At 38.0% G+C, this 72089-nt stretch overlaps 4 protein-coding genes across 4 annotated transcripts in view; all 4 read right to left on the bottom strand.

The window, feature by feature from the left end:
• Positions 1–8209, bottom strand: part of LOC125229349 — a 19111-nt gene extending 10902 nt beyond the window's left edge. Inside the window, exons 1-3 of the mRNA XM_048134169.1 lie at positions 7987–8209; positions 4930–7836; positions 3778–4164 (exon numbers count right to left, since the gene is read on the bottom strand). Of these exons, the coding sequence (XP_047990126.1) occupies positions 3778–4164; positions 4930–7836; positions 7987–8209 (3517 nt within the window). The remainder of the gene's footprint in view (positions 1–3777; positions 4165–4929; positions 7837–7986) is intronic.
• Positions 8210–26652: 18443 nt separating this feature from the next.
• On the bottom strand, positions 26653–27441 carry LOC125229348 (organic cation transporter-like protein). Its single transcript, XM_048134168.1, has 2 exons — positions 27405–27441; positions 26653–26957 (listed from the first exon to the last, which is right to left on the bottom strand). The coding sequence occupies exon 2, from the start codon at positions 26953–26955 to the stop codon at positions 26653–26655; it is 303 nt and encodes a 100-aa protein (XP_047990125.1). The 5' UTR covers positions 26956–26957; positions 27405–27441.
• Positions 27442–29333: 1892 nt separating this feature from the next.
• LOC125229347 (organic cation transporter protein-like) lies at positions 29334–33888 on the bottom strand. The gene is made up of 7 exons (XM_048134167.1): positions 33325–33888; positions 32861–33089; positions 32035–32119; positions 31320–31490; positions 30060–30701; positions 29797–29978; positions 29334–29495 (listed from the first exon to the last, which is right to left on the bottom strand). Exons 1-7 carry the CDS (start codon positions 33528–33530, stop codon positions 29334–29336), a joined length of 1677 nt encoding a protein of 558 aa, XP_047990124.1. The 5' UTR covers positions 33531–33888.
• Positions 33889–36969: 3081 nt separating this feature from the next.
• On the bottom strand, positions 36970–43454 carry LOC125229769 (organic cation transporter protein-like). The gene is made up of 7 exons (XM_048134706.1): positions 42907–43454; positions 42443–42671; positions 39671–39755; positions 38956–39126; positions 37711–38352; positions 37448–37629; positions 36970–37146 (listed from the first exon to the last, which is right to left on the bottom strand). Exons 1-7 carry the CDS (start codon positions 43110–43112, stop codon positions 36985–36987), a joined length of 1677 nt encoding a protein of 558 aa, XP_047990663.1. The 5' UTR covers positions 43113–43454; the 3' UTR covers positions 36970–36984.
• Between the last annotated feature and the right edge of the window lie 28635 nt (positions 43455–72089).

The following is a 72089-nucleotide window of genomic DNA, read 5'->3' as shown; positions in this document are numbered from 1 at the left end:
AATAAAATTTAAATAAATAAATAAATAAATATGGCTGATCATACAATCCTGCCGACTAACATAATACTCCGGTAGCCACAAATATGAATAAGTAAAATATAAAATATTATTTTATGAAACAAAATAAATTCGAATATTTAACTTCCGTACTTATAAAACTCTTTCCCAAGTAATTCACATCATCAAAGACAAATCGAAACATCAATAAGCCATTAAAGTATTCCTGAGACCGAAGATTTAATATCAACCCTTTAAATATTTACCGTAACTTCAAAGTACGGGGAAATCGCTAAAAATAGTTATATAACACTACATTATCATCGCTTAAAGAGTTATTTAATCATCGCGTCCAGCGAAATCATGATTTTTCATCAACAGATTTTTTTTATTGCTGATTACAATTTTTTGTCTTCATACTACACTTGGCCCAACTCCGGTATGTCAGGAAATAAAACTGAGGTACAGTCACCGGCATAAACAAGAACTTCTGTACCTTGTCACATTGAAATATTGTTTCAAATGTCATACGAAGTTGTCAAATGATTAAAAGCGACAAGGTATGTACAGAAATCATCACTTATTTTAGCCGGTGACTGTACTACCAGTACCTTTATTTGCAACGTTCTTGAAGAAATAGCGTTGTCACAAATACTATATATTTTCTTACCGTGTATCATGTGGAATGTCAAACATGAATACCAGCGACAATCATTGGAAGTACGAGTATTTTGGAACAATGAAATTTAAGACCTACAAAATAATGGATTGAGGGCTGTACCTTCCGTGCACTTAGCGAATACGTACAGATCCGTGCACCTGTGTTGCAACTCCTACTCCATAAACGAGTGTCTGTGTACATTTAGCAGAGTTTCTGAGGCATGATGGTCTTTTAATTTTGAGTCAAATTAATCACGTGTCTCACCTAGATGGAAGCGACGGCATAAATTGAGCTTACTTACCGATCCGGTACCTAATAGTCTCGTTCTTACTTTGCTTTTAGTTCGTGTCGGTCGCAGTATCGAATAATAACGTAAATGCAGTCTGAACTCCAATGGTAACTAATTTGCCTCGTCCGAGGCGAGAGCTAACGCCGCGTCTTGCGTGAGCGACGAACCCGCGACGGCGATGCGATGCGATGCGATGCGACGAAATCAAACCTTCTATCTCTATGGACTTGTCTTAGGTGGGCGACGGAACGCGACGGCGATGCGACGCGACGAACTAGCGATGAACATGCGAATGTTAAGCGACGCGATGCGACGCGATGCGATCAAACCGCTGTGTTCATATGGGAGTGTCTTGCGTAAGCGACGGCCCGCGACGGCCCGCGACGGCGATGCGACGCGATGCGATGGCGATGGGCGCGCGATCAAGCTATTTGATTTTTAGAAGCAAATTCAATACGTAGAGAGGTCGGACTAGAGAAATAACGATTGATTACTAGTCTCACATTTCATTCTTTATATTTTCTTATAATAAAAATTCAAAATATTCAAATTAACATAAGTTGACCAAAGGAGTAATGTGCCTAAAAAGTAAGGAAATTACAACTTTTGTAACTTGTATTAACAGACTGATTATGTGCACGGTGATACGAGATTGTCTGCGTAAAATATTAAAATTTAAGTGTGAACTAAAAATATGAAACACTAGTGCGATGACCTTACGATATATGTACTAGCACTTGACTTTGGTGAATAGGATCACAAAATTAACTAGTTATTACAACGGGCTCGTAGCCTAGCGGTTTCGACGTCTGGACGCCGCGCCAGCGGTGTGAGTTCGAACCTCGGCTGAGGCGTGCTTTTGCAGTTTTATTTTTGTTTCTTTTATTTTCTATTATTTGATTGTTTACTTTTTTCTTTCTGTAAGAATCTTCATTCTTATTTTTATTTTATTTTTAATAACTCCGGCTTTTATACTAACAAGGAAAGGTACCCATACAAAAAAAATATAATTAAACTACTCTTTAAGGGGCGTTCATTGTAATTCCTGCGATTCCTGCATTTATTGTAACTCTTAAATAATAATATTATCCTAAACCAGAACTTCTTGTTGCCATATAAAAAAAAATACATATAAGACATATCTTTGTGTCGATAGATATTTTTCAGTACAGACGGTGTTTTTATTACGCACTAGTGCGAGAAGTGGTTCATTATATGCCAGGTCGAAACTTCGGAGGCTCATCTGTACTGAAAAACGTCGTACGATACACGTGCGAAAAGGAAATTCGTAACTCGTGTCGATTTAAAACACTCCCTTCGGTCGTGTTTTAATTTATCGCCACTCGTTTCGAACTTCCTTTTTACGCACTTGTATCGTAATGTACTATTTTAAAGCACATAAAATTCGAATAAAATATACAGCGCTCATAGACAGTGGACCTACGTTCGATAGTCCGGCACACCGTGCTCTCGTAAGCGTAAGCAGCTAGATAGTTCTGAGAAGTGCTGTATAGGTACTGCGACTAAACAAATCTTGATCCTGTTGGTGGCAAACAGGCATACGGTCCGCCTGATTTTTACACATGCAATTTTATCCAAGAAATTTTACTTGAAATCTGATGAGAGTTTGAATTATTATTATATTTCGGGACCAGGGGACCGATTTTTGAGTCTCACGCGTTCGAATTCAGAAAATTGTCACTGAAAATACTAAGCAATTCACTGTTTTCAACCGGTATTTTAGTGACAAATCCCATATGTGAGATTCAAAAACCGGCCCCCAGGATGAGGTTCTGGTTTTCATGGTGGAGTCAGGATATGGTCAACAAAACTGCTATTTTACTCATAATAACTCCACTATGTTTGGGCTTATTACATTTGGGCTGATGAGCAGCGTCGATCTCGATGATGTCCAAGGTCACATGATCGAGTCAGGAAATGAATAACAGAACTGCTATTCTACTTATCGTAACTCGACCATGTTTGATCTCATTAGCCGGGCCAATAACACATGTAATTTTATGCACACAGCTCAGCTCTTTGAAACTGTTTATTTTAAGTTACTTACAATTAGTAGGTACCATATAATAATAATATATTCTTATCTCTTGTAAACTTTACAAAAAAGTTAACACATGAAACCAAAAGAATTGTTACTAGCAATTAAATTCAAAGATCATTCTTGCCTGTGTGTTGCGTTACCGGTGGCTCGCGTACCGAGCACCAACGCCATCTATCAATGGCTATTTCACGAAATTGATGAACGCTCTAAGGAATAAGGGCTTGTGTGAGAAATCTAGCAGACTTCAAATATAATAGGACTCACCTGATGTGGTTCTGAATGCCAGCTTCCAGGGGGCCCCCAATCCTTCGATATTTTAGACATATGTCCACAGGCTGTGTGGCACGTAGAAATCTCCTTGTGATTCGTGGCTGCACGTATTTTATAATAATTATAGGCTCAAGCTTCCGAGGAGCGAGCGAGCGGCGGTGTCGGTTTTTTTAAAGAAGTGTGTGTGGTAACACGAGCTTCAGTGTTGCTCGCTTTGATAAAAGCGTTCTGTTTTAGGTTTGTCCCGTTTTGAAATCTGCTATTCGACTAAGTTTTAATCGATTTAAAATTAAGACATAAAAAAAATGTAATACTTGTGCGTACTCAAAAAAATACGGAACATATACCGCCGACCATAAAATAATGCGTTATTTTATCTAAAAACTAGAAAAAACTATGCTAACTTAGGGCTAAAACATGTAATGCTCTACCTAATTAATGCCTATTCAACAGGCAAAGGGCAGACCTTAACGACAGGTCGCTTAGTAAGAGTATTACCGATGCGTACAGTTACGACTCTGGTAATACCGTCGGCGCCGGGATGCAATTGATGCACGCGCGCGAGACGCCATTGCAATGGTGGTAGTGTGTTATCTATCAACACGACTACAGAACCCTCTCGGAGGGATGTGTTAGTATTGTCGTGGAACCATTTACCTCTTGGTTGTAGCTGGTGTAAATATTCTACGCTCCAGCGTTTCCAGAAATGTTGAACGGCTTGTTGAATAACCTGCCATCTCGCAAGGCGGTTTGGATTGTCGTTAGACAAGTCAAATTCAGGTAAAGACGTTAATGGTTCCCCGATGAGGAAATGTCCAGGAGTAAGGGGTAATGGATCAGTGGGATCATTACTAAGTTGACACAGAGGTCTTGAGTTCAAGACGGCTTCAATTTGACAAAGTAGAGTGTTAAATTCGTCCTGTGTAAGTTTCAGTGTGCCTATGACACGATGTAAGTGTCGTTTCAGACTACCTACGGCTCGTTCGACGAGGCCGGCAAAGTGCGACGCATACGGACGGTTAAATTGCCAGGTGATTTGCATGTTAGTCAGCTGGTTATTTATAGTAGTCTGATTGGACTCGTTTCGTAGAAACGTATAGAGTTCAGACAGATACCTGTCACAACCTACGAAGTTCCGTCCGCAATCGGAACGAATAGTTTTACAATGCCCGCGTCGGGATATGAACCTACGCAATGCGTTTAGAAAGGATTCGGTTGATAAATCAGGGACTAGCTCCAAATGGGTTGCCTTCGTCGATTGGCAAACGAATACACACACGTATGCTTTGAAAATTTTCGCGTTGCGAAGTTTACTTGATTTAAGGAAGAAGTGTCCCGCGAAATCAACTGATGTGTTTAAGAAGGGACGAAGTGATCGAACCCTAGTAGTAGGCAATTGAGCCATTGACGGCTGTGGCGCAACAGGTCGAGCGCGAATACATGATATACAGCGTCGCGTACGCATACGTACTGCATCGCGAGCACACAGGATCCAGTAGGTCTGTGCGAGGGCAAACTGCAAAGTTTGAGGTCCCACATGTAACTGTGTTTTATGATAGAAATCTATAAGCAGATTTGTAAAATGATGTTTCTTAGGAAGCAGAATCTGATGTTTGGCATCATACGGTACATTAGCCCGATTTATTCTACCGCCGACCCTGAGGAGTCCGGCATCGTCCAAGAAAGGCTTCAGTTTTTGAAGACGTTTGGTACATCGGTCGTCGTCTTTGAGACGAGAGATGTCTTCAGGAAAGGAATCACTTTGGACAAGTGATATTATTCGACTGAGAGCTTGTTTCGTCTCAGGAACAGTTACATGTTTAGTCGTAGGATTCTCATTTTTACGACATTTGTTTATGAATCGTAATACATAAGCAGTGACGCGTAGTAACCTTGGAAGCGATGAGAATCGCTCAATGAACTCTAAGCTATTAGGTTCATTGATTTGAGTGAGAAGAACATGCTTACGACGTTCTTCGTCGGTGTGGCATATGACGTTAGTCTTAGGCCACTCAGACTCATCTTTGCTGAGCCAAGCAGGTCCCGTAAACCATAATTGATGGTTCAACTGAGATGGGAGAACACCACGAGACGCGGGGTCTGCGGGGTTATCTGCTGACTGAACGTGGTGCCACTGTGAGGCAGGCACGTTGCTTGTTGTCTCCGCTATGCGGTTAGACACGTATGTCCGCCATTTGTCTGGAGACGAACGCAGCCAGGCAAGAGTTATAGTGGAATCGGACCAAGCGTAGACTTGGTCGAACGATATTCTACTGCTGTAAGCAGTGAGGACCTTTTTTATCAATTTTGATAAGAGATGAGCTCCGCATAGCTCTAATCGAGGTATTGTTAGGCGTTTCAGAGGCGCAACTTTAGTTTTACCTATGAGTAGGTGTGTGCTAATAGCACCGTTTGGATCGACAACACGAATGTAGACGCAGGCAGCATATGCTTTTTCAGATGCGTCTGAAAAGCCATGAAGTGACACTTGATGTGTGCTGGGAAGCACATGACGAGGTAACGCGATGTCTTGTAATAACGGCAGTTCGTCGATGAACCGAAACCACAAGTCGCTGATATTCTGTGGAGGAACAGCATCCCATCCTGAGCCTGATGCCCATAAAAGTTGGATTAAATACTTTACGAAAACAGTCACTGGACTGAGAAACCCGAGAGGATCGTAAATCTTAGCGATTTCCGCTAACATTATACGTTTCGTACATTTGCGTGAGCCGTTAGCTACTTTATCCGTTTGGTAGGTAAAAGTATCAGATTTAGGGTTCCATTTAAGCCCTAGGACCTTGACCGAAGTGTCAGTGTCAAGTGCTGACAAAATAAGAGCATCATCATGATTGGAAGCATCATCGTTTAGATGCGACAGAAACTCGGAACTATTACTGGTCCATTTGCGGAGTTCGAACGTCCCTGCTTTACAAATGGAGGTCAGCTGATGCTGAAGAGTGAGAGCATCTTCAACCGTATCAGCTCCAGTAACGACGTCATCAACGAATACTTCGTTGAGAAGTACTTGCGAGGCAAGTGGAAAGTTAGCAGCTTCATCAATTGCTAATTGACGAAGTGTGCGTAAGGCCAGAAAAGGCGCGGACGCAACGCCGAATGTGACAGAGCACATACGATATTCCTTGACAGGATCGTGGGGAGAAAATCTCCAAAGAATCCGATGGAAGTCTCGGTGTTCTTTACAAAGACCGATGTAGCGATACATCATTTTGAGATCAGCCGTAAAAACGACTTTGTGAAGTCTATATCTCAGAAGAATGTCAGAAATGTCTTGATGTAATTTCTGACCAGTGAGCAGATTATCGTTTAGAGAACGGCCAGACGTAGTCTTGCATGACGCATCGTAAACGATACGATATTTCGTAGTAGTAGAAGACTTAACGATAATATGATGAGGCAGGTAGTAGGGAGGAGTGCCAGGACTCGCTAAGTCGCTGACTGGTTCCATATGTCCCAAGTCTAAATATTCTTGGATACATTTATTATAGTTCTCACGTAAGGCAGGGTCGCGAGACAGGCGTGCCTCTAGTTTAGTTAAACGTGAGAGAGCTATAGCACGAGAATCGCCCAAAGGCGGAGCGTTTTCCTTGAAAGGTAGGGAAACTGTATATTTCCCATTTTCATCTCGTGTGTGAGTTTCGACGAAAATCGACTCACAGCGCAACTCATCTTTCGTAAGATGTGGGTACTCTGGTATGGATTCCAATTCCCAGAATCGTTGCAGTTTCGTGTCAAGTTGACAAGTGCTCAAATTGACACTAAGGCATTTCATACTGTCATATGAAATTCTACCACCAATCACATAACCAAAAACAGTGTTGATGGCTACGGGTGTGCCCGGAGGACCTATAATATTATCTCGTAACAGTATGCTGTCGAGATGATCATTACCCAGTATCAGTTCAACAGGTCGCGTTGAGCGCAGTTCTGGGTCCGCTAGATTAAGATTTTGGAGGTGTTCGAACCTCTGGATACTCCCAATTGATTGAGGAATATTAGCAGTGTAGCGTGTAAGGCTCGGTAGAATAAAAGCTTCGATTTGAAGTTTAGGTTCGGGTTTGTTGTGGGGCGTAACCTCGCACAACACGTAACCACGAGGATGAACATCGCCAGCAATGCTGGTGAGCGTAGTGCCAGTCACAGAGTACCGTGGCAGGCCAAGACGCTGGACGCACGACTCAGAAATGAGCGTGGTCTGCGCTCCTTGATCCACAAGGGCGCGAACGGACCGCGGCGTGTAAGGCCCCTGGTTCAGGGGTCGTAAATTTACAAGCGCAGTCGTGAGTAAGACCGTACAGTTCTTACCAGAAGGTTGCCCCGTAGCTCCATGTAATGGAGTGGGCGTGGAGGTTTCCGCTACTGAGCGTAACTCAGGGGAAGAAGGTGACTCCGTAGTCAGTAAGACGTTTGGAGTAGGCACGTCTTCATGTAATGAAGAGTGGTGCTTTTGAGCGCAAACGCGGCAAGCATGGCGCGACTTGCAATCATTAGGCTCATGGCCAGAAAATAAACAATTGGTACAAAGTTTATTTTGTTCTACGAAATGTTTTCGTTCATTTAAAGTGAGCAAATTAAACTTCTCACATTTATATATAGGATGCGAATTATCCTTACAATATACGCATTTAAATTTATTTAAATAACCCGTTGCACTAGTAGCATGTACGCTCATAGTACGTGAATTACGCGCAAACGACGAATTAGTATTTCGCGGCGCATTATATTGCACGTCAGAGTGCGATCGAGCAAGCGACATTGCTTGTTTTCCCGCCATCGCATGGCGCGATGACGTCACCGCCGCCGGGCGGGCCGAGCCGGCCGCTCCGCCAGCGGCCGCGAGCGAGGGCGCCGGCGCCGCGCGCGACGCGGGCCCCGCGGAGGTACTCGACGTACGCGCGGACGCGGTCATCACTTCGGATGCCGCTAACTCCTTATCGAGAAAATCGAGTAATTCAGACACGTTGGGAATGTCATTTGAAGTTTTTAATGATAATTCAAAACGTCTACGAATATTAGGTGTAATTTTGCGTAGCAAAATATTTAAAAGTACAAAACTCCAGTCGTCAACTGGCAGCCCTAAAGATTTCAAGGCCGTTATGTTTTCATGATAGCAATTCATTAAGTTACGTAAACTTAATTGTACATTTTTCTCATTTACCGATTCACAGTCGAAAATATTATCGAAATGTTTTGTTGAAATAATTCGCTTATTTTCATAACGCGAAATTAAGACCTGTAAGGCATTCTCATAATTCACGTCCGTAACAGGAATAGACTTGATAAGATTATACGGTTCATCTTTTAAAAACAATAACAAATACCTAAAACGTTCGACATTTGATAAAGTTGTATTCTCATGAACAAGTGATTTAAACAAATCATAAAACGCATTCCATTCAGTCAAAACACCTGTGAATGTTTGCAGTGATAAGCGCGGTAAACGAATATGTGATTGCTGAGATTGCTGAGTGCAGCAACTCGCATGTGACACCCCACTAAATCCGCCGCAGACGGACGTAAGGCTTTGTTTTCGCTCTTCTTTAAACGTATCTAAGGCAACTTGAATCTTAAAGTACAAGGAATCAAATTGATTTCTCACAGCTAAATTATCATCGCGGTTGAATGACTCATTCTTTGCCGATAACTTTTCAATTTTCGTTTGAACTTGGAAAAATGATTTTTTAATTGCCGCTAATTCTTTAACTCGAACTCGAAATTCGGCCACATTATCTGAACAGTCTACAATTTTTTGAATATTATTAATTGCTAAATCACGTTCGAAAGTTAATTGTTCAATCTCCATTGCGGTCATTTTATTATTGTACTGTGAGAAATAATAAAGTTGTCACGAAATAAAATATGACTAAACTTGTAAATATGTTGTTTATGTTAAGTATTAAGATCTCTAAAATGGCTAGGTACTAGCACAATGTTAGTTAGTTAGTAAAATGTGTAATAATATAATTTGTCGCAAATTGAAAGTAAGTAAATTACAAAGATAAGATTTCCGGTCGGTAGAACCCGAGCAACAGAAATTTGAACCCTGTGCCGTACGTAATACGAGCGACAGTTTTACTCGATACTGTATTGTGACAGCACCGATTAACTTGGTTTTCTGATACGTTATATCAGAACCATAAAATTACAATTTAGTACGCAAATACTAAATGCTATATAATGTACGTTGTACAAAATGAAAGAAAGGAATTGCGACAAAATATAATATTTTAATTAGACCTAATAGGTATGCAATGGGCGATTCGACGCGCGCACACCTACCGCCCGCTCGACGGAAATATAACCGAATGTAATTTCGCAAAAAATGCTCAAAACCCTATGAAACTATATATAATTAGAATCGTCTCGTTGAGATCTAACTATACGTATCGGTATTTTTAGGAAATATCGTCCGACGCGATCGGAAACTCGATATTTGTATTTGTAAGTGGAGGTAGATTCTCGCTAACTTACGGAACAAAGAAATTGGAAATTTTACTACAAGTTCGCACAAATATCACAAGAAAATTAATAAAATGCCAGATACCAGAGTGGTATCCGGTTCGAAAACTAATTATGTGTGAGAAATCTAGCAGACTTCAAATATAATAGGACTCACCTGATGTGGTTCTGAATGCCAGCTTCCAGGGGGCCCCCAATCCTTCGATATTTTAGACATATGTCCACAGGCTGTGTGGCACGTAGAAATCTCCTTGTGATTCGTGGCTGCACGTATTTTATAATAATTATAGGCTCAAGCTTCCGAGGAGCGAGCGAGCGGCGGTGTCGGTTTTTTTTAAGAAGTGTGTGTGGTAACACGAGCTTCAGTGTTGCTCGCTTTGATAAAAGCGTTCTGTTTTAGGTTTGTCCCGTTTTGAAATCTGCTATTCGACTAAGTTTTAATCGATTTAAAATTAAGACATAAAAAAAATGTAATACTTGTGCGTACTCAAAAAAATACGGAACAGGGCTCTTAGTGTAGTGGTTATGCCAGTCGACACTAGATGGCAGCATTAAAAAAAACCGGCCAAGAGCGTGTCGGGCCACGCTCAGGGTAGGGTTCCGTAGTTTTCCGTATTTTTCTCAAAAACTACTGAACCTATCAAGTTCAAAACAATTTTCCTAGAAAGTCTTTATAAAGTTCTACTTTTGTGATTTTTTTCATATTTTTTAAACATATGGTTCAAAAGTTAGAGGGGGGGGGGACGCACTTTTTTTCCTTTAGGAGCGATTATTTCCGAAAATATTAATATTATCAAAAAACGATTTTAGTAAACCCTTATTCATTTTTAAATACCTATCTAACAATATATCACACGTTGGGGTTGGAATGAAAAAAAATATCAGCCCCCACTTTACATGTAGGGGGGGTACTCTAACAAAACATTTTTTTCCATTTTTTATTTTTGCACTTTGTGGGCGTGATTGATATACATATTAGTACCAAATTTCAGCTTTCTAGTGCTTACGGTTACTGAGATTATCCGCGGACGGACGGACGGACGGACGGACGGACGGACGGACGGACGGACGGACGGACGGACGGACAGACAGACATGGCGAAACTATAAGGGTTCCTAGTTGACTACGGAACCCTAAAAACACTGGGTTACACTGTATGACATTTTTTCATTTCAACATTAAGTAAATAGCATTCGTTATAAGTAAATAGTATACGTTAATTCGTCGCTCAGTTTTGCCGTGAAGGACGGACAAATAAATAGACACACACACACTTTCCCGTTTATAATATTAGTATGGATTAAAATAAACATTAAGTTCATAAAAACAAAATGCAGTATTATTGTGTGCTACTTAAAACTTTCCTTGTTAGTATAAAACCCGGAGTTCTTAAAAAAAAATAAGAAAGTAGAATCTTAGAGAAAGAAATAAGCAGGTAAACAAAATCAAATAATCCATACTGATCAGGGACCGGACAACCCCTTCCGCGCTACAAGCCTTTCATTGGGAATCCCTAACGTAAGGACGACCCAATCGAGAGACTCTCCCTTTCGAACTGCAAGCCCATTCATTTGACTAGCCCTTACAAAAAACTAAGCAAAACAATAAAGCTAGCCCTGTGCATTGGCTTAGCGCTATCCGATACGGCTTGCAAGCCTTTAATAAGGGTTACCCTTATTTTAAGCGCTATTTTTAAGGCTTTCCCTTTGGTTAAAGCGTAGTCGAGCCTTGCGTAAAAGAGACAGGATTATGAATCTAAGCTATTGTAAGAACAGGAAGGAAAATGCGCTGTTGCCACTCCGCACTATGCGCCCCATTTTTAATTTTGCAACGAAACATGTTTTCGTTGGATAAAAGTAGAACACGGCTAGAAATTATTTTTAATGAACTGGGAGACAAGGAAGTGATGGATCGCCTGATGGTAAATGATCATCGTCGCCCATAGATCAGTATGTACGTTCGTACGTATGAATGTATGTAGGTATATATGAATGTATGTAGGTATGTATGTATGAATATAATTATGTAAATATGTATGTATGCATGTAAATATACAGTGTTGGGCGAAAATCAATACAATTAACCATTAACATTACACATTGAAAACGTTAATTGCCAACATAAAAACAAGCCATTTTCGTCATCCAACTCGCCTTGATGAGTTAATTGGGTGAGCAGTTCCTAAGATAGAGCTGATGCTGAACCCTGGCTTTTCCCAGGGGAACGCGGGTTTGGTTTAACATAGGCAAGCGCTGTTTTCGTCATCGGACTTGTTTTGATGAGTACTTGAGTGAGCAGTAACCAAGGTAGAGCTGATGCTGAACCCTGGCTATTCCTAGGGGAACGCGGGTTTGGAGTAACATAGGCAAGCGCTGTTTTCGTCATCGGACTTGTTTTGATGAGTACTTGTGTGAGCAGTAACCAAGGTAGAGCTGATGCTGAACCCTGGCTACTCCTAAGGGAACTCGGGTTTCGTGCAACATAGGCAAACGCTGTTTTCTTCATCGGACTTGTATTGATGAGTACTTGAGTGAGCAGTAACCAAGGTAGAGCTGATGCTGAACCCTGGCTTTTCCTAGGGGAACGCGGGTTTGGAGTAACATAGGCAAGCGCTGTTTTCTTCACCGGACTTGTCTTGGTGAGTACTTGAGTGAGCAGTAACCAAGGTAGAGCTGATGCTGAACCCTGGCTTTTCCCAGGGGAACGCGGGTTTGGAGTAACATAGGCAAGCGCTGTTTTCTTCACTGGACTTGTCTTGGTGAGTACTTGTGTGAGCAGTAACCAAGGTAGAGCTGATGCTGAACCCTGGCTATTCCTAGGGGAACGCGGGTTTGGAGTAACATAGGCAAGCGCTGTTTTCGTCATCGAACTTGTCTTGATGAGTACTTGAGTGAGCAGTAACCAAGGTAGAGCTGATGCTGAACCCTGGCTATTCCTAAGGGAACTCGGGTTTCGTGCAACATAGGCAAACGCTGTTTTCGTCATCGGACTGGTCTTGATGAGTACTCGAGTGAGCAGTACCCGAAGTCCAGCTGATGCTGAACCCTGGCTGCATCTAGGGGAACTCGGGTTTAGTGTAACACAGGCAAACGCTGTTTTCGTCATCAGACTTGTCTTGATGAGTACTTGAGTGAGCAGTACCCAAAGTCCAGCTGATGCTGAACCCTGGCTGCACCTATGGGAACTCGGGTTTAGTGTAACACAGGCAAGCGCTGTTTTCGTCATCGGACTTGTTTTGATGAGTACTTGTGTGAGCAGTAACCAAGGTAGAGCTGATGCTGAACCCTGGCTACTCCTAAGGGAACTCGGGTTTCGTGCAACATAGGCAAACGCTGTTTTCTTCATCGGACTTGTATTGATGAGTACTTGAGTGAGCAGTAACCAAGGTAGAGCTGATGCTGAACCCTGGCTTTTCCCAGGGGAACGCGGGTTTGGAGTAACATAGGCAAGCGCTGTTTTCTTCACCGGACTTGTCTTGGTGAGTACTTGAGTGAGCAGTAACCAAGGTAGAGCTGATGCTGAACCCTGGCTTTTCTCAGGGGAACGCGGGTTTGGAGTAACATAGGCAAGCGCTGTTTTCTTCACCGGACTTGTCTTGGTGAGTACTTGTGTGAGCAGTAACCAAGGTAGAGCTGATGCTGAACCCTGGCTATTCCTAGGGGAACGCGGGTTTGGAGTAACATAGGCAAGCGCTGTTTTCGTCATCGAACTTGTCTTGATGAGTACTTGAGTGAGCAGTAACCAAGGTAGAGCTGATGCTGAACCCTGGCTATTCCTAAGGGAACTCGGGTTTCGTGCAACATAGGCAAACGCTGTTTTCGTCATCGGACTGGTCTTGATGAGTACTTGAGTGAGCAGTAACCAAGGTAGAGCTGATGCTGAACCCTGGCTTTTCCCAGGGGAACGCGGGTTTGGTGTAACATAGGCAAGCGCTGTTTTCGTCATCGGACTTGTTTTGATGAGTACTTGAGTGAGCAGTAACCAGGGTAGAGCTGATGCTGAACCCTGGCTATTCCTAGGGGAACTCGGGTTTCGTGCAACATAGGCAAACGCTGTTTTCGTCATCGGATTTGTCTTGATGAGTACTTGAGTCAGCAGTAACCAAGGTAGAGCTGATGCTGAACCCTGGCTATTCCTAGGGGAACTCGGGTTTCGTGCAACATAGGTAAACGCTGTTTTTGTCAGCGGACTTGTCTTGATGAGTACTGGTAAAGCTGATATTGAACTCTGGCTGTACCTAGGGGAACTTAGGTTTGGTGCAACATAGACAAACCCGGTTTCCGTTATAGGCCCTGCCTTTATGAGGACTTGGGTGCGCAGTACCCAAGCCAGTGCTGTAGCTGAGACCTGGTGGTACCGGTGCAATATAAATAAACGCTGTTTTCTGTTCATAGTATGTTTCGTGTGAAATATCTTAGACTCGTCTTTATGACTGGTACTTGGTTGAGTTGAGTAGTACCATAGAATCTGTCAAACTATTTCTGTTGATTGTTGTGAATTCTATGAAGATCGTTTGAAACAGAAATACTTTTCTGGTGGCAATCAAGCATACAGCCCGTCTGATAGTAAATAGTTACCGCAGTCTATGGACGCTTGGAACTCCAGTATTCTCTTTATTCCCTGTGTTACTATTAGTGAAATCGATTGTACTTAATTTTGATATTCAAATGGATATACATACGTATTTTTTTAGACATAAATAAAGTGTTTTATGTATGGCAAATTAATAATTTGTTCTAACTACTTGATGTTAATATTCACTTCTGGTAGGATTTTTGTTCAGTTAATATTATGTTTTATGCCTAACTTGACATTGCATGAAATATTTCTATATTATAATGCACCGAAACCAGAGTTGCCCTAGATACCGCCAGGGCTCAGCTACAACGCTGTCTTGGCTATTGCGCACCCAAGTCCTCGTCAAGACAAGTCCGATGACGCAAACAGAGTTTGCCTATGTTACACCAAACCCGAGTTCCCCTAGGTACAGCTAGGTTTCAGCATCAGCTCTATCTCGGGTACAGCTCACCCAAATACTCATTAGGACAAGTCCAATGACGAAAACAGCGTTTGCCTGTGTTACACTAAACCCGAGTTCCCCTAGGTGCAAACAGAGTTCAGCATCAGCTACACTTCGGGTACTGCTCACTCAAGTACTCATCAAGACAAGTCCGATGACGAAAACAGCGTTTGCCTGTGTTACACTAAACCCGAGTTCCCCTAGGTGCAGCCAGGGTTCAGCATCAGCTGGACTTTGGGTATTGCTCACTTGAGTAGTCATCAAGACAAGTCCGATGACGAAAACAGCGTTTGCCTGTGTTACACTAAACCCGAGTTCCCCTAGGTGCAGCCAGGGTTCTGCATCAGCTGGACTTTGGGTATTGCTCACTCGAGTACTGATCAAGACAAGTCCGATGACGAAAACAGCGTTTGCCTGTGTTACACTAAACCCGATTTCCCCTAGGTGCAGCCAGGGTTCAGCATCAACTGGACTTCGGGTACTGCTCACTCGAGTACTCATCAAGACAAGTCCGATGACGAAAACAGCGTTTGCCTGCGTTACACTAAACCCGAGTTCCCATAGGTGCAGCCAGGGTTCAGCATCAGCTGGACTTTGGGTACTGCTCACTCGAGTACTCATCAAGACAAGTCCGATGACGAAAACAGCGTTTGCCTGTGTTACACTAAACCCGAGTTCCCCTAGATGCAGCCAGGGTTCAGCATCAGCTGGACTTCGGGTACTGCTCACTCGAGTACTCATCAAGACAAGTCTGATGACGAAAACAGCGTTTGCCTGTGTTACACTAAACCCGAGTTCCCCTAGATGCAGCCAGGGTTCAGCATCAGCTGGACTTCGGGTACTGCTCACTCGAGTACTCATCAAGACAAGTCCGATGACGAAAACAGCGTTTGCCTGTGTTTCACTAAACCCGAGTTCCCCTAGGTGCAGCCAAGGTTCAGCATCAGCTGGACTTCGGGTACTGCTCACTCGAGTACTCATCAAGACAAGTCCGATGACGAAAACAGCGTTTGCCTGTGTTACACTAAACCCGAGTTCCCATAGGTGCAGCCAGGGTTCAGCATCAGCTGGACTTTGGGTACTGCTCACTCAAGTACTCATCAAGACAAGTCCGATGACGAAAACAGCGTTTGCCTGTGTTACACTAAACCCGAGTTCCCCTAGATGCAGCCAGGGTTCAGCATCAGCTGGACTTCGGGTACTGCTCACTCGAGTACTCATCAAGACAAGTCCGATGACGAAAACAGCGTTTGCCTGTGTTACACTAAACCCGAGTTCCCCTAGATGCAGCCAGGGTTCAGCATCAGCTGGACTTCGGGTACTGCTCACTCGAGTACTCATCAAGACAAGTCCGATGACGAAAACAGCGTTTGCCTGTGTTTCACTAAACCAGAGTTCCCCTAGGTGCAGCCAAGGTTCAGCATCAGCTGGACTTCGGGTACTGCTCACTCGAGTACTCATCAAGACAAGTCCGATGACGAAAACAGCGTTTGCCTGTGTTACACTAAACCCGAGTTCCCCTAGGTGCAGCCAGGGTTCAGCATCAGCTGGACTTCGGGTACTGCTCACTCGAGTACTCATCAAGACAAGTCCGATGTCGAAACCAGCGTTTGCCTGTGTTACACTAAACCCGAGTTCCCCTAGGTACAGCCAGGGTTCAGCATCAGCTAGACATCGGGTACTCATCAAGACAAGTCCGATAAAAAAAACCGGCCAAGAGCGTGTCGGGCCACGCTCAGTGTAGGGTTCCGAAGTTTTCCATATGTTTCTCAAAAACTACTGAACCTATCAAGTTCAAATCAATTTTCCTAGAAAGTCTTTACAAAGTTCTACTTTTGTGATTTTTTTCATATTTGTAAACTTGTGGTTCAAAAGTTAGAGGAGGGGGGGGACGCACTTTTTTTAACACGCTTTTATTAGGTCGTCGTGTATGTAACTATGTATGTAATGGAATCTAAGGAAGCTAATTTAACCATCTTCCAAGGATCGTAGCGTAATGAAAATTGGCAGCTATATGTAGTTCCGATGACAATAGAATAATATGGTACTGTTGAGCTGATCTGATGATGGAGTCGGAAGATATGAACTGGAACTACATGATGGAACATCGTATCATAGCCGTTTTTGGGTTTCTTAGAAAAGTCTTGTAATGAACTTTGACTACAATTAGGTTTCAAGGTCTGATGATGAAGCCGAAAGATATGAACTGGAACTACATGAAGGAACATCGTATCATAGCTGTTTTTGGGTTTCTTAGAAAAGTCTTGTAATGAACTTTGACTACGATTAGGTTTCAAGGTCTGATGATGGAGCCGGAAGATATGAACTGGAACTACATGATGGAACATCGTATCATAGCTGTTTTTGAGCTTCTTAGGAAAGTCTTGTAATGAACTTTGACTACAATTAGGTTTCAAGGTCTGATGATGGAGCCGGAAGATATGAGCTGGAACTACATGATGGAACATCGTATCATAGCTGTTTTTGGGCTTCTTAGAAAAGTCTTGTAATGAACTTTGACTACGATTAGGTTTCAAGGTCTGATGATGGAGCCGGACGATATGAACTGGAACTACATGATGGAACATCGTATCATAGCTGTTTTTGGGCTTCTTAGAAAAGTTTTGTAATGAACTTTGACTACGATTAGGTTTCAAGGTCTGATGATGGAGCCGGAAGATATGAACTGGAACTACATGATGGAACATCGTATCATAGCTGTTTTTGGGCTTCTTAGAAATGTCTTGTAATGAACTATGACTGCGATTGGGTTTCAAGGCCTGATGATGGTGCCGGAAGATAAGAACAGAAAAAGTGCGGGGGGGGCTCGAGGGGGGGAAGCATGAAAGAAAGATCAACGTAGTATTTAAAATAAGTTGGGTTAGCGTTTTCTTGTGACCTTTCAGAGCAAACAAAGGGGGCTCGGGGGCGAAGCCCCCGCATAAAAGAAAGATCAACATTGTATTTAAAATAAGTTGGGTTAAGGTTTTCTTGTGATCCTTAAGAGTAACGAAAGGGGGGCTCGGGGGCGAAGCCCCCGCATGAAAAAGATCAACGTAGTATTTAGAATAAGTTGGGTTAGCGTTTTCTTGTGACCTTTAAGAGCAAACAAAGGGGGCTCGGGGGCGAAGCCCCCGCATGAAAGAAAGATCAACGTAGTATTTAAGATAAGTTGGGTTAGCGTTTTCTTGTGACCTTTAAGAGCAAACAAAGGGGGCTCGGGGGCGAAGCCCCCGCATAAAAGAAAGATTAACGTAGTATTTAAAATAAGTTGGGTAAGCGTTTTCTTGTGAACTTTAAGAGCAAACAAAGGGGGCTCGGGGGCGAAGCCCCCGCATAAAAGAAAGATCAACGTTGTATTTAAAATAAGTTGGGTTAGCGTTTTCTTGTGACCTTTAAGAGCAAACAAAGGGGGCTCGGGGGGGGGGCTCGGGGGCGAAGCCCCCGCATAAAAGAAAGATCAACGTTGTATTTAAGATAAGTTGGGTTAGCGTTTTCTTGTGACCTTTAAGAGCAAATAAAGGGGGGCTCGGGGGGCGAAGCCCCCCGCATAAAAGAAAGATTAACGTAGTATTTAAAATAAGTTGGGTAAGCGTTTTCTTGTGACCTGTAAGAGCAAACAAATAGGGGCTCGGGGGGCGAAGCCCCCCGCATAAAAGAAAGATCAACGTTGTATTTAAAATAAGTTGGGTTAGCGTTTTCTTGTGACCTTTAAGAGCAAACAAAGGGGGGCTCGGGGGGCGAAGCCCCCCTCATAAAAGAAAGATCAACGTTGTATTTAAAATAAGTTGGGTTAGCGTTTTCTTGTGACCTTTAAGAGCAAACAAAGGGGGGCTCGGGGGCGAAGCCCCCCGTATGAAAGAAAGATCAACGTTGTATTTAAAATAAGTTGGGTTAAGGTTTTCTTGTGATCCTTAAGAGTAAAGAAAAGGGGGCTCGGGGGCGAAGCCCCCCGCATGAAAGAAAGATCAACGTAGTATTTAGAATAAGTTGGGTTAGCGTTTTCTTGTGACCTTTAAGAGCAAACAAAGGGGGGCTCGGGGGGCGAAGCCCCCGCATGAAAGGAAGATCAACGTAGTATTTAAGATAAGTTGGGTTAGCGTTTTCTTGTGACCTTTAAGAGCAAACAAAGGGGCTCGGGGGCGAAGCCCTCCGCATAAAAGAAAGATAAACGTTGTATTTAAAATAAGTTGGGTTAGGGTTTCCTTGTGAACCTTAAGAGTAACGAAAAGGGGGGCTCGGGGGGTGAAGCCCCCCGCATCAAAGAAAGATCAACGTAGTATTTAAAATAAGTTGGGTTAGGGTTTTCTTGTGACCCTTAAGAGTAACGAAAAGGGGGGCTCGGGGGGCGAAGCCCCCGCATAAAAGACAGATCAACATAGTATTTAAAATAAGTTGGGTTAGCGTTTTCTTGTGACCTTTAAGACCAAACAAAGGGGGGCTCGGGGGGCGAAGCCCCCGCATGAAAGAAAGATCAACGTTGTATTTAAAATAAGTTGGGTTAAGGTTTTCTTGTGATCCTTAAGAGTAAAGAAAAGGGGGGCTCGGGGGGCGAAGCCCCCCGCACGAAAGAAAGATCAACGTAGTATTCAGAATAAGTTGGGTTAGCGTTTTCTTGTGACCTTTAAGAGCAAACAAAGGGAGGCTCGGGGGGCGAAGCCCCCCGCATAAAAGAAAGATAAACGTTGTATTTAAAATAAGTTGGGTTAGGGTTTCCTTGTGACCCTTAAGAGTAACGAAAAGGGGGCTCGGGGGGCGAAGCCCCCCGCATCAAAGAAAGATCAACGTAGTATTTAAAATAAGTTGGGTTAAGGTTTTCTTGTGATCCTTAAGAGTAAAGAAAAGGGGGGCTCGGGGGGCGAAGCCCCCGCACGAAAGAAAGATCAACGTAGTATTTAGAATAAGTTGGGTTAGCGTTTTCTTGTGACCTTTAAGAGCAAACAAAGGGGGGGCTCGGGGGGCGAAGCCCCCGTATGAAAGAAAGATCAACGTTGTATTTAAAATAAGTTGGGTTAAGGTTTTCTTGTGATCCTTAAGAGTAAAGAAAAGGGGGCCTCGGGGGGCGAAGCCCCCCGCATGAAAGAAAGGTCAACGTAGTATTTAGAATAAGTTGGGTTAGCGTTTTCTTGTGACCTTTAAGAGCAAACAAAGGGGGGCTCGGGGGCCGAAGCCCCCCGCATGAAAGAAAGATCAACGTAGTATTTAAGATAAGTTGGGTTAGCGTTTTCTTGTGACCTTTAAGAGCAAACAAAGGGGGGCTCGGGGGCGAAGCCCCCGCATGAAAGAAAGATCAACGTAGTGTTTAAGATAAATTGGGTTAGCGTTTTCTTGTGACCTTTAAGAGCAAACAAAGGGGGCTCGGGGGGCGAAGCCCCCCGCATAAAAGAAAGATAAACGTTGTATTTAAAATAAGTTGGGTTAGGGTTTCCTTGTGACCCTTAAGAGTAACGAAAAGGGGGGCTCGGGGGGCGAAGCCCCCGCATCAAAGAAAGATCAACGTAGTATTTAAAATAAGTTGGGTTAGGGTTTTCTTGTGACCCTTAAGAGTAACGAAAAAAAGGGCTCGGGGGGCGAAGCCCCCCCGCATAAAAGAAAGATCAACGTAGTATTTAAAATAAGTTGGGTTAGCGTTTTCTTGTGACCTTTAAGAGCAAACAAAGGGGGCTCGGGGGCGAAGCCCCCTCATAAAAGAAAGATCAACGTTGTATTTAAAATAAGTTGGGTTAGCGTTTTCTTGTGACCTTTAAGAGCAAACAAAGGGGGGCTCGGGGGGCGTAGCCCCCCGTATGAAAGAAAGATCAACGTTGTATTTAAAATAAGTTGGGTTAAGGTTTTCTTGTGATCCTTAAGAGTAAAGAAAAGGGGGCCTCGGGGGGCGAAGCCCCCCGCATGAAAGAAAGGTCAACGTAGTATTTAGAATAAGTTGGGTTAGCGTTTTCTTGTGACCTTTAAGAGCAAACAAAGGGGGGCTCGGGGGCCGAAGCCCCCCGCATGAAAGAAAGATCAACGTAGTATTTAAGATAAGTTGGGTTAGCGTTTTCTTGTGACCTTTAAGAGCAAACAAAGGGGGGCTCGGGGGGCGAAGCCCCCCGCATAAAAGAAAGATAAACGTTGTTTTTAAAATAAGTTGGGTAAGGGTTTCCTTGTGACCCTTAAGAGTAACGAAAAGGGGGGCTCGGGGGCGAAGCCCCCCGCATCAAAGAAAGATCAACGTAGTATTTAAAATAAGTTGGGTTAGGGTTTTCTTGCGACCCTTAAGAGTAACGAAAAGGGGGGCTCGGGGGGCGAAGCCCCCCGCATAAAAGAAAGATCAACGTAGTATTTAAAATAAGTTGGGTTAGCGTTTTCTTGTGACCTTTAAGAGCAAACAAAGGGGGGGCTCGGGGGGCGAAGCCCCCCGTATGAAAGAAAGATCAACGTTGTATTTAAAATAAGTTGGGTTAAGGTTTTCTTGTGATCCTTAAGAGTAAAGAAAAGGGGGGCTCGGAGGGCGAAGCCCTCCGCATGAAAGAAAGATCAACGTAGTATTTAGAATAAGTTGGGTTAGCGTTTTCTTGTGACCTTTAAGAGCAAACAAAGGGGGGCTCGGGGGCGAAGCCCCCGCATGAAGGAAAGATCAACGTAGTATTTAAGATAAGTTGGGTTAGCGTTTTCTTGTGACCTTTAAGAGCAAACAAAGGGGGGCTCGGGGGGCGAAGCCTCCCGCATAAAAGAAAGATAAACGTTGTATTTAAAATAAGTTGGGTTAGGGTTTCCTTGTGACCCTTAAGAGTAACGAAAAGGGGCTCGGGGGGCGAAGCCCCCGCATCAAAGAAAGATCAACGTAGTATTTAAAATAAGTTGGGTTAGGGTTTTCTTGTGACCCTTAAAAGTAACGAAAAGAAGGGCTCGGGGGGCGAAGCCCCCCCGCATAAAAGAAAGATCAACGTAGTATTTAAAATAAGTTGGGTTAGCGTTTTCTTGTGACCTTTAAGAGCAAACAAAGGGGGGCTCAGGGGGCGAAGCCCCCCGCATAAAAGAAAGATAAACGTTGTATTTAAAATAAGTTGGGTTAGGGTTTTCTTGTTACCCTTAAGAGTAACGAAAAGGGGGGCTCGTGGGGCGAAACCCCCCCCCCCCCCCCCATTAAAGAAAGATCAACGTAGTATTTAAGTTGGGTTAGCGTTTTCTTGTGTGACCTTTAAGAGCAAACAAAGGGGGGCTCGGGGGTCAAAGCCCCCCGCATAAAAGAAAGATAAACGTTGTATTTAAAATAAGTTGGGTAATGGTTTTCCTGTGACCCTTAAGAGCAAATAAAGGGGGGCTCGACAAAAAAGAAATACTTAAATTTTGTTTGAATTAGTTGAAATGTGACAATATTTTCTAATCGAGTCAAACAAAATCCCACTAGCTGAGAGCTTCAAAACAACGTATGGCGAAAGTATGTCTCTCTAATGTCTTCAAAAAGTCCGCGATGGCACATGTCTATATTGTCTATCTTTTACGGATAACTTACTAGGTATAAACATTTTTATGATAATACCGTAATAAGAAGGTAGCCGCTAGTTATTATTAAGTAGCAATTAGCAATAAGTACACGTTAAGCCACAAATGGCATGTAAAATCCGCCTACTTGAAATAAATTTATGTATAAATGTTAAAAGTATTTCATTATTAATGACTAAAAAGTATAAAATAAATTAATAGTTTAAAAAACACTATAAAACACGCTTTTATAAATGCACGTAAAAGCCAAAAATAAATTAAGGATCGTTCAAGTTGTCTCTATTTGTGAGCTGAAGTTTAAAAACTATGTGCTTTTAATTATAATATTTGATTGTAAAAGCGTGGGGCGCTGGAACAGGAAAGACTTTCTTGTAAACAAATACTAATCCGAACTTCCTGGCGAATGAATTTGCATAAGAACATAACGTTTACATATGCCGCCTAAGGGTTACCAAAGAGAACCAAAGATATCTCGTCCACGAACAAGAACTCTGCATCCTGTCACTGTAGACACTTTCCCCTTTTGTACTTTGATCACCGGAAAAAAGCGGCGTTCTAAGTGTCGGTGACTGTCGACTCTCCTCGCTACTAGCGCATATTTTGTCTGAGTTCGACAAACTGGTATCTACTTTGAACACTGACTTTTAATTGATTTGACTGTTTAATGTAGAACCTACTAGTCATGCTGCAACTCCAGTTAGCGCGTCAATCTGTGTAACCTCCTTCCCGTAACATAGCATAATTTGATTTATCAGCAAGTTATACAAAAAGTCTTTCCTGTTCCAGCGCCCCACGCTTTTACAATCAAATATTATAATTAAAAGCACATAGTTTTTAAACTTCAGCTCACAAATAGAGACAACTTGAACGATCCTTAATTTATTTTTGGCTTTTACGTGCATTTATAAAAGCGTGTTTTATAGTGTTTTTTAAACTATTAATTTATTTCCTTTAGGAGCGATTATTTCCGAAAATATTAATATTATCAAAAAGCAATCTTAGTAAACCCTTTATTCATTCTTAAATACCTATCCAACAATATATCACACGTTGGGGTTGGAATGAAAAATATTATCAGCCCCCACTTTACATGTAGGGGGGGGTACCCAAATTTTTTTTTCCATTTTTTATTTTTGCACTCTGTTGGCGTGATTGATATACATATTGGGACCAAATTTCAGCTTTCTAGTTCTAACGGTTACTGAGATTATCAGCGGACGGACGGACGGACGGACAGACAGACATGGCGAAACTATAAAGGTTCCTAGTTGACTACGGAACCCAAAAAAGCAGCGTTTGCCTGTGTTACACCTGAGCAAAGAAGGAGCCTATCATTACTATAAGTATTTGGTATTGAAAATTGAACCTTATTTTATCTACAGCCGTTTCCATCAAACAGAAACGCGCAAATATCACACACAGTGTCACCGTAGGTAACGATCGTATGTTATTTCGTTCGGAGTAATGTGTGCTTTATGAGCGAGGTACAGGATTTAAACTCGCACGATATGCTATAAGGGAAAGCAAATAAAACCCAGTATAAGGCTTACCCTTATGGCGTTAGGCTGAGCCGATGATAAGGGTTTTGAAAGGGTATTGGGCTATTTTAGGTAAGCGCTTTCGTTAGGGCTTTAAAAGCAAAATGAAAGGGTATCGCGTCAAAAGGGTAGGGTAAGTTAAGCCTAACGAAATACCCATACAAAACCCCGTATAAGGGATAGCGGGCCGGTCCCTGAATTACTGATTAAACTGGAAAGTGTGTGTGTGTCTGTTTGTTTGTCCGTCTTTCAAGAGAAGCCGCGGGCAAAAGCTAGTAGAACATAAAAGAAAAAAAGTAAATAAAAATGCAAAAAGATTGCGTGAGCCGAGATTCGAACTCACGACACTCATGGCGCAAACGATTCCACCTAGAAGTCAAACCCGCTAGACCATTTGCACATTGTGAAAGACGGCGAATCTTGTGATTCTAATCACCAAAATGCTAGTGCCGAAGTTTCGCGCGATGGATACGCGATGACCTTGAGCCATCGCCGTCGCATCGCGTCGCATCGCGTCGCGTCGCGTCGCGTCGCCCGTCGCTCACGCAAGACGGAGCGTAAGAAGGCAACAGTAACAACGATCTTTCGGAAACACTTTCACAACATAATTCAAGAGGAATCCGCCGTAAGTCCGCTCAAAGAAACGCGGGTCAAACGGAAATCGTAATGCTAGGCCGGACCGAAGCTGAATTTGGTAACTTGAATTTTTAGGAACTTTCGGATAAATAAGTAAATATTCTGTTTGGTGAAAGACATATAAAACTCCGTATAGACACTTTTAACACGTATCAAGTTAAGAATGTGGGCCAAATTGTCAAATCTGACATCCAAGATTTTCCGCGTTGGTTCGTTCCGCGGATGACATTCATAAAATCTAGAGGACTTCTGGATGATACTAGTCTAGGACCGGGGTAAGTGGCCTAGGTACAGTCAACCAATTGGAACCCTAGGCCACGCTACAACCATGTCAAAATGACAAGCAGTAAGAGATTTTTTACAATCTGATTTATAAGTTTTATAACGTCACTATGATATAGTTCTACAGTGGCCTAGGGTTCCAATTGGTTGACTGTACATGACAAAATGAAAAACCGGCCAAGAGCGTGTCGGGCCACGCTCAGTGTAGGGTTCCGTAGTTTTTCGTATTTTTCTCAAAAACTGCTGAACCTATCAAGTTCAAAACAATTTTTCTAGAAAGTCTTTATAAAGTTCTACTTTTGTGATTTTTTTCATATTTTTTAAACATATGGTTCAAAAGTTAGAGGGGGGGGACGCACTTTTTTTCCCTTTAGGAGTGATTATTTCCGAAAATATTAATATTATCAAAAAACGATCTTAGTAAACCCTTATTCATTTTTAAATACCTATCCAACAATATATCACACGTTGGGGTTAGAATGAAAAAAAATATCAGCCCCCACTTTACATGTAGGGGGGGTACCCTAATAAAACATTTATTTCCACTTTATATTTTTGCACTTTGTTGGCGTGATTGATATACATATTGGTACCAAATTTCAGCTTTCTAGTACTTACGGTTACTGAGATTATCCGCGGACGGACGGACGGACGGATGGACGGACGGACGGACGGACAGACAGACATGGCGAAACTATAAGGGTTCCTAGTTGACTACGGAACCCTAAAAATGAAAACGAAAATGAAATATTTATTTTTCAAGTAGGCATATTACAATGCGCATATGAACGTCAAATAAAGCTACGAAATATACGCTCTGCAGTCACAGTGGGTGATTCTCTAATCAAGTCTCTACTAAAATATTGATTATTATGTATATATTTTACAGATTGAATTGTCCTGACTCGTAGTATTTATTAATTTAGTCCAAACAGATAGCGAATGTAAACTCGAACGTTTTTCGTTTTGACCTTAATATCAGCTGCGACCAGGTCGTGTTCCTGCGCTGATTGATGATTTAGATGTCCAAAATTATCATTCACCCCGGAACCAACCGAGAAAAACTTTTACTACCTACCAAAGTTGTTTGTGTTTGTGCTCTATAATAAGACAATTTCGGCCATTTTTTTTTTCAAAGTTGTCCACCTCACTTTTTTTTGGATTGGGAATTTTTTAAGTGGTTTCCACTCAGAATCGCGAGCTCTTTCAATCTTAATAGGAGAAAAAAAGTGTCCCAAGGTTTTTTCCCATTCCGTTACCATTTTTTCATACATTTTATATGGCGGTAACGGAATGGAAGGTTTGAAAAATGTATGGAAATCTTGGGACATTTTTTTCTCCTATTAGGATCGAAAGAGCTCGCGATTCTGAGTATGTATCGCGTAAAAAATACCCATGTTACAAAAAAAGTGGGGTGGACAACTTTGAAAAAAAAAAATGGCCCATTTATTAATGTAAACGGTTCTCTTACGTCATTGTCCGCCGCTACCAGCGATAAATAGTAGATTTTAATTAAGATGACAGCGTCCGATTGCACCGTATTAACGCTCCGCTATATTCTCTGTGGTCGTCGTGGGCTCGTAAAAGTGTTATGAGTTCATATACAGACTGGCGCCGTAGACGAAGGTTGAGAAAGGTACAGTGGATTTGTTTAGTCTTATGATTTTTTATGGAAAATAAATTACATTGTGATAAAAGAAAATTTTTGACTACTGTTCATTACTAGGACGATTGAAATAAGGGAACTTAGGGAAGATAATTTAAAGAACTTGAAATCGTTTTTAGTAGGCACCAAATACATTTTAAGAAATATAGCAACTCTTTATGATTTTAAAATTAATGTTGTTATGTGTATTCAGCCTACATGGTACATTATATTGGTATTTGAATTTTAAAGTGATACTGTTAAGATTTAGGAAGTAATGAAATATGTCATGATTTTGCTAAAGTTTTTTGAGATTCTTCTGACAGTTGTGTTCCATTAAACCGAGCTGCAGTTTTAAGTACATCCTCAGCATCTTCATAGCGACCTTTGCTCATGTACCAGCGGACTGATTCAGGGACGAACCAGAACGAACAACTGATTATGAGCATTGGTCCATACAAGACCTGGGTAAGTTGACGCCAATCGTGAACCGCCCAGGCGACTAAACCCGTGCAGACGTTTCCAAGAGAGAAGAAAGTGTTCATGGATGCTCCGCCAACAACTCGGATGCGTGGTCCGACCAGCTCCATCACTACATGTAATTAATAATCTTAAGTAACATTATTAAACAAGTTGTACTTTTTGGACATCTAAGATTAAACAAATATGAAAGAAGTTTTACCCAAAATGTAAGCGCAAGTGAAAACGCCAGCGCCTAAAGCGGGCTCTATAAACTGCAAGACAGTGAAGCTCATGTATGTATCGACCCAGGCGCGAGCCAATCCCAGGCTGGCGCGAATTATGGCATTGACAGCTAATTCGTCTCCCCCAACGGTCAGATGCATATCCTACAAATAAAATCGTGAGAGAAAGGTCTATTATTGGTTGAAACTGTGAAAAACTAAATTTGACGGTGGAACAATAATATTCGCTTAAATTGAACTAAACGCCGTTACGCTATTGTTCTGTTCAAAATATGAAACCTGCACAATCTTAGCGCAATACAAATCAAGGATAAAATTCTTACAATAAGTCATACCTGTGATCGGTAATGCGACTAGAGTGCCAATTTTGCGAACGGAGCCAATCAAAGAACGTTGCCATTCCCGACAAGCCAGATCAAACTGAAAAATAACATCAATTCTTGATAATAACACATTTAATAAACCTACTTTAAGATTCTTGGTCATATTTAATGATTTACATAAATATACAAAAGTATGACGAGCGAAGTAATAAGAAAAAATATTTTGAAACAGAAACTCACAGTGTAAACTACGGAGTCTGTATTCTCATAAACAAATTCCTCACAACCGATGACACGGCTGGAGTCAAATAGACTAGTAGGGCAAGTGGCGTTAAAATAAATGTCAGAAACATTAGCATAACGCTAGCAATCATCAAATGAGGTGCCAGAAGGTGGTATAGCGCTATTAATCCAGGATGGCGAAAATTCGCTGTGTTCGTATGATTCGCACTCGGGAATCTGTAAAGAAACATCATTATTTTCATTTAACTTTAAATGCAAAATATTCCTAAATGCTTCTCAACACATTTCAAAGACCATTGATAGTTAAACATTTTCTTATTATTACCAAACATACCGGTGTTTATCCTAGCCGCTGTAAAGACGAATTCTGATGAAGCTACACCACTAAGTATAACAGCAAGTGCACACAACGCCACTGTCCGAAACTGAAACCATCCAAACTGTCCTATATCTTTCAGTAAAATCGCATCCAGATCTATCCCAGTCTTTGGTTTTTCTTGTTCTGTGTTAGCATTATCGCATTTTTCATTTTCGTCATCCATGGTAACTTCAATACTTTGCTTTTTATGTCGATCCTTATTTGTTTTTCCCGAACTTATCGTTACATTATCCGACACATTATTATCAAACGTAGTAAAAAACTATTTGTATAGACTGGTTCTGTAAATACCGTGTGATATTATGAAGCCAGAAGTTTTCTCTTAAATCTTTAGAAGCCTCTTATCTGGGTGAATAAGGCAGACTATTCATATTTTTTTGCAACAAAGTATTAAATATGTACCTTTGTCATTATCATCCTCCTTGCTTTATCCCGGCATTTGCCACGTGCATCCTGGACTACTATGTAATGTTTAAATAAATACAATAGACTATATTATAAAAATTATAACACATATTTTACTTACATTAATCTACTATTTTGACTCAGGTGTGCGTGCAATAAAGAGTATCTGTATAATTAATTCAAAGACAATAAGAAAGTAGATAATAAGGGTATCATAAACCACGTGCTTGAGTTGTTCATTAAATTCTACATTGAAATGCTACTTCTAAAGACAGACAGTCTAGCTTAAGCACTTATAATAATATATCTATTAATTATAGATTAAGAAGCAGTATCAGACAGAATAACTCTCTTTACCTGTAACACTTCGCATATATATTTACTTAAGATTATCAGTGTTTTGCCGGCACGTGTGCATTATGTGCTATCTTGTAAAGATATGACAAAGTATTTTCAATGTCACACGTGTTAAGACAGACACTGCCTTTGCTAAGCAAATATTCAAAGTTATTTTGTTCAAAAAGTTACCGTATGGTTAAAGTTACATTTAAATAGTTTATGAAATGTGATAGGAAAAATGACCTTATACTTAGGTTTTCTATCAAACTTAAAGTTTGACTTTTTCTAACTACCCGCGTGTATCAGTAAAGTAGGTAGTAGTTAAATAACAAACTTTTGTAGAAACTACAAATAGATCTATTCAATACTATGTAATATTTTATGTATTGTTTGTAATAATAGCTGACTTCATATAATTTTGAGTGTACATTTTAGACAACATTTGAGAAGAGGGGTAGCCTGTAAGTAGAGCACACGAATTTACTCAAGTTTCGATGCTATTCTTAATAATTAAATGGTTGAAATAAAAAAATATCGTGCAACGAAAATTCACTGACAAATATTTGATAATATTTTTATTTGTCACCATATTTCTTCTTGCCAATGTCCGAAGCTTCCTCCATAGTATCAGGGAACTTGGCTCCAAGAGTTTCAGGCGTGATAAAAACTAGGCAGCCAGAGACGAGCGCAAAACAGCCAAATATGACAAACGGGAGCTCGTCGAAGGTGGCGTTACCCTGTTGAAGATACAAAGGTTTAAAAAAGTAATCCTTTTATTCTTGACAATTTAAAAATATTTTAGAAAATGATATTACGCTTAAATTTAAGAATAATGTCAAAAGAACAAGTAATAATATCAACAGAACTGTTGTAGGTAATAACATTTTCATTAATGATACTTGAACTTACCCACCTATGATTGATCTAACATAAAAATATATCTTACCCTGAGATACTGAGAAGACAAAATATTAATTCTGACATTTAAAAAAATATATTTTGCTTAAGAACTTATTGGTGCTGGTAAATGTTGCTTACCATAGCTGGAGTAAGAGGAGCAAGAATAGACCCAATTCTTCCGACCATAGAAGAGTAACCTAGCAAACTGTGCCGGTTCCTAGTTGGATACAACTCCGCTGTATACACGTACAATCCAGCAGACACCATAGCGATGGAGAATTTGCCGATCAGGTAAACCGTAAGAGACAGTTCGTAGTAACCTTAAAACAAACACATGATTATAATAAATAATTTATATCACACGGTAAATACATTTTAAAGGACTAAAGGAATAGTATTACCGTCAGGCATGAAAATATAAGCGGCTTGGCAGGCAGCGCACACCCAGAAAGCAGTGATAAGCACTGGCTTCCTCCCAATGATTCCCAACAAAAACATCGACGTCCAATAGCCGGGAACCTCTACAGCTGATACCGCCACGAAGTTCAAATAGCGGTTTCCAGACATGTTCACAACATTTATAGATAATCCGTAGTATACAATAGTAAAAGTGACCCACCAGATAGGTGAAATTAAACATCGGATCAATATCTGTTTATGTCTAAACACTTGAACTATTAACCATGGCTCCTTCGTTTTTGTCTGCTTCTCCATTTCATTCTTTCTCTTTTCTTCTTCGACTGATTCCCTTAAAGCTTCCAAAGACTTATCTGACAGTTGTTTCCCATTCATTCTTGCTGCTGCTTTGAGTACAGTTTCAGATTCCTGGTATCGTCCCTTGCTCATGTACCAGCGGACTGATTCTGGGACCAACCATAGTGAGAAGCTCATAATGAACATTGGGATGTATAAAACGCGGGTCAAGACGCGCCAGTCGTTGAAAGCCCAGGCCAGTAGTCCGGCGATGACACAGCCGACCGAGAAGAAGGAGTTCATCGATGTTCCGAATGCGACTCGCATACGAGGTCCGACCATCTCCATCACTGTATAATTAATGAAAATTATCATTGAAATAAAAAATACCTTTCAATTTCAGTGGAAAAGCTTATTTAAAATTAAAATTACTAACGTTAGTTTTACTAATTGTTGTGTTGGAGACTAAAACTGATTTTAAGTAACGTTTGTTGATGGTGTGGAAAGTTTGCTGTCCTGTACCAAAGCCAAATAAGTTACTCATTTCATGTACTTATACCTTTATTTACTTTTATTACCTACTATTAGGAGTATATTTTTATGATCTCTGTAAAATTTGGTTTTAATCCCTTACTGGGTTGTGATATTGGATAGCCGAACTTATCACAGAGGTAGAAATTAGTGAAATTCCTGTAATGCGTTTATCGGCGAAGCTACATAATTTCGTGAAAGAAATTTACATATCATTATATGTAAATTTCTTTCACGAAAGTACTACTACATTATTATGAAAATAGGTGTTGATTATTCTTGGCTTTGAGTATGAAATACCTAACTTATTATTTTATGACCGCTATAAGAGTTTTGAATGATTCACGGTTATTTTAGTTAGACTTAAAATCAAAAAGGTCTATATCCCGGTCAATATAAGTCTTATGACCGCCATGTTAGAATTCTAACTTTAATACCTATAATATAAGCACAGGTGAACACGCCACCACCCAAGGCAGCCTCAAGGAACTGCAGAAGAGTGAATCTCACATATGTGTTGGTCCAGGAACGACTAAGGCCAAGGGAAGCTCGGATGACTGCGTTGATGATGAGTGCTGTACGCCGACCCCATCGGTCGGATACAAAACCTGGTAATACACGAGAATCATTACTATCATTACAAGTCAAGTTTTATGCGGCTGACAGATTTTTTTCGTTATATTAAGTATATTCTTCTTATCGTGTGAAGGGATCTACTGAATCTTGATAATATTTTGCCAATATCTTACTACCTCTAACCTTAACGTAACTTTTATAAGATCTTCTGCAGTTCACTTAGCTGGATACAGAGAACAATTTACATTGCATTATATGTTGTGTTCTATATTATAACAACACTATTTTAATTCGCTATTTTAAAAATAAAATATTTCTTCGCCAGTTGCAGAATCATTTGTTTCATCATATTTATTTATTTTAATAGCTTGTCATTAATTGGCCGCTTTACAATACGTATTGTTTACAATTGTAGAAGTTAAGAAATTATCATCATATTGCTTTTCTTGGGCTACTAAGAAGAATTCGTGGTCGGTTGCTGCTTTGGCTTCATTACTTGAAGTAATTTTGACAACTATAATATAACTTACGTTGTTATTGTTATTGTATGCTACCTAATCTAAAGGTCAAAATCACCTGTTAAAGGTAAACATATCAGCGTCCCTAGTGCGCGTGCAGTGCCCATGAAGGAGCGTTGCCAATCCCGGCAAGCTAATCCAAACTGAAAAGGAAAAAGGAGCACATAGTGATTCTACAGCATTACCACGAATGTTGTCCGAATCCAAATACGATTCAAAATATTAATCTTTAATATTATATGCAAAATTATCGGAAAGGCCCATAATTATCTGTTACATACCTATGCGTGTTTGAACACTTTACTTTATTTATTTTGAAGTAGGATGCGAGTATCTATCATTAATAAATAAATAATTTAGGCTATACCTAGGTATCAGGAGACTTCCAACAATACGAGTACTAACAAACAGTCAAAACTGATTACCCTACTCCCAGGCTACCTAGTTAGGGTAGTGTGAACAGTTTTAAACCCTCATTATTAGTATGTTCCATTTTCATTCACTACGCATGTGTTATTCGTGTTATCAGTTGTATCATATAATCATACACATTTATAGATAATCTTCTAATATTTTTTTTATAAATATTTTTTTTATTGATTTATTGTTGATAAGTTATTGAGCGCTTATCTTGTTTTATGTGTTTATTATACACTTAAGTACCTACCTAACATTTATTGAACTTAGGTTATAAATAATTTGTTTTTCTAACTATTTTTGTAATATGCTTCTTTATCGATTTCTAAATACGGATTATAATTTGTAGAAAATATTTATCTCTACGCTAAAACTTACATCCGTTTTGCATGTATGTCATATATTGAAATAGAGACTCTTTTCAAAATTAATGAATCTCTTATTTCTTATTTTCTTTTAAAACTCACAGTGTAAACAACAGTGTCAGTATTTTCATAGACGTACTCCTCACAATCTACGACGCTGGTTGAGTCAAAGAGGCTAGCAGGGCAAACGTCGTTGAAAGAGTTGATGGAAACGTTGGCAAAACGCTGACAGCTGTCAAACGAGGAACCTGACGCAGGAACAGCGTTTAAGATCCATGATGGTGCGAACTCGATGGTTGTGTCTGTAGATTCACACTCTGGTATCAGACACCTGGAAAGCAATTAATGTATGATTTATTTGTAGGAATGTTATGATACGTTTAGTAAATAGTACGAGAAAACACAGTATAATAAAAATGTCAAAGTCAAAAATCGTCGACATGTAGAATTGATATTTTAGAATTGAGAAGTTCTTCACGCTACGGATAGAATTGTCCAAACAAGCAGCAACAAGGTATCTTGTATTTGTTATAATATGTTTGTGAAGAAAATATTTGTGGAAATACCTGGTATTTATTCTTGCCGTGGTAAAAACATATTCAGAGGCACAAAATCCACCAAACATCACAGCTAACGCTGCCAATGCCCACGTCCGTAGCTGGAACCATCCGAATTGACCAATTTCGTCTACTAATATCTTGTCTAGATCAATACGAGTCTTCACTTCTGCTTCCTCTACTTTAACGTCACTAGCTTGATTTTTCTCTTCCATTTTTTTAATGATCTTTCTCGCTTTACTACTATTTGTTTATTTGCTTTTCCACTTGATTCACATGTGTGTTTAATGTCATTGAAATATTATTAATTGCACTTTTGTAAATTTTGGCATGCTCTTTACTACATTATGTCTTTAATAATTATTTTATTTTTGCGATCATAAATAACACAAACAGCTAATGTATTGAAAAACACTGAATTGTCACACTTATTTACAAGTAATTACATGTACTGGCTTAGTTCTATATTAAATCATATCACTAATTATATGTTTGAGATTGAATACATACTTTCCACTGCGATTTTGAATTAATTCTAAACGAGCGCGTGGTATGCTTATCTCTTATATTGTGTAATACTTAAAGTAGGTACATAAATTAAAGATAAAATATTGGGTTATCAGCCTGATTATGATAACACAGATTCGACTGACATTGTGTTTCGTATCAATTCCTTTTATATATTTTGCTATTTGTGAATTTTAATCAGCTACAAATCGATTTGCAAACTGCATAGGCATAGATTTGCAAAGTGCAAGCATGATTTTTATTAACTGAAATTATGATTATGTGATAAAATTATGGAAGGTATTTTTAATACACAAATACTTACTTGATGTTAAAAATAAATGAACAGACCGAAAATTTAAGAAAAAAATGTTCTTCTAATACTTATTATAAACATTGTGAAGATTGAAGTCAGTATATTACTAATGCTAAAAAAAATATTTTTCTATAAATTGTTACTTACTTGAGTCTACTGATTTTTTATCTTTTGCTGACATTTCTACTACGTCGTGTTACCTACTCGAATAAATATAGTAAAATTCTAACTGCTTCAAAATTTTAACGCAAAATGTGTATATATATATTGAACATGTTTTAATAAATTACAAGAAATTACTTTTAGTCAGTATTTATACTTTTAGTCATATCTGATTAGGAATACCCCTGTGAAGTTATGTTATTCGAAAATAACATAGTCAAAATCATCTTTCTCATACTAACTTTGGACCCCCATTTCATCCCCTTAGGAGGTAAATTTAAAAAAATCCTTTCTTAGTACCCCTCTACACATTAAAAGGAACCTACGTGCCAAATTTGGAATCTCTAGGACCAGCGGTTTCGGCTGTGCGTTGATATGTCAGTCAATTAATAATCATGATTCATCATCAGTCAATTAATAATCAACTAATATCAATCAATTAATATTATTTTGTTCCGTAATATTGGTTCCGTTTAAAAAAAAATTCGGCGCCACGCTTTGATTACAAAAAAATAATTTAAGGAAAAACCTACCACCAAACAGAGACCACAACAATTTCTCGTCAAAATATTTTATAAATTTACTTTATTCTGGCAATTATCAAATGAGGTGCCAGAAGGTGGTATAGCGCTAGTAATCCAGGATGGCGAAAATTCGCTGTGTTCGTATGATTCGCACTCGGGAATAAGACGTCTGTAAAGAAACACCATTATTTTCATTTAACTTTAAATGCTTAATGTTCCTAAATGCTTCTCAACACATTTCAAAGACCTTTGATAGTTAAACATTTTCTTATTATTACCGAACATACCTGGTGTTTATCCTAGCCGTTGTAAAGACGAATTCTGATGAAGCTACACCACTAAACGCTTGGGATCCAGTAGTACATCTGATAATGGAACAAGCACGACGAAGGCTGTGAGGCATTTGTGTTGTATGGTGTTGGACATTTGCAGTTTGTTTCTTTGTCAATTTTGTGTAGATTAATTGGTTAATTATTTTTTAACAGAGTAATGGTAAATTTTTTGAATATTGTATAACTAGCTTTATTAATAGTGTGTGAACCTGCCTTAGAAATCTATATTATTTGTGGTCATGGTTCGTTAATATTTCTTGTAAGTGGGTAGCTTTTGCACATTTTAATTTTTCCTCAGTCACCCGTTGACCACGAACGCTGTAAAGAGTTCGAAACGTCGGGATGTATTTTAAATTCATTATACGCGATTTAATCCGTTTCCATAGTTTTATTTCATGAGTAACTATCGCGGTAACCGAAGACAATATTATCTACACCACTAAAATTAAATATAACAGCAAGTGCACACAACGCCACTGTCCGAAACTGAAACCATCCAAACTGTCCTATATCTTTCAGTAAAATCGTATCCAGATCTATCCCAGTCTTTGGTTTTTCTTGTTCTGTGTTAGCATTATCGCATTTTTCATTTTCGTCATCCATGGTAACTTCAATATTTTCCTTTTTATGTCGATCCTTATTTGTTACATTATCCGACACATTATTATCAAACGTAGTAAAAAACTATTTGTATAACCCCACAAATTAAATAATTATTATGTTTTAAAATATTACTATTACATTTTTATATTTAATATACATAAGTTGTATCTGATACTAGACTGGTTCTGTATATACCGTGTGATATTATGAAGCCAGAAGTTTTCTCTTAAACCTTTAGAAGCCTCTTATCTGGGTGAATAAGGCAGACTATTCATATCTTTTTGCAACAAAGTATTAAATAGATATGTACCTTTGTCATCATTATCCTCCTTGCTTTATCCCGGCATTTGCCACGTGCATCCTGGACTACTATGTAATGTTTAAATAAATACAATAGACTATTATTATAAATTATAACACATATTTTACTTACATTAATCTAGTATTTTGACTCAGGTGTGCACTGTGCAATAAAGAGTATCTGTATAATTAATTCAAAGACAATAACAAAGTAGATAATAAGGGTATCATAAACCACGTACTTGAGTTATTCATTAAATTCTACATTGAAATACTAATAAGACAGACAGTCTAGCTTAAGCACTTATAATAATATATCTGTTAATTATAGATTAAGAAGCAGTATCAGACAAATAACTCTCTTCACCTGTAATACTTCGCATATGTATATTTACTTAAGATTATCAGTGTTTTGCAGCGGCACGTGTGCATTATGTGCTATCTTGTAAAGATATGACAAAGTATTTTCAATGTCACACGTGTTAAGACAGACACTGCCTTTGCTAAGCAAATATTCAAAGTTATTTTGTTCAAAAAGTTACCGTATGGTTAAAGTTATATTTAAATAGTTTATGAAATGTGATAGGAAAAATGACCTTATACTTAGGTTTTCTATCAAACTTAAAGTTTGACTTTTTCTAACTACCCGCGTGTATCAGTAAAGTAGTAGTTAAATAACAAACTTTTGTAGAAACTACAATTAGATCTATTCAATACTATGTAATATTTTATGTATTCTTTATAATAATAGCTGACTTCATATAATTTTGAGTGTACTTTTTAGACAACATTTCAGAGGAGGGGTAGCCGGTACGTAGAGCACACGAATCTACTCAAGTTTCGATGCTACTCTCAGTAATTAAATGGTTGAAAGAAAAAACAGATCGTGTAACGAAAATTCACTGACAAATATTTGATAATATTTTTATTTGTCACCATATTTCTTCTTGCCAATGTCCGAAGCTTCCTCCATAGTGTCAGGGAACTTGGCTCCAAGAGTTTCAGGCGTGATGAAAACTAGGCAGCCAGAGACGAGCGCAAAACAGCCAAATATGACAAACGGGAGCTCGTCGAAGGTGGCGTTACCCTGTTGAAGATACAAAGGTTTAAAATAGTAATCCTTTTATTCTTGACAGTTTAAAAATATTTTAGAAAATAATATTACGCTTAAATTTAAGAATAATGTCAAAATAACAAGTAATAATACCAACAGAACTGTTTTAGGTAATAACATTTTCATTAATGATACTTGAACTTACCTACCTATGATTGATCTAACATAAAAATATATTTTACCCTGAGACACTGAGAAGACAAAATATTAATTCTGACATTTAAAAAAATATATCTTGCTTAAGAACTTATTGGTGCTGGTAAATGTTGCTTACCATAGCTGGAGTAAGAGGAGCAAGAATAGACCCAATTCTTCCGACCATAGAAGAGTAACCTAGCAAACTGTGCCGGTTTCTAGTTGGATACAACTCCGCTGTATACACGTACAGTCCAGCAGCCACCATAGCGATGGAGAACTTGCCGATCAGGTAAACCGTAAGAGACAGTTCGTAGTAACCTTAAAACAAACACATGATTATAATCAATAATTTATATCAAATGGTAAATACATTTTAAAGGACTAAAGGAATAGTATTACCGTCAGGCATGAAAATATAAGCGGCTTGGCAGGCAGCGCACACCCAGAAAGCAGTGATAAGCACTGGCTTCCTCCCAATGATTCCCAACAAAAACATCGACGTCCAATAGCCGGGAACCTCTACAGCTGATACCGCCACGAAGTTCAAATAGCGGTTTCCAGACATATTCACAACATTTATAGATAATCCGTAGTATACAATAGTAAAAGTGACCCACCAGATAGGTGAAATTAAACATCGGATCAATATCTGTTTATGTCTAAACACTTGAACTATTAACCATGGCTCCTTCGTTTTTGTCTGCTTCTCCATTTCATTCTTTCTCTTCTCTTCTTCGACTGACTCCCTCAAAGCTTCCAAAGACTTGTCTGACAGTTGTTTCCTATTCATTCTTGCTGCTGCTTTGAGTACAGTTTCAGATTCCTGGTATCGTCCCTCGCTCATGTACCAGCGGACTGATTCTGGGACGAACCATAGTGAGAAGCTCATAATGAACATTGGGATGTATAAAACGCGGGTCAAGACGCGCCAGTCGTTGAAAGCCCAGGCCAGTAGTCCGGCGATGACACAGCCGACCGAGAAGAAGGAGTTCATCGATGTTCCGAATGCGACTCGCATACGAGGTCCGACCATCTCCATCACTGTATAAATAATGAAAATTATCATTGAAATAAAAAATACCTTTCAATTTCAGTGGAAAAGCTTATTTAAAATTAAAATTACTAACGTTAGTTTTACTAACTGTTGTGTTGGAGACAAACTGATTTTAAGTAACGTTTGTTGATGGTGTGGAAAGTTTGCTGTCCTGTACCAAAGCCAAATAAGTTACTCATTTCATGTACTTATACCTTTATTTACTTTTATTACCTACTATTAGGAGTATATTTTTATGATCTCTGTAAAATTTGGTTTTAATCCCTTACTGGGTTGTGATATTGGATAGCCGAACTTATCACAGAGGTAGAAATTAGTGAAATTCCTGTAATGCGTTTATCGGCGAAGCTACATAATTTCGTGAAAGAAATTCACATATAATGATACTTACAAGTACTACTACATTATTATGAAAATAGGTGTTGATTATTGTTGGCTTTGAGTATGAAATACCTAACTTATTATTTTATGACCGCCATAAGAGTTTTGAATGATTCACGGTTATTTTAGTTAGACTTAAAATCAAAAAGGTCTATATCCCGGTCAATATAAGTCTTATGACCGCCATGTTAGAATTCTAACTTTAATACCTATAATATAAGCACAGGTGAACACGCCACCACCCAAGGCAGCCTCAAGGAACTCCAGAAGAGTGAATCCCACATATGTGTTGGTCCAGGAACGACTAAGGCCAAGGGAAGGTAGGATGACTGCGTTGATGATGAGTGCTGTACGCCGACCCCATCGGTCGGATACAAAACCTGGTAATACACGAGAATCATTACTATCATTACAAGTCAAGTTTTATGCGGCTGACAGATTTTTTTCGTTATATTAAGTATATTCTTCTTATCGTGTGAAGGGATCTACTGAATCTTGATAATATTTTGCCAATATCTTACTACCTCTAACCTTAACGTAACTTTTATAAGATCTTCTGCAGTTCACTTAGCTGGATACAGAGAACAATTTACATTGCATCATATGTTGTGTTCTATATTATAACAACACTATTTTAATTCACTATTTTAAAAATAAAATATTTCTTCGCCAGTTGCATAATCATTTGTTTCATCATATTTATTTATTTTAATAGCTTGTCATTAATTGGCCGCTTTACAATACGTATTGTTTACAATTGTAGAAGTTAACAAATTATCATCATATTGCTTTTCTTGGGCTACTAAGAAGAATTCGTGGTCGGTTGCTGCTTTGGCTTCATTACTTGAAGTAATTTTGACAACTATAATATAACTTACGTTGTTATTGTTATTGTATGCTACCTAGTCTAAAGGTCAAAATCACCTGTTAAAGGTAAACATATCAGCGTCCCTAGTGCGCGTGCAGTGCCCATGAAGGAGCGTTGCCAATCCCGGCAAGCTAATCCAAACTGAAAAGGAAAAAGGAGCACATAGTGATTCTACAGCATTACCACGAATTCAATGTTGTCCGAATCCAAATACGATTCAAAATATTAATCTTTAATATTATATGCAAAATTATCGGAAAGGCCCATAATTATCTGTTACATACCTATGCGTGTTTGAACACATTACTTTATTTATTTTGAAGTAGGATGCGAGTATCTATCATTAATAAATAAATAATTTAGGCTATACCTAGGTATCAGGAGACTTCCAACAATACGAGTACTAACAAACAGTCAAAACTGATTACCCTACCCCCAGGCTACCTAGTTAGGGTAGTGTGAACAGTTTTAAACCCTCATTATTAGTATGTTCCATTTTCATTCACTACGCATGTGATATTCGCGTTTTTACGTGTCCGGGGCAAAAAATGTCAGAACGGACTGTTCTAAAAATCTGATTTAATTCAGGCATAATCTTTAGCCTCTGTTCTATTTGGTACACTACAAAATTATTCCTGTATCTATTGTATTGTATAAGTAATAAAATATTAAATGCGAAAAATGACTTTCGGTGGTCGTGTCCCGCACCCAGAATTTGCAAAACAAAAAATCATAACTCAAGATGGAGTAGTTTATTGCAGTTGTTTTAGATATTCACGCATAAGGTATTAGTTAACCTATCATATTTTCTATATATAAATAATATGTTAGCTAAACTCATCGAGTAAAGACAAATTTACGATGTGTCCCGGGCTAGTGACTGATTTCGGTGTAATTTTTTAAACATGACAGTACTCATACAAATTAATAAATCAAGGACACAGTGGCGCAAATATAGTATGTTTTAGATATGTTTTAACCATATAGTGTAGAGGAGATGAAGTACCGTTTTATAACGGGGACTTTTTAAAGGTTTCTCAGTCATTCGGTGGGTTTGGTCTCATGTTTTTTAAGATTCGGTGGTTCAATTTACTCCCACAGTTTTAGGGCATTTGTCGTTATGTAAGGTACTAATAAATCCTTGAAAGAATGTTATTTCGTCATTATGACATCTCCTCTCTATCATGCATACTATTGAAGTTATCTCCAAAAAAGTGATAAAATTTGATATCAGTGGTGTTGATTTCCGTGGTTTCGGTGGATTTTTTGACCACCGATATCAAAAAAAGTGACCACCGACTTCTATTGCCACGTTGTAAAGTGGTTTATTGTGCATTTTTTTCTAACATTTGATACTCAAATAGTAGGATATACTTTGTAAAAACATAAAACTATGTTTGTAAGCAAATTAATCCATACTATGGGTACAAAATTCACTACTCGATAATGACTAGTATATTAACATGTTAAATTTAGTAAAATTGCGCGATTATGAGCCTTTTTACATGACCTGTCATCGAATTAAAATAAAAAACATCAATATATTAATTATTAAGTTATACATAAAGTTGAAATATGGAATAATGTGTGAAAAAATGATTTCGGTGGGGACAATTGATTACAGTGCCCATACATAATTTCGGTGATTTTAAAATGTCAAATTTCATACAAACTATAAGGTTCTAATGGAGGCCTCCACCGCAAATATTTTTTATATTTAGGCTAGATTTTAGTAAATAGACTGACATATCACAAAAGTAATAAATAAAAATCACCACCGAAATCAGGCACCGAACGTCATCTCTGAGAATCGCCCTTATAAATAATTTTTCTAACTATATTTGTAATAATTATGCTTTGTAGTATGAAGGGCCGGGACACCCACAGCTCTGCGGTGACAGAACACGTATTGGATTCGGACACGACGCACTATGTAAGATTTGATAGGGTAACCGTACTGGCGCGAGAAAAGTTCTTCGTTCAGCGGAAAATACGGGAAGCTATAGAAATTAGTCGTCATCCTAATTTCAATCGTGACAGTGGTTGGTCGGTGCCACCGAGTTGGAAAACAGTTCTAGGCACTACGTCGGTCCCCAGTGTAAACGCACCCTTAACAAGTGACGTAATAAGTGTTGTGTGCAATCCTGCTTTTGACAAAAGTAACATAGTGGGTAGCTCCGATCTCGCCACGGTGACGTCGCCCGCGCCGCCGACCCCCCCTGCGCCTGTCCTCAGCAGCCGCGCGCACCGAGCAAGCGCCCGCAGTATGCGTCGCGCTCTCGACATGTAAAGGCGGGGTGTCGCTACTCTTGAGAAAGGCTCTCGAAATTGAGCCGAAACATGTCGAACGCTATATCGACTTAATACGTGAGTAACCCGCTTAAAATATTTTTAAATATAATTATGCTTCTTTATCGATTTCTAAATACGGATTATAATTCTAATGAACACAAGTTAAATTATAATCTATTGAAAATATTCCAACTTGTGCTGTCTTAAAGTAGTCACACTACTATGTATATAAATTAAAACTGAAATAAATTACACATATGAAAGAAAAAGTGACCAAGTCCTCTGGTGCCTGAGGCTGGAATCGAACCAGCGTACTTTCCAATCGCGGGAAATGCCTCCAGCCTCAGGCACCAGAGGACTTGGTCACTTTTTCTTTCATATGTGTAATTTATTTCGGTTTTAACGGATTATAATTTGTAGAAAATATTTATCTCTACGCTAAAACTTACATCCGTTTTGCATGTATGTCATATTGAAATAGAGACTCTTTTCAAAATTAATGAATCTCTTATTTCTTATTTTCTTTTAAAACTCACAGTGTAAACAACAGTGTCAGTATTTTCATAGACGTACTCCTCACAATCTACGACGCTGGTTGAGTCAAAGAGGCTAGCAGGGCAAACGTCGTTGAAAGAGTTGATGGAAACGTTGGCAAAACGCTGACAGCTGTCAAACGAGGAACCTGACGCAGGAACAGCGTTTAAGATCCATGATGGTGCGAACTCGATGGTTTGGTCTGTAGATTCACACTCTGGTATCAGACACCTGGAAAGCAATTAATGTATGATTTATTTGTAGGAATGTTATGATATGTTTAGTAAATAGTACGAGAAAACACAGTATAATAAAAATGTCAAAGTCAAAAATCGTCGACATTTAGAATTGATATTTTAGAATTGAGAAGTTCTTCACGCTACGGATAGAATTGTCCAAACAAGCAGCAACAAGGTATCTTGTATTTGTTATAATATGTTTGTAAAGAAAATATTTGTGGAAATACCTGGTATTTATTCTTGCCGTTGTAAAAACATATTCAGAGGTACAAAATCCACCAAACATCACAGCTAACGCTGCCAATGCCCACGTCCGTAGCTGGAACCATCCGAATTGACCGATTTCGTCTACTAATATCTTGTCTAGGTCAATACGAGTCCTCACTTCTGCTTCCTCTACTTTAACGTCACTAGCTTGATTTTTCTCTTCCATTTTTTTAATGATCTTTCTCGCTTTACTACTATTTGTTTATTTGCTTTTCCACTTGATTCACATGTGTGTTTAATGTCATTGAAATATTATTAATTGCACTTTTGTAAATTTTGGCATGCTCTTTACTACATTATGTCTTTAATAATTATTTTATTTTTGCGATCATAAATAACACAAACAGCTAATGTATGATTATTAAAGGTGTAAAAAAAAAAAACACTGAATTGTCACAGTTATTTACAAGTAATTACATGTACTGGCTTAGTTCTATATTAAATCATATCACTAATTATATGTTTGAGATTGAATACATACTTTCCACTGCGATTTTGAATTAATTCTAAACGAGCGCGTGGTATGCTTATCTCTTATATTCTGTAATACTTAAAGTAGGTACATAAGTTAAAGATAAAATATTTGGTTATCAGCCTGGTTATGATAACACAGATTCGACTGACATTGTGTTTCGTATCAATTCCTTTTATAAATATCCGCTATTTGTGAATTTTATTTAATCAGCTACAAATCGATTTGCAAACTGCATAGGCATAGATTTGCAAAGTGCAAGCATGATTTTTATTAATTGAAATTATGATTATGTAATAAAATTACAAATTATGGAAGGTATTTTTAATACACAAATACTTGATGTTAAAAATAAATGATTCAAAGTTGAAATACTAAGAGAGACAGAAACAAAATGTTCTTCTAATACTTATTATAAAAATTGTGAAGATTGAAGTCAGTATATTACTAATGCTAAAAAACATTATTTTTCTATAAATTGTTACTTACTTGAGTCTACTGATTTTTTATCTTTTACTGACATTTCTACTACGTCGTGTTACCTACTCAAATAAATGTAGTAAAATTCTAACTGCTTCAAAATTCTAACGCAAAATGTGTATTTATATTGAACATGTTTTAATAAATTGCAAGAAATTACATTTAGTCAGTATTTATACTTTTAGTCATATATGATTAGGAATACCCCTGTGAAGTTATGTTATTCGAAAATAACATAGTCAAAATCATCTTTCTCATGCAAACTTTGGACCCCCATTTCATCCCCTTAGGAGGTAAATTTAAAAAAAAATCCTTTCTTAGTACCTCTTTACACATTAAAAGGAACCTACGTGCCAAATTTGGAATCTCTAGGACCAGCGGTTTCGGCTGTGCGTTGATATGTCAGTCAATTAATAATCATGATTCATCATCAGTCAATTAATAATCAACTAATATCAATTAATTAATATTATTTTGATCCGTAATATTGGTTCCGTTTAAAAAAAATTCGGCGCCACGCTTTGATTACAAAAAAATAATTTAAGGAAAAACCTACCACCAAACAGAGACCACAACAATTTCGCGTCAAAATATTTTATAAATTTACTTTATTCTGATAAGAATATGATCTCTTAAACTTTAACGGTGACCAACTATTTTCATTAGGTACCTTACACATTGGTCTTTTACTTTTAACACGTTCCCTGTGTAACCGACAACCAGAAATTGACTCCTCACGTGCATTTTTATTTTTTTGTAAATTAACTCGGAACTGTATTATATTGTTATATTTATATACAAATACATCTTTTATGACGACCATTTTCCCTATTTTCCCATTTTTCCGAGTGACCCACATGTGATGCACACACGTATAGGCTTCTAAACTAGTGCCCACAATGTGATGCATGCACGTATTATCTCATTGCTGAGTGCATCACTCCTATATTTATATACATATTTTTAAGTAATTTGACGTTCTTTTTGTTTTTATATATGTGGCCTACGTTTGTTTATGCCATTTTTTTGAAAGAAGAAAATTTCACAAAAGTTTGATTGGTATATGAATATGCCTAGTCAATTGTCAGAAGTGTTTGGTAAGACGGATGTTAATCATGAAATACTCTTCAAAACTAAATGTGATTAGTTAATTTTTGCCATATATATACTTATAAATAAATATAGATAATTTTAGAGGGAGTGATAGAAAAGATCATGGACGAATTGGAGCAAATTGATGGTCCTAACATTTCTGCTGATAGGGCCTGTATCGTCCTTGGACTACTGATGACATAAAATACTTTATCAATTTACTTTATCTTGAAGATTCCAAAATCAAACAATTGGAGATTACGTGGCTTTGCAAAAACTTACTAAGACATAGCCTGAACCAGGTTTGCCGCCTCTAGTTCAAAATGCAGAATGTGTACTGCCAGTACCAAATTTGACGTCTGACAACCGGCAACATGGAGCTTTATCTAGTTGAATCCTTGCATCACAGTTTACAAATTTATTCAATTAGTCTTTTGTTTCAATATAACGTGAAATTAATGCAAATAATTGATATTGTTTAGTTATTTAAAATAAAAAAAAACATTTTTTTTTAAACAGCCGTCACCTGGCAACATTATGAAAATGTCCTCCGGACGCACGTGTTTTCTGTCAAACTTTTCGTACCCAATATGTGCACGCAAATAAAAAACATCTAGCTCACACGTGCAAGTTTTGGCGATGCCTTAAGTTCACGAGGGGTTGTGCATCACCCATGATGCATACACGTATCATGTATACCCTAAAATGCTACACATATGATACATGCACAGGGAACGTGTTAAAATACTTTTAGAAGTACAAAAAGGCTGGAAAATAATGTTTTATTAAATAGGCACAATCTTCTTGCAAAAGAAATATATTCTTAAAAGTTATTTTGTGTATCCAGTTTTACAAACATGTTCATAAACTTTAAAGAGCTTGTTCCTACCCCGAACGGTACACGCTCAAACTTCCTCGCATGTTCATTTATACCTAAACGGCCAACTCCCAGAGGTTCGTAACTTGTCTTATGAAAATTACGTAATCAGCGTCAATGTGAGTCCCAACAAATCCCCCGAGTGACGAACTCCAGCTATTGTGAATGTGTCGAGGGGCAGATAAATATATTATGTGCCCCTAAAAGCGTAAGAAATCCGAAGATTTGTAAAGTTTCCCCCTTTATGATGGGCAAAGCGCTCTGCCAATGTTTTCTGCTTCAACGATATGAAAAACTCCTAATACCCAACCCTGAGGAACTCCGACTTTAACATGAAACTTGCAAGACTCATTATTGAATAGGTTGATTGTTGAGGCAAAATTAATTTGTGATGTTAGTCGTTTAACATATATAAGTTTATGACAGTCGGTAAAACAGACGAGAAAAGTATTTATGGGACGGTAAAAATTCTAGTCACTTGCGACGTTGTTTTTAATTTCTATACGTTTTATGAGCGTGTACATCAGACAGTACTTGGTCTTCTTTATTTTAATGGGTAATTTTGTTTTTAATGCACTATAAAATATTGGTATCCGTCAGAAATATCTTAGAAGAAGTTTAATGGGCAATCTTCTATGAGACGGTGGGTACATCAATATGGATAACGATCAAGCAAAACATTATCTCGACTGAAAATGCTGCAGGATTGCAATCCCTACTGTACATATACCTACGAGGATCTAATAACTGCGATTATGGATTTTTTACAAATAAATAGAGGAAGAAAATAATTATCCCGATGTTGGGACCACCTAACAATTTTGAGCCTTACTACACCAACTTCAATTCCCAATTCTGTAGCTTTTAACAAGCAGTCTTGTAGGTGGTCTACCCACGCTACATTTACACGTAGGCTAAATAGTTTTTATCTCTCCGATCTCATTTTAAACCGCACAGCCTCATAATTAACCTCTAAGCTACTTTAAATGAGTGCATAAAGGCCTCATGAAGAGATAATGGTGCGTTTACACGGCCGTATTGCCTATTTACCTCTGTAAATGAGCATCAAACAAGAATGTAGTGTTATGAGAGTGTTAGCGAGGAACACATCGATTTATTAGCGCATACGCTTTATTACAAAAAAGGCTTAAAAGCCGTTGAAAAGTTTATGAAGTTATGCTGTTGTATCTGTGTTTAGAAATGTTGCAATTTTATAACAGAAGAGAGTATCTGAAAAGGAAATATACGGCAGTTATGACTTTATGAAAATATGTGGTGGGTTATTGCAGTCAGGCAATGGAGATGCTGTGCTAGAATTGCTTCAAATGATTCTGGTAATTGTATCTTGACATCTAAGATATTTATGCGGCCTACTACAATGTCTGAGATCATTACATAATATTATATAGTATTGCTAATAGTTTTAGTGTAGGTTTCCGGATCGCTACGTACTTCACTTCACTGTCTTACAATATTTGCAAACAACTGTCAGCTGATTCTTTCTCTTTGTGAATCTCTGTGGTATAGTAGTAGCAAAGTTAATATATTATGTCAAAACTAAACTATTTTCAGATAATTTTGAAACTTAAATCTCTTCTGCCGCTTATTATACCAAGCAATATGTGGACCATACAGAAAAAGTAAATGACGTCATACCAAAGATAAAAAGCGGACCAATTCGGCAATCCGCCATTGAGTCGGTTGTTGGAGGCAAACGACGCGTAAACGCGGATAGATTAAACCGGCGGACTATGTAACTGTGTATGACAGTTTGGCTGCACACGATGCGATTGAAACGCAATTTTATGACTGAGCAACGAAAAATCAGGCATCCGTGAATTATGTAACCTAGAGTTGATCGGAGCTGTTTAAATAGTGTTCCTTCAGTGTTCCAAAAGGTTGGAAGTTTAAGTCCTACCGAAATTGTGATGTTTTTCCATTTTTTCTTATTTTTTAGTTTATGTTTAAGTTGAAATGTTTGAATGTTCCGTAAACATTTACAATAAAGCCTCTTGATAGTTGCCCACTTTGTATACTTACATATAATTATATACATAGGTTAGCGTCAAATGCGTCAATGCAATGTTATGGTGAGATCAAATTGATAATGCTGGGCACATAAGATAGAAATTCTGTGGTGGAACCAACGCAAAATATTATAATTTGGATTTTGTAAATATCATTTGTTTGATGAAAGAAAAGTCCAACCAGAGATAGAACCTTTTGTTAATGAGGACGTTCAAGACATTTTGTTATAAACATGGTAGTGCAAGATCGTCATTGCAATAGTAAACTAATGTGATAAACTTCATTGTTAATTTTCATTATTTCACTATAGTTATTTTTTCCGTGAGAAAGCTATCTAAGGTATATTTAGGATCTCAAGGATGCAATTGATTAAAACTTAGTAATATGAACTTATCATATTTCATCAGGGGTTAAAATCGCGTAGTGTTCCGTCGCCCTTACCGGATCGCATCGTTGCTTGGTGCCACCAAACTGTAATCGGCCGCTCCACAATGTTTGTTTGTTTAAACTTATTTATTGGTGCCATAAAAAAATAACACTTACAGTTTTATCGATGTTCTCGTGTTGTTTACTTCAGATATACTTTTAAGTTATTGCAGGTTGTTCTGTAATGTGCAACAATAAAGTAATAAAAGAAGCAGTATCTAAAAGCCATGAGTTTTGGATATTTTTTAGAGAGCGGTGATTTTTGAGACACTAAAAAAATTATGCTGCTATTATTTTATTTGAAAGGACTATTTTGCAATTCCCGATTTCAATAACTAGCACGGAAACAAAACAAACACCATTTTTAGCAACACTATGTTAACAGTCGCCAACTGAAAATATTTGCTTTCGAAAACAAATAACAGTCGAACAAAATACCGTCAGAAAATCGTTAAAAAAACACATTTCATTCTCCAAACGAACATAAAAGGCAGAATTTCACCAATTGGGAGCACTTTGAAAACATTTTCTTAGCAATAAGACACCTGCCGTAGGGAGTATTTGCGCGCCCCTTGAATGTAAGGGACTTCGTCAATCAAGGGATTTACCTTCCACTTCACGTTGACAATGTTCTTAAGTTACAATCCCGGTTTAGCAATCTGACACGATGAAAATCGCCTGTTAGAGTTGACTTTCTGAAGCTTTGTGGATTCGTTAAAAGTTTGAAGGTTTAACCCAGATCGCAAACATGAAAGGAAGTGACGGAGGCATTTTTAGACCAAATGGCATTCGTTTGAATTCCAAAGTACCCTTTAATGATCATGAAATCGTAACTACTATTGAAGTGTATAATTAACGCTTAGACAAGTCAAAAATTTGGAAGGATATTTAATACCTGTATAATTATAATTATTACTCAAGTCGTAAATTTGTAGCTGCTGATTCGTTAAAAGTTTAAAGGCTTAACCCAGATCGCAAATATGTAATGAAATATTTTTGACCTCATTGAACTACTGTATTTATATCTTCAGCACCCTTTGCGAACTTTTCAAATCAAAATAAAAATAAAAATCGACTAATCACTCTAAATCGAATAATCAAAAATAATGGCGTATTTCAAATTGGTCCTTCTGTATCGATCGTCCACCATTTTGCTGAGTTAATTATCTGCCTCTGGCTTAATCCGGAAAGTCACGTGACGGGCACGTGCCAGGGGGCTTATTCTTGAGTATAAAGTATGATAGAGAATTTGGTTTCGCTGAGATTTGCGTGATTTGTGGAGTCAATTCGGATCTTGTATGGCAGATTTGGGGAACCACATGCACTTTATAGGTAAGATATTTGTTTGCATTATGGGATTATGGCATGAGTAAATTAACTTAGTATTGCTGTGATGAGGGATCAAACGGTACTTTAGGTTGATGTTAATATAATTAATGCTGTTTTTGATCAAATTGCATTAAACAAGATCGTAAATAATTTGCAAACAAAGTTTACACGTAACGACCATCACACATTTTTTTTTCTAAAGATTTTCGACGCTAAATTAATGTTGTACTTATTTAAATTTGAGTTGAAATATGTTTGTTCGAAAAAATGTAGACACACAAAAGAAAGGCTGCTCTTTTTTTTAATTAAAGTCAAAATTCCATTGAAACAATAATGTACAAATAAGCAAGATGTTATCAAGACTCAAATCGTCCTAAGGTCTAGACACTTATCAAATATTACCCCTTTTTTTACTGCGAAGGTAATTATATTTCTACATTTAAATGTCTACAGCCATGAGAATAGTTCCAAAGTTCAGGTTGACGTAACAAGATTAAAATTTTCATATAAAATATTTGTAGAGGGCACGTAATGGCCATCGGAAATTCATAAAAGACAAGCGAATCGATAGCCTCTGATATTATTAATCATCAATTTAATTTTATATCCAAAATATGTTTATACACGCCAGTGAGGTCGCCATTGGTTTTTTAATAAGATTTCCCTTTAATCTTTGGAATGAAAAATGGAAGTTATTTATAATTAAAATGCTATATGTTTTCAATAATCATTTGTCACTTGTTAATTGCCACTATTTTAGTGTTTAATGTGATAGGTACACAAATATTATTTTATTGTCTGTGTGGTGACGGGTTAAGAATTTCACCATCCGCTTTCTTCCCGTGGGTATCGTAGAAGGCGACGATATGGGTTAAATTATGGTGTAGGCGAGAGGCTGGCAACCTGTCACTGCAATGTTACAGTTTCGTTTGTTTTGAACTATTTTCCAAGAGTGCCACTGAAGTTTTAGTAGTTTCACGTGATTGGTTTACCCCTTTATGGGATACAAGCGTGATTGTATGTATGTATGTCTTATTTTATTCATTAATTTGTTTCATTCCTATGATATCAGCTGCAATAAGAAATAATAATTATTTTGATGTTTATTTAAAGATGAAGTACCAGAAGTACCTAAATTGCTGCATTTAAATTGATTACATTAACAAATAAATACCAACGTACACAAACCGTCCGGAACTCATCCCCTTCCAGACGGTACCCATGTTGATAATGCAATAAGTCCTAAACAAAGATTTAAATAAGGCAAAGTGGGGTCCAAGATTACCCGAGTTGACCCCGGGGCTTGCTTTCATATCTCCCTAAAATCTGAGCACCTAGCCAACGTCAAAATCGTTTACACTTCGTAACCATCTCTCCCTATCGCTCATTTGTAGTTCCGTAACCATAGAAGTAGGATGACAAAGAAGAACTGTCTAATTATCAAAAGTGAGACCAAAACTGGAACAATTTCGTGTCATTGGGCGTACTAAATTCAGAAATTATATAATAATATGATTAAGTGAATAATTTGCATTTCTAACTGTTTAGTCGAAACGAATCATCCACTGTATTACCTGACTGTATAAAGTCCGATTGATCCGTTAACTTAAATTGAGTAGCCTGCGAGCGGCCGCTGCTTATCGTCAAAAATGGTCACGTTTTTTCATTTGTAGTCTGCCTCTTTTGCACTCAAAGGATGATCATATAAGTGACAGCTTCTCTTCTGCAGACTTCAGCAGTCTTTAAGCGTAAGTGAAATGATAGGACTGTGGGCGCGACAGAGTCAAACTGCGATTCGATCTCCACGCAGCGTCAACGGTTGTCACTTTTGCCACCATCATAATCTTCTGCCATAATCTTGAATATAACCACATTAGTTGGGCAATGGAAACATGAAAACGCCTAGGGCGGGATGTTCTAGAGCTGAAGTTAGGTTTTTACGTAACGTTGTTTATAATTGAAGATTCTTTGTATCTCGTTTTTGAAACATGTGTAGCGAATTCTGGTCGTATTTTATTACATACTGAAGAAATTTTAATGTTTATTTTACCTTGTCTAAGCATAGGTACATTAAATAAGAAAGCGATGAGACTGCTTGTTGTCTGCTTTTGTCAACACTTAATTTTGTTTTCACTATTCTGTATCTCTACTATTATCTAAGGTGTGGCAATATCTATCTCTAATAATGAAGGTATTCTAAGTAATTTACATAAAATATATTCAAACAGTATACTTAATTTATGAGAAATGAACTTGGTGCCTTGAATAAAATTTCCTTATCAATTTCACTAACGTTTTGAAACAGTCAGTTGAACGGAAATAATATTATTTGCAAAATTGTTTACCAGCACGCCTTTGGAATCAAATATTATGGTTTTCAAACATCCCAAGGAAAACTGTTGGCTTACATTCATTGTAAACTACAATTACAAGTCACATTAAACCTAACTAGCATACTAAAGGAATCTAGAAAGTAACGGTTAAAGTCCTAACTTAATAACTTTATCCAAAGCGCCATCTCTCGGGCAATTTTGCAACCGCGTAAGACGTTAGTTTAACGCATAACTTGCGGATTCTGCAATGGTTATAGTCAGCAGTTAAAAATAGTGATGGGGAGTGCCTGGGAATGTTCCGGGAATGTGATCAAATGTCCTGGAATTGTAAATATTCAGGGCAATATAAAATAGGCAGTCTCGAAAGCAGTAGGCATGCAAAGTTTGTTGTGACGAAAAATTTGCCACCAATCAATCTTCCTTGCTCCCGGCATTCGCCACAGCTCATGGGAGCCTGGGGTCCGCTTTGATAAGTAATCCCAAGATTTGGCACTAGTTTTACGAAAGTGACTGCCATCCTGGCCTTCCAACCCGAAGGATAACTAGGCCTTATTGGAATTAGTCCGGTTTCCTCACGATGCTTTCCTTCACCGAAAAGCGACTGGCAAATATTAAATGACATTTCGCACAAAAGTTTCGAAAAACTCATTGATACGAGCCGGGGTTCGAACCCACGACCTCCGGATCGTAAGTTGCACGCTCTTAATCGCTAGGCCATCGGCCTTCTGCCACCTCTTATTTAAAATATTTTTCGTAACAGAAAAAAACCTCAACACATCACTAGCCAAAATACAGTTGTGGCCCACCAATTACTTCAACCGCAAGACTGCACTTCCAGCCTGTAACTTACAGGTAAACCATTCCGATTCACACACCATTGATACCGTCTTTCACCGTTATAACTTCCATTGAAAACTGTATCCCGGGGACAGAATCAATTTAGAGTGTGCGATTCAATTCAACTTATACGCTACATATATGTATGAGCCATTACAAGGTCTGCCGATCGAATGGCATCGCTTGCATTTAGAGATCCTATTCGAGAGCTCATCTGTTGGAGTACCAGTCAACGTATCAAATATAGGTGCGGATAAACTGCCAAAAATATGCATCCGCAACCTTAACGAATAAGCAATAAAGTCGTGTATACATAATTTTGGTACGTTGTTCGTATCTGTATTTAATACCTTGTGTACGCAACGGCCGTTCGACGCAGGGGGACCGCACGTTCGCTTAAGTATTGTTGATATTCTAAACCTCCCGGTCTGTCGCAACCGCACTCGCCTGGACCCAGTTGATTGTAAGCATTTGTAACGTGCGGTAGGCTTGTGTCGTTCACGAACTATGAACTGTTAGGAATAAAATCCCATCAATGACCGAAATGAACTGAATCTTTCCATGCTCTGAGAATCGGTCTTTGCTCATTTAGTTCAGTACAGGATCGGCGAACGCGAGCGGTTTGGATCGAGAACGAATGTGTGACTGCGCCGACCGAGAGCGAGAGCTACTTAGCAGAGCAACAAAAAAAAAGTCCAGTTTTCATATTAAACTTCGGTTACTTACAACCTTTCGGCCCGGAATGTTACTATCTGTGGACTATTCGTATCATTTTGACACTATTCGGTCCCATTCGTTCTGATCTTTCCGACCGCAATGGTCGCTGGTCTAGCTGAACTAAATGAGCAAAAGACCTAAAAGAGCGAACTAGTTCGTGAGAGCGACTGAACGAGATCGGAGCGCTCCGATCAACGAACGAAACGGCACAAGCCTAACGTGCGGTTTGTATGCGACGAATATCGGGTCATGAAAACGTTTTGAAGTGGTAATTTCTGTTTAATAGTCAACGGATGCCAGGCACTTCTTAAATCTTAAAATGGCTATCATTCTGCTAATATTTTAGTGCACCTAGATTTAGCAACATGTTCCTATCTACCCCTTTTTAGTTTGGAAAGGAAAGAATTGACGTTTTGCATCTTGGTGTGACGATGATTCTCGGCATTCCTCACACTGATTATCTTTAAGCTTGGTACCTACCGAGCATGTGGCATGCTCTATGGCTCAGGCATATAGTCGACATCATCTTTAAGACGATACGATACAGGTCAATTCTCCATACAAACGCTCTCGAATATTTCCTCCCTGGTTTTTGAAGATAGAGCAATGATTTTTTCAACACAGATTATTATTATTTTTATCTGTGCCAGACTGTTTTGATTTTTTTGATATTCTTATTTTAAAAGACGCTAGAGCCAATAAATAAATTCTAAAAACGGCCTTTCAATATGGCTCAAAAAAAGGTGTGATACTCAAGATCGGTAACAATTAGCCAAAAAATCTAAACGGTCTGACACAGATTATTTCATTGTTATTCAGATTCTCATTTCGTTCCGTTTAAATAAGTTTTGAAGGAGGAAACAGTCGAGAGCGGAGACTCGGTTTTAAAGATTTTCTGCAATATATTTTAACTGAGTTGTTCTTAATGGACTATTTTTTTTGTATAAATCTAGTTAATATCACTAGTGTATTTAACTGAAATTCCCAAATTGAAAGGAGTCCCTTTCCATTTTAGCATTTTCGCTCCCGTAGCGTCTTAAACGCTGGAAGCGATACTTTTAACATACTCAACGGTACATAATTATTTGCAATATTGGTAAGATGCTTAGAGGTTCCTATATTATTTTGGATCCTCACATAGCATTTCCTTTTCCATATTGTTTACCTTTCCTTACGATTCGTCTTCGAGAGTTCGCCACGCAATACAAGTCATTCTCAACTCAGCGAGAAACATATTATTCTCGTTTTTAGATCGTTTTGGGTTAGATTAATAAATAAGATTCGTCCTACACAGTCCACCACTAAATGGAAGTCGTATTCAGGTTGGCGAGGCGTTAAATGCTACATTTTCTGTGGCCATTTGCAATTCGATATCGCAAAGCTGCGCGGATTGAACTCCTGGGATTGCATGTCTCCTCCCATTTCATATTGTAATAATATTCATGCCTTTTAAATATAGAGTGGCTTACGGTACGGACCATCTAGATTTGTTGTGTGCGAAAGGAAACCAAGAGGATTGGAAGAACGAGATGTTATAAAAAATTTAGTCTGTGAATAGTATGAAATGTACATTACCGAATAGATGGAGGCGAGATGGCAAAATTGGGCCCTGAGCGTAAGTGGTTCGAAAAGTGAAATCTTGAGCGTTGAGACTACTAAATATACTTAATAATGCTTAAAACCAAGATACACACTACACGAGCTACACGAGCTTATTCCAACGTCCCCATTCTACCATCGGACTCTTAGACGCACGGCCGGTCTCCATCCTTACTTGGTAGATATTCCGCGAATTCGCACGAAGCGCTTTGCTTCTTCTTTTCTTCTGCTCTTCTGGGCGAGCTCACTCCATCGTAGGCCACGTCTGTGCCTTTGGCTAGTCTGTGGCCAAGAGTAAGTCCATTTATAATAAAAAATCATTTTTGTTATCAGGCAGGCAATTATGGTCGCGCGATAAATGATAAAACATCTGGCCGTCCCTATCGCACTTACTAATAGTGCGATAGGGACGGCCTGATATTTTATCGTCTATCGCGCGACCATGCTACCCGTGCAGATTTCTATAAATTTTCGGTAACAAAAAGGAAGGACCTAGGATGTTGCTCAGCATCATGGACTCTATCAGCCTACCAATTTTTATTAAAATCGGAGACGTGATCCAAATATGCAAACTTTTCGGATTTGCTGATCAAGTCAAAATATTATCATGGTAGAGGCTTTGAACTGTTACATTACCATTACAAATAAGTAAGGCTTTCTTTAATTTTTTACCAGAAGTCTTGTTAACCATGTCGTGTTGCAAACATTCCTGTTCTTTTCCCAGTAATTCTTAGTTCATTACGTGCTATTTCGTGCACAACACAACAATGCAATTAAGGGCCAGTGTTATCTAACCTAGTTTGCAGTTTTTGCAGTGTGTTTATTGTTGCTTTTAAGAATTCTTTGAAATTTTTTTTTGATAGGGGAAGAAATGTGGATGTGGATATAACTGGAAGCAGATTTTAAGGTAGTATTTTACTTAAATTATATTTTAAATTATCTGTAAAATCGGATCGAATTTTTAATATTCAGTTTATGTCTTTCAGTTAATATTTCAGAAATGAAATTCAACATAGTAAGACTAGCTCAAAGGTATCTTTTGATATATACTAAATCTTTCTGCTGCATCTTCAATTTTACAATATTCAAATATAATTTTAAACCAAACGCATTGAAGGAATACACAATTGGACAATCTACATAGGTTTTTTTTTACCACAGAACAGAAGTAAGTACTTAATGCCAATATTTTCTCTATAAACATAAACGAATAAAAATACCTTCAAGATAAACGTAGGTACTGTACAAAGAATGACCACTATACTTTGGCACCAATTTCCAAATAAATTATTTTCATAAAGAATACAGCAAAAGTAAGACATCTATACATATTTATGATACCTTATTGAATATTGGCGTTCCGCCGACAATGTACGAATTATGAGCATACATAAAGACTCCCACATGACATCTGTATCTCGTATCAATTTGTATCTTAAATGGACCTACATTATCGTATCTTCATTCTTCAACTGGTAGTTTAGTGGAATTCTGAATATTAAATTAAATTGTTATTACTTGTGATGGTAGGTCTCTTTATTTCGCCACCAATTTTTTTCTTATCTGTATATTCTTTCATTCATATTCGTTCTGTACAATATCAGCGCAATTTTGACTATGGGTAGGGTATGTCACGTCATCTTCTATTGGAGAGTCACGCATTTTATTATCAACATGTACCACCAATTTTATATTAAAGGGCAAAATGCGAAATTTTTCAGTTCTGGCAAATTCGTTCTCCTAATCGGTTGGATAGATGTTCCCACAGTTTGGAACATACTCGTACTCAATTTTTCGTTTGTAAATAAAAAAGTTTCAAATAACATATTTCAATTATTAGACGTTAAGACGTTTTCATTGAAGGAACGTAAGAAAGGGGAAGAAATAAATTAAACCATAAAATGCTTAAGTGAATTCTGAATAGTAAAACTATAAATTTGCGGCTCTGGCATATTTCAGACCCAACTCTTAATCCAAGAAGCCACCTTACTCCTAAAGGTACTCATCCGTTTTATTTTTCACACATGAGTCAGGTGTTAGTTCAATCAATGAGGTAGAATCGGGCCAAGATGACATTGAATGGATTAAGCATCGACAAAGTTTAACAATGTCATTATTAATGTCCAGTAATGTTATTAATGGTATAATGGTTAATATGTATCTCTTTATGTACATTGTCATTGATATGATGCTCCAACACTGGCTGTTATATAACGTTATAGCTAGCGCGATGGCGTCCCTGTCACACCGTGTTATACACCCTGTTTTTATTGAATTCCGTTAACTTTAAGGGAAGGTTCTTTAGATCAAATACAATTAATTTCTCTAAGAAACTAGCAACTTAGCATCATTATTGAATTATTCAAAAAATAAAGATAATTACTGAACATGTATGTGACAGCCTTTACCAATTCCTAATGTTATTTGTTTTGACATGTGCCGTCAATCACTTGACACTAACTTGAATGTTAGTCTTAACTCACACACTAAACCATCCACTCACTCATCCAAACACTCACCATCCATAATCCTACGGACCAAATTGACAAGTAAGTGTGAACAAATGTTGCCACAGTTTGGCCAGTGTCGGTCTTATTGATATTAAAATTATTATTACATCGTAGATTTAAGGTGCACCCAGACGGGACAATCAAATTTGCAATTTGATCTTTTAATCAATATACCAACTTTTTCTGTGATTTCGACAGATCAAAAGGTCTGTAGACTCCTAATTAGATATAAAATGTAAATTTCAAACCAGCAATCATGTAAATGGAATTTATATATTTATTATGATAGTTTATTGAATCTTTACAAATGAATTATTACAATTATTGTGTTTTTTTAAATAGTCCCAACAATATGGTCAATCTTTTTAAGAAAAAAAAAAGCGGGTATATTGAGAAATTACAGCCATTACAGCCGAAAGATGGAAAGATTGTGTAAATCACATAATAAAAACCGAGGACAAAATGTTACAACTCGACCATTTAGTGGACAATGTCTCGGGTCGTTTTATTATAAATGTAACTGATGATGATCATGATGATAAAGATGACGAAATAACGGAGCCTGGGAATGAATAATATTTTTTAATAAAGACTAGTTATCGTCGGACAACATATTTTTTTTACCTACTGGGTCGGATACCTTTTTATGCTATAAAACTAGTGGGTAAAAACGCATTTTATCCATCCACTACCTCGAAAACCGAACAAACCAAAATTTTTACCTTTTATTTAAAAGTAACATACGTATTTTTGATTTAAACTAGTTTGTTATTGGTACTTTACAACTTGTCGATATATTGTTATCGACATATACCCTTCACTATTTTTATTTCACTGTTCCTGGTAACATTTCATCTGTCAGTCATTTGTCAATTTAGTCCGCAGGATTGTGAATTTTAGTTTAATAAATTCATTTATTTTGTAAGAATATGATGAAAAATTTTTTATTGCGAATTTAACTAAAAGTGATATACAGGGTGGTTTCTGATAATGAACCTAGCTACGTTTCGAATTTAACGGAAAACAAAAAAAAAACACGGTGTATAACAGCCAGTGTAGGAACACCATTATGAAATTGTAATATTACTAATAACAGGACTTCACTTTGTCTTATTTTAAACTCCGTTAAATATCTAAATTAGTTTAGACGGGCTGTAGTATTGATAGTGCAAAATACCAGACATATACAGTACTTGTGACACCTACTCATCATCATCATCATTTCAGCCATTAATCGCCCACTGCTGAGCATAGGCCTCCCTTCGTGTACGCCACTTATCCCGGTCCTGGGCTAATCTCATCCAGAAGTGCCCCGCAGTTTGTCGCAGTCGTCCACCCAACGAGCCAACGGATGCCAGGCGCTTCTTACATCCGATAGCGGCCACCATTCGGTCAACATTTTGGTCCACCTGCCATCACTCTGCCTGGCAACATGCCGCCCAATTCCATTTGAGTTTGGAAATGACGTCACCCACGTCTCGCACCTTGGTGTGGCGTCGGATCTCGACATTCCTCACTCGATCTTGAAGCTTAATGCCTAGCATGGTGCGCTCCATCGCTCTCTGTGCTACCCGTATCCTATGCAAGGTACCTATTTTTTTATGAACAACTGCTTTATTGGCGAAACAATATTTTAATTTCGCTAATAATATAATTCAGTGCAAAATTTTAAAGCATAGTAACCCACGAAAAAATCCCCTTTCACTAGTCTACGCCTAGACAATCAAGTGCAGCGTAGGCGCATCGCCTGTGGCACCTTTTGTTGCCTCACAACTTATTGCCAGCCATACACCCATACATAAACACATGCATACACCCATTATGCTCGTACAATAAAATCTTCATCATTCTGTCCGGCGTCGGTGGCAGTAACTAATTGGTCATTGCTCACAACATAAAACGCCTACTTAAAAACCTACGGAGACTTTAAGGGGAAGCGAGGTGTGCACCAAGGAGGTACACTGGGACCTTTTAGTTTCAAAATGTTTTTAAATGTTGGAACACCTTGGTTCGTACGTTAAAGTTGTAATACATCTGTCCAACGTCCAAACTACAATGAACAATGTAATATTTGGGTGAATCAACATTTCTTTGCCAGCAAAATTTCGTATAATTCGACTAAATGTGATAAGAAAATTTAATTTGGATTTAGTGTAATAAAATTATAATTTTTATATTAATTAAAGACAGATACCAACATGGTTTTTCAGAATTTGATATTTTATAACTTGGTTTCAAGCAGTGATCCAGTGGCATGATTTTTAACTCACAAAAGTAGAACTAGTAATAAATAAGGGCAATTCTTGCAAAAAACCAAGAAAAAGTTGATTCACCCAATTGCGAAAAATCTACTAAAATTAAAAGGGTAAAGTTGTCTGAAGCCTCATTTTTCCTAAAATGGTGGAAATCAAGTTCATAGAACGTGCGATGTGAAGCCATTATCATAATGGATACGTGCTCCATTAGTGTCATATTCTGCGTTACTAGTTTAAAAAAACACACAACTTTAACGATCTTTCAAAATAAAAACCGGCCAAGAGCGTGTCGGGCCACGCTCAGTGTAGGGTTCCGTAGTTTTTCGTATTTTTCTCAAAAACTACTAAACCTATCAAGTTCAAAACAATTTTCCTAGAAAGTCTTTATAAAGTTCTACTATTGTGATTTTTTTCATATTTTTTAAACATATGGTTCAAAAGTTAGAGGGGGGGGACGCACTTTTTTTTCCTTTAGGAGCGATTATTTCCTAAAATATTAATATTATCAAAAAACGGTCTTAGTAAACCCTTATTCATTTTTAAATACCTATCCAACAATATATCACACGTTGGGGTTGGAATGAAAAAAAAAATATCAGCTCCCACTTTACATGTAGGGGGGGTACCCTAATAAAACATTTTTTTTCATTTTTTATTTTTGCACTTTGTTGGCGTGATTAATATAGTATATATTGGTACCAAATTTCAGCTTTCTAGTGCTTACGGTTATCCGCGGACGGACGGACGGACGGACGGACGGACGGACGGACGGACGGACGGATGGACGGACGGATGGACGGACGGACGGACGGACAGACAGACATGGCGAAACTATAAGGGTTCCTAGTTGACTACGGAACCCTAAAAATAGGTCATGTAAGCCATTATTGATTTTTCAGATTCCAATTCATTATTTCGCTTCTGTTTCTTCACGATTATATCCAATCTAAACCGTATTGTTACCGCAAAATGCATTCAAGAATACAAAAGATTTACTCGAAATCTGCATATGGCTCAAACATATCCAACGCCTCTTAAGTAAGTCCGCGTGCGTTTAAATGCCTTATAATGTGCCTACTGAGGATTATGCTTCCAGCCAAGATGTTTCTCCTATTGCTATTGAGAGCAGGCGAGTTAAGGGTTCAAGGAAACCTCCAGACTAGCTTAGAATGTCAGGTCTCATGTTCAGTGAGAATGAATTAGATTAGTGATAGATGTTACTTATAATGACGAGGGATATTAGTGAACAGGGTGATTATTGCTTTTACTCTAGGATTTTGAGTTGTAACCTAAGACATGGCAACATTGTGTTTTTTCAATCAGCATTTCTACAGCGAGAACTTTCTTTTGAATCTAAAAATTTCAAAATTAATTTACTTACCTATAAATAAGACTCTTCTACGCTCTAAATTACCTTTTGCTTTACTCAATATAAATAGGTTTAATTTTAGCGAAGGCCAGGCATTTTCATGTATCCTTCTCTTATAGCTGAATTAAATTTATAACCGTTTCTTTCCAATTAACGGCGCTTTTGCCAATTTTCTTGGTTTCAGTTTGTCAGTCAGTTTTAGAATTGCCTATGATGCTACCATGCTAGGCAGTCCAGGTTTTTGGCCATTTGGCAAACTAGTACACCTCCCTGACAGGACGATTGTTAACGATCGGGATATAAAAATTGTCAATGATACCTTTTTAACTCGTTACGGCAATGAGAATAGCTACGCAGCCAGTCTTAGGCAAGATAAACTGTAGCATTCTGAGATTAGTGTTGGATCCTGCAGCTTCAGAGATCTGCTTTTGTAAATGGCCTAATTTTGTGCTGGATGTCTGTTTACGTTGCGATTCCATTGACAATGGGCGAAGTGCAATGGGATTTAGCTGAAGTTGACATACCATCCTCCTAGCCTCGTTGGTATGGCATTCTGTTAATATGGGGTAAAGCGGCAGATATTGAGACGATATTTGTGCTGCAAAAGCGAGCTATAAGTTCCATCTACAGACTGGATCTTACACAATTAATAAATGAAACGAAATATCTACCGAAATGACCTTAACTCAACTAGTACCGTAAAATATCCCTAATAAATAAGTAGGCAACTAACTGCAATTCGAAGTTCAAATTAACTCTAATGCCTTCCCTATTATTTGACTGTAGTTTTATAGCAAAATATATTCATAAATGGAAGACAAAACCGTATAATAGGTAATTATACTTAAGTACGCATTGAACCTGTGGATAGTCGCAGTACTGGACTAGAGTTGGATGTAACGGTACTTAAAAACAACTGGAAGAATATATTTCGAAAGGACAATGAAGCCTTATGAGAGCCAAATGAGTGTTTCAGAAGACCTGCACTCGATATATGGCAACAAAAATAGTCACTAGACTGCCATTTTGTTGTCACCATTTTAAAGCTACGATTTCATTTGCCAAAGTACGGGTAGACTAAAGTCGTAGTTACACGCACGTGCTTTGTTTTTTGAAGAACACTTCAAAAGTAAGTAAAGTTACCTCAACATCTTCTGATGTGAAAAACAATAATAATGTTACCTACATCATGACATATATGAGATTCTGTATGGTTCTCCATACAGAATCTCACATATGTCATGATGTAGGTAACATACAGAATGGTTCTCCATACAGAATCTCATATATGTCATGATGTAGGTAACATTATTATTGTTTTTCAGTTCACAATTTACACCAGGTACAATATATAAGGCAATGTATAAGGGCTCTCCAACTCTACTGTCTTTTCCAAAACCCGAGTCCTACATGTTTACTTTTCTTCGCCATCATAATCGTTATCATTATAATTATTGGTATGCCATCCATAAAGTCAAGGTACACACACAATGACAAGAATACACAAATGCTTTTCAAAGGACTTTTGCAGATCACCGCAAAATTTGCATCTGATCATTTCAAAAATATTCGTACGCACGTGAGGGCAGGGACTTAGAGAAAAGGTTGGCTAAAGAACTCAGTGCTAGTCTTAATCTGGCCCGAGAGCGCGCTCCGTGCACTAATGATATCTCAAGCCGCGCTTTAAGGCCCATATATAACACTCTATGAGACGTTTTTAAAATTTAAGCCAACGCTAATGCATTCTGCCCTGTTTACTGTAAATACTTATTCAAAGTAGTCCCACAATGCGGTCCTCCAGCCTTTGTGATCTCGCGATTAGCATAACACGAGGATTCAATGAACAAAGTAACCAGTATAAAATAAAATTTTACGGTTTACCCTTATATTGAAAAAGGGAGGTCGTGTTAGGGCATAATAAAATGACTACGTGTGCCGGCCAAGCATGGGAACGGAATATTTTACATCGAATTGACGAGATTGTGAGACCGGTTCGGACGTTGATGGCACTTGTGGTGTATTATTTTATAATACTTGAATTCTAATCGTGCAGCATTGTAGCTCGACTATGACTGTTTTGAATTTCAAAGTCAAATCTTTTGTTTGTCTTAAGTAAATTTTATGACTATGGTTTTGCAAATTCTTGCTCGAGATGCTGGCTGCCGAGAATGATATAAATAAAATAGTGGAAAGTAAAATCTGCCTTTAACAAAGTAGTCGGTGTACTTAGGTACATACTCGAAACCATAAACTACTTACATCTTTACGAGTCATATCAGTTACCAGCTGAAATTGGCTTTTTATAAGTATATATTTTTCAAAAACCTGCGTTTTTTTGGTCTTTTAAAAAATTATATGTTACAAAAGGAAGCTTATAATTATTACTAAAAGAATTAAATTTGCATTTAATTTTTTTAGTGGTTGTACATTTTTAAATTGGTCACTCATCGTTAATTCGCTTCTACTCATTTCCTCAAAGATTGACTGGAAGAGATCCCATTAAGGGATAAGTCCGCCTACATTGTATATTACTGACTCTGTAACTGTGTCTCTTTTGTTTCATTTATGTACAACAAAGCTTATACATACATACATAATACATAGGTAAAAATATAATAGATATATAGAAACGGAGTAATCAAATAAATAAATATTTGAACTTATTTCAGGTTTAATTTCTCAAACTTAATTAAGAAAAATTTCAACGCAGAAGGTAAAATAATTTTCTCAATAAAAACCAATTTGTTTTCGCAGACGTTTTGGTTCATTTAATTTTTTTTATTTTTATTTATTAAAGTACTAAATCTTAAGTTATGCGCAGAGTTTCGTGTTACTTAACTGCTAAGCCAGAAATGGCTTGTTTACAGCTAGAGTTCGGACTTATCTATTTAATTTAAGTATAATTAGTCTTACAGTATTTATTTTACACATTTCACATTAAATGTATACGCAGTTTTCTGAATGAACAATCCAATCCAGAAACTTGGAAAATGTTGCTCGATTTAAGTTCCCCTTCCTTTTATCCCTTTCAGTGCTTGATGCTCCTAATTCAGCTACATATTCAGTTTTATGTAAAGATTTAATTTAATTACAGTGCCTTTTGATGAACTTTTTGAATTCAGACTCAAAAAGTTCCAATCAAGAGGTAACTTCAAATCGCAACATGTGCCGAATGATCAGAGTACGTAGCCGAATGGCACAAACGCTCACGAAACGAAACGCTCGTGATATCTATCTATCGCTCGTGCGTATTGGCGCAACAGAGCCAGACTACCTTTCGCGACGTTTCGTTTTCGTTTCGCTTCGCAGAAATGCCATTCGGCTACGGCACCTGTCCAGAAGAATTTTGGGGATAAAATCTTTTTAGGGTTCCGTACCTCAAAGGAAAAAACGGAACCCTTATAGGATCACTTTGTTGTCCGTCTGTCCGTCCGTCCGTCTGTCAAGACCCTTTTTCTCAGGAACGCGTGGAGGTATGAAGCTGAAATTTATATCAATTACTCAGGTCTACTGTCCCTTGAAGCTGTGAAAAAATCAAACTTCTAAGCCAACGCAATCAAAAGATAACGCCGTTTATGCCGCAAATTTTCGACACTTGCAAGGGAATCAAAACCTACAGGGTGCTTCCCGTGAAGTCAGAATCTTGAAATTTGGTACGAAGCAACGTCTTATAGCATAGATAAAGGAAAAATTACGAAAACCATACATTTTTAGTTACATCACATAATATATTTTTTTTAATAATTTTAACCTTACTACCCATTTCCTCATAAACGCGTAGAGGTATTAAATTGAAATTCATACCAAATACTCAGGTCTATAATACCTTTAAGCTGTAACAAAATCAAACTTCTATGTCAACGCAATCAAAAGAAACAGCAATTTAAGCTGCATATTTTGAAACTCGCAAGTACTCGCAAGGGAATCAAAACCTAAAGGGTACTTCCAGTCGACCTAGAATCTTGAAATTTGGCATGAAGCAACGTTTTATAGCACACATAAAGGAAAAATTCCGAAAACCTTAAATTTTTAGTTACATTACAAAATATATATTATGACTCGATTGTCGTAATGAACGAACTTTGTAAACCTTGCAGGTTTGTACGGAACCCTCGGTGCGCGAGTCCGACTCGCACTTGGCCGGTTTTTTTAATTAAATGGAAGTTAAAATACGTAAAGATTTTTTTGAATATAATACTACACGATAAACAAAAAACCGGACAAAATCTTTTAAAATTAAAAGTTCGAAAACATTTTTCAATGGAGGAGTAGCGGTACTAAAGGCAGTTTATTATGAAATTTATTAGCTGCTTTAAACTCGGAAAATCAATTACAAGGAAGTACATAAAACTGGGCAAGCCGGCAATTTAGTAAGTTTGATAATAAACTGAAACTGTCTAGGTTCTTTGGCAATGTGTTTTCTTTACGATAGATATTGTAGAGAGAACAAATTTGATCCTAAGGGTGTTTCAACTAGAGATGCGCTACATAGATGAGTTTGATGTCCACCAATCATGTTCATTGTTCCACAAAGTATAGCGCTAGTGGGAACGGGTTCGACTAAGCTGATTGGTAGATAATTAGATATCACATGCACCCATAGCAACGTTGCGTAGCACAGCACGTCTCTGGTAGAAAGGCACCCTTAACCTTTACTTTTGTAAGGCCCACTTTCACTAACCACTTAACTCAGGGTTAGTGGTTTGTCAACTATTAAATTCCATATTATATAATGGTGGGTTAACCCTCCATTTTCGTTGGCGCAAGTGGCCCTAAGTAAATTGAACTAAGACCCGGCCGGCGTCTTAAATGATTTTAAAGTTTCGAAACAAATAAATAAGAAATCCCTTTCAGAATATAATAAAAACAAAGTAACCATTATCTGAAATGGAATGTTTTGTTTTTCTAATGTGCGCACTAAAATTAAACGTCAAAGTGTCAACTCCAGAACGTAGTTTGTTATTTCAATTATCAAGCGCTCTTGTTCGACGGAATTTTCTAGAAAAGCTTGCATTATTTTAATTTATGCTACAAGTTGGTTGTTTAACGGGAATTATAACAAATGTCAAAATATGCTTACACGGTTTTCGCAGTCAATTTTACAGGACGTAACACTTTTAGTTTTAGAAACTAATTTTAATTTAATTTTTGTAACGTGCAACTGATGGTAAGGTTTTTGTCAATTACAATTAGATAATGGTGATTATAGATACATAAGTAATATCTGTAGGTATCTAAAGACTAATAATCAAGAGGCTGTGTCGAATATTTTACTGTATCAAAAACATAATATGAAAAGATACCCGAACCAGGGGGCCGATTTTTGAGTCTCACTGTCACTAAAATACCGGTTGAAAACGGTGAATTGGCTATTATTTTCAGTGACAATTTTCTGAATTCGATATCGTGAGACTCAAAAATCGGCCCCCAGGCCTACGTCACTTGCTCGCGGTCGCGCGTTAAGTGCCTACACGCTAGCCGTTCATTCGAATGAACAAGTGGCAGAGGGGCGCCACGGGCCCGCCTGTGTAGTCGCGTGGCACGTACCTACTATTCTTCTGAGTTTTACGTGATAACTCATTAGTATTAGTTAAAAAAGCGTAGGTATCTGTAGTTTTGCGGGCAAGTGAAGGATCTGTTCCGTTAGTAACTTATTAATAATCTGTGCCCGAACCTAGTTTTTTACTTTGTCAGCTAACACTATTTTCCAAAACTATTTCGTTCTGAAATTCTTTTGCATCCGACATAAACTTCATGCATTATTACCCCTACTTACTAAAATAAAACTTCGATCCTATGGGATTCAAATGAACATACAACTATTTAACTCAGCACAGCAGTATAATCAAACGCCATAGTCATAAAATCAGTTCCTGGAAGTCATTACTACAAACTGCACAACAGTAGCTGCTTAGCGCAAAAAGGGCGTATCTCCTTGGAGAATAAGAGTACATACACCTTTTTTGCTTTGAAACGCAGTACGGCCAAGAATTGCAACTGTATGCGAGCGGGAATGACAAAAGTTTGCAAGCCGGTCAGGTTAATTCCAAACTCCTGATAGGGTTTGACTATGTTCATGCAAATTTTAGTCTGCAAATCTAAACCATTTTGACTAAACAGTAATTGTGAATATGTATGGATTTGTGCCACGTTGCTGAAAAGTTTTATTAAGGACGTGCTGAATCCGTGTGCAACGCTTTTGAGCTTCAATTTACTATTTTCGCAATGTTTGCGGATACATTTTACCGGCCTAGCGTAGTCGGTGACCTTGCCTGCTAAGCCGCGGTCCTGGGTCCGAATCCCGGTAAGGGCATTTATTTGGGTGATGAGCACAGGTATTTTATTCCTTAGTTATGGATGTTTTCTATGTATATAAATATGTATTTGTCTATATAAGTAGGTAAATCGTCGCGTAGCACCCAGTACAAGTACAAGCTTTTGCTTAGCTTGGGGCTAGGTTGATCTGTGTCAGATGTCCCCCAATATTTATTTATTTATTTAAGTACATAATTTTAAATAAGAATTTGGGATGTTTCTGCGGACCTTAATTTAAGACGAATTGCAAGTACCTAAATAGTTTGGCATTTTCACGATAGTCATCAACTTTTCCAATGTTTAACAACGAATATAAATTAATTACAAATTTTAATACTTACTTACTTAAACTAAAAAAAAACTGGCAAACCAATAAGATTGTGAGACGTTGCCTGAACTGAATATAATTGTTTTTTTTTTAATATACGTAATATTTACTCGTAAGTAACAAAACATAAATTTGCCTGTCGCTTTTCGGTAAAGGATCATCGTGAGGAAACATCGTCAAGGCCACTACCATTCGGGTTGGAAGGTCAGATTTCAGTCACTTTCGTAAAACTAGTGCCTACGCTAAACCTTGGGATTATTTGTCAAAGCGGACCCCAGACGGGAATTGGGGCTCATTGGAATGAGCAGTGGCAAATGCCGGGATAACGCAAGGAGGATGATGGTGACTCGTTAGTAACATAACCTAACCACAAAATTAAAATTTTGAAAAAACCCCCGACCGTGACAAAGTGGACTGATTTTCATGAAACATGGCTAAGAACACTCCCGACTAACTCAGCTTTCAGACAAAAACAACTAAATCTAAATCGGTTCATCCGTTCGGGAGCTACGGTGCCACAGAAAGACACACACACAGACAGACAGACAAACAGACAGACACGTCAAACTTATAACACCCCGTCGTTTTTACGTCGGGAGTTAAAAACAAAACATTATTTAAAGAGACCCTTTTAGTTTTTACATATGACATGCTCATACATGCGCCTGGGAAGGAAATTTTCCTGGAGTGTCTTATTACTTTTGACAAAGGAAAATTGCCTTGTTTCTTGGGACGACGACCTTTTAACATGTCTTGTATTACGCCCTTATAGTTGTCCTTTTATGTGTTTTTGTAATAGGTAGAATATTATGGAGATTTATATCATTATGTAGAACATACAAGACAGAAGGAAATATTGCAACTTTAGGATTATAATACTTCGTTAAACGATACATAATACTTCATAATACTTCATTTAGATGGCTGGCAGTCCTCAACTGTGCGTTTCTCCAGAAACTTCCTACCCCGCACAGCTAAACTGTGGAATGAATTGTCGCCTGCGGTATTTCCGGACCGATACGACCTTCAAATCTTCAAGAAAAGAGCGTACACCCATCTTAAAGGCCGGCAATGCACCTCCAACACTGGTGTTTCGGGTATCCATGGGCGGCGGTGATCGCTTACCATCAGGCGACCTGTCTGCTCGTTTGCCTCCTATCCCAAAAAAAAACGACTCAACAAAATGGCATCCATAGCAAAAGAAAAGAAATTACTAGAATGCTTCAGGCAGGCAGGTTGCGCGATAAATGATAAAACATAAGGCCGTCCTTATCGAACTTACAAATAGTGCGTTAGGGACGGTCTGATGTTTATCATTTATCGCGCGACCATACTTGCCTGCCAGGAATAAGAATTATTAATATAACCTAACCACAAAATTAAAATTTTGAAAAAACCCCCGACCGTGATATAGTGGACCGATTTTCATGAAACATGGCTAAGAACACTCCCGACTAACTCAGCTTTCAGACAAAAAAAAACTAAATCAAAATCGGTTCATCCGTTCGGGAGCTACGATGCCACAGACAGACACACACACAGACAGACAAACAGACAGACAAACAGACAGACAGACGGACAAACAGACAGACACGTCAAACTTATAACACCCCTTCGTTTTTGCGTCGGCGGTTAAAAATAGACTGAAATAAATATCATATAGGTACAAAGAAAAAATGACCATTCCTCCAAGTGTCCAAAGCTGGATTCAAAATTCAAACGTCCTCTGTGTGTAAGTGTTATAGTCTAGTATAGTGACAATAGGATTCATATCTACACCGTGTTTTTTTTGTTTTCCGTTAAATTCGACATGTCGTTAGGTTCGTTATCAGGGACCATCCTGTATATCACTTTTAGTTAAATTCGCAAAAAGAAAATTTTCATCGTTTTCATACATAATAAATAAATTAATTAGTGTGAAGAATAATGTTCAAGTTAGTGTCAAGTGATTGACAACACATGTCAAAACAAATAACATTGGGAAGTGTTAAAGGCTGTCACACACATGTTCAGTAATTATTTTTATTTTTTAATAACTCGACAACCGTAATAGTTAAGACTAGTTTCTTAGAGAAATTAATTGTATTTGATCTAAAGAACCATCCCTTAAAGTTAACGGAATTCAATAAAAACAGGGTGTATAGTAAATTTAATATAGTCATCTATACTTATGACTGTCATACCTACAACCTGTCGACCACAGTTAAAAGTAGTGAATTAATCGAACATACAGCGAGGTATTTTTCACAATTTCAGCAAACGACAAAGACAAATTTTAATTCACATAAAAGGGTTCTAGTGTTCACCGTATCTCCACTATTCTAGTATCAATTAATTAAAACATGCATAAGAGTATGCAAATAAATTACTAACCGCCCAGAAAATTCGATCGATAAGTGTTTGTTTTGCCTACACTTAACAGAACCCATAAATAGCTGTCAAAGTTAAAAGTCAAACGTAACAAGTCATACGAAAAAAACATTCTAAATTCAAACTTGAAACTTTTTAATCATAGTCTCAAGTTGCAAAACATTGGTCGCATATTGATGTTTCTTTTGTTTTTATGCCGTGGATTCCCGCTAATTTGCAAAAAGTCCTTTTTAGTAGAAAGGGATTGGTGGTTATGGCCTATGCGTCATGGACGCATGGATTTTCGATCGGATTTTTATCCAAAACGCGCTTTTCAGTAGTAAGGTGTCGGCGGTTATGGCCCTTTTCTTTTCGAGTTTTGGAACAATCGCAAGGGATGTCTGTTAAATTACATATTGTCCTATATTGTTGAAATGAAATGCGAGTTGCGGGCGATTAGTGGAGCGGTAAATTGCCTAATCGCTCGAGTGTGAAATGCATCGATGATTGGGGTATCCTCGCGTTGAATGATAGGTGTGGGCTCAATTGCCCGCACTAGGAAATAATAGAGGTACCTTACTTATGACAATCAGGGCAGGTACTATAAGTATTAAAATGTAGTTTTTGATATCGACCACCGCCATGTATGTATGTACACTGTATTTTTTAATAGGAACCTTTGATAATCTCAAATATTTCTACCGTCACAGAAAAATCCTATTCAAATCATAAGTCTTGCATTATAAGTATTTTATTAATTATATCAATCACCATAGAATGAGGGCCTGTTTTTTTTTATAAAATATTTTTTAAACCTCGTTGGAGGAGTAGGTTGATAATGTGGGATAAAGCATTATGTTTTGTAATAAAGAATTTTATAGTCAACGAATACAAAAATAAATACAACAAAAGCCTCAAAAAAGTGATAAATACAATACAATTACATACAGTACAATAAAATTTCGTAGAATTATATATACACACATTTCAAAAAGCAATTAAACTCATAAACAAAGACAGTAAGAAAACCAAAACCGTGGAAAGACAAATGTTGATTACAGCAAAAACGTTTTTAGCATTAAGGCATTTTAATATCAGGGACCGTAAATTTAACAACAAATGACCCTTGACTTTCGCACAGTCAGTGAAATGAAGGGAAAAAAAGAGTCCACCATTCCGTAAAAGAACACGATACAGTAGGTCTGTATAAGGGGTTTACACTCATTAGAATGAAGTATCGAAAATAGGGTGGAGAGCGGGAAACGAACAAAATTACTCATCGGAAAAAGCCCTTTCCTAAAATAAATTTAATAATAATTAAGAGGCGTAATTTCACCCCAAAGTCATTTGGTTTAGACGTATAAACATTGAACGATTAAAGCAGCCTAGTTTTGTTGCATTTAAACATGATTTAAATTTGTTTGAACACTACACAAGCTTTTGTAATCATCTCCTAGCGTCGTCCTGGCTTTTGCAATTGCTCATAAGAGCCAAGCGTCACCTCTGCACTGCAACTAATACCAAGATGAGTTTGTTCTAGTTTTTAAAGAAAATGAAGTCTTTTTTCCAACCCAAGAGAGAAACGGGGCCGAAAAAGTTTGCTGGATTATAATAGAACATAATTATTGACTCATACTTCATATTCACCTGACTAGGGCGATAGCCTAAGTCAAATTTTCTAGCGTGGTTCACATTTTTATAAAGTGGACCTACTGTCATTTCTCCACTTCTAGTCTGGTCAACTGCCCCTCCAGTGATATATCACCGACAAAACATGCTGTGTCACGGTGATAACGAATGCCCTTGTTACCGATCCAACCCTTTATG

The sequence above is a fragment of the Leguminivora glycinivorella genome, chromosome 9 (genome assembly GCF_023078275.1).
Source record: "Leguminivora glycinivorella isolate SPB_JAAS2020 chromosome 9, LegGlyc_1.1, whole genome shotgun sequence".
NCBI classification, from domain to species: Eukaryota; Metazoa; Arthropoda; class Insecta; order Lepidoptera; family Tortricidae; genus Leguminivora; species Leguminivora glycinivorella.
This window is presented reverse-complemented; position numbering and strand designations above follow the sequence as displayed.

Bases quoted from the DNA above. Each gene is read 5' to 3' on its own strand.
- LOC125229348 (XM_048134168.1), bottom strand. From the start codon at position 26,955: ATGGAGCTGGTCGGACCACGCATCCGAGTTGTTGGCGGAGCATCCATG.
- LOC125229769 (XM_048134706.1), bottom strand. From the start codon at position 43,112: ATGGAAGAGAAAAATCAAGCTAGTGACGTTAAAGTAGAGGAAGCAGAA. The intron at 42,672-42,906 runs GTATTTCCACAA...ATTGCTTTCCAG, and splicing joins ACGGCAAGAATAAATACCAG to GTGTCTGATACCAGAGTGTG. The intron at 37,147-37,447 runs GTAAGCAACATT...TATCTTCAACAG, and splicing joins CTCCTCTTACTCCAGCTATG to GGTAACGCCACCTTCGACGA.
- LOC125229347 (XM_048134167.1), bottom strand. From the start codon at position 33,530: ATGGAAGAGAAAAATCAAGCTAGTGACGTTAAAGTAGAGGAAGCAGAA. The intron at 29,979-30,059 runs GTAATACTATTC...GTTTGTTTTAAG, and splicing joins TTATATTTTCATGCCTGACG to GTTACTACGAACTGTCTCTT. The intron at 29,496-29,796 runs GTAAGCAACATT...TATCTTCAACAG, and splicing joins CTCCTCTTACTCCAGCTATG to GGTAACGCCACCTTCGACGA.